General features: G+C 39.4%; 2 protein-coding genes and 1 pseudogene across 2 annotated transcripts; 1 reads left to right on the top strand and 2 right to left on the bottom strand.

Moving 5' to 3' along the window:
- The first annotated feature begins 12887 nt into the window (after nt 1-12887).
- Nucleotides 12888-52443, top strand: Acot9 (acyl-CoA thioesterase 9). The gene is made up of 15 exons (XM_021153108.2): nt 12888-13100; nt 20037-20131; nt 22328-22373; nt 24574-24744; nt 24986-25023; nt 34468-34551; nt 34906-35009; nt 40635-40711; nt 48856-48923; nt 50079-50190; nt 50344-50434; nt 50605-50690; nt 51252-51339; nt 51516-51666; nt 52281-52443. The coding sequence occupies exons 1-15, from the start codon at nt 13081-13083 to the stop codon at nt 52367-52369; spliced, it is 1320 nt and encodes a 439-aa protein (XP_021008767.1). The 5' UTR covers nt 12888-13080; the 3' UTR covers nt 52370-52443.
- On the bottom strand, nt 31646-32138 carry LOC110286621 (uncharacterized protein C9orf40 homolog pseudogene; annotated as a pseudogene).
- Nucleotides 52444-59957: 7514 nt separating the features above from the next.
- On the bottom strand, nt 59958-61630 carry LOC110286429 (E3 ubiquitin-protein ligase RNF168-like; the record flags this gene model as incomplete). The annotated part of the gene is given in 2 exon segments (XM_021152769.2): nt 59958-61426; nt 61429-61630. Coding segments are annotated over 2 exon segments (1671 nt in total), but the record flags the coding sequence as incomplete, so codon positions are not given.
- Nucleotides 61631-72089: the final 10459 nt, after the last annotated feature.

Below are 72089 nucleotides of genomic sequence, written 5' to 3'. Positions count from 1 at the left end.
AGGTGTGTGGGTTCATATTTGGGTCTTCAATTCTATTCCATTGGTCTATTTGTCTGTCACTATACCAGTACCACGCCGTTTTTATCACAATTGCTCTGTAGTAAAGCTTTAGGTCCGGCATGGTGATTCCACCAGAGGTTCTTTTATCCTTGAGAAGAGTTTTTGCTATCCTAGGTTATTGTTATTCCAGATGAATTTGCAGATTGCACTTTCTAATTCGTTGAAGAATTGAGTTGGAATTTTGATGGGGATTGCATTGAATCTGTAGATTGCTTTTGGCAAGATAGCCATTTTTACAAAATTGATCCTGCCAATCCACGAGCATGGGAGATATTTCCACCTTCTGAGATCTTCTAGAATTTCTTTCTTCAGAGACTTGAAGTTTTTATTATACAGATCTTTCACTTCCTTAGTTAGAGTCACGCCAAGATATTTTATATTATTTGTGACTATTGAGAAGGGTGTTGTTTCCCTAATTTCTTTCTCAGCCTGTTTATTCTTTGTGTAGAGAAAGGCCATTGATTTGTTTGAGTTAATTTTATATCCAGCTACTTCACCGAAGCTGTTTATCAGGTTTAGGAGTTCTCTGGTGGAATTTTTAGGGTCACTTATATATACTATCATATCATCTGCAAAAAGTGATATTTTGACTTCATCTTTTCCAATTTGTATCCCTTTGATCTCCTTTTGTTGTCGAATTGCTCTGGCTAGGACTTCAAGTACAATGTTGAATAGGTATGGAGAAAGTGGACAGCCTTGTCTAGTCCCTGATTTTAGAGGGATTGCTTCAAGCTTCTCACCAGTCCCTGATTTTAGAGGGATTGCTTCAAGCTTCTCACCATTTACTTTGATGTTGGCTACTGGTTTGCTGTAGATTGCTTTTATCATGTTTAGGTATGGGCCTTGAATTCCTGATCTTTCCAAGACTTTTATCATGAATGGGTGTTGGATCTTGTCAAATGCTTTTTCCGCATCTAACGAGATGACCATGTGGTTTTTGTCTTTGAGTTTGTTTATATACTGGATTAAGTTGATGGATTTCCGTATATTGAACCATCCCTGCATCCCTGGGATGAAACCTACTTGGTCAGATGGATGATTGTTTTGATGTGTTCTTGGATTCGGTTAGCAAGAACTTTATTGAGGATTTTTGCATCAATATTCATAAGGGATATTGGTCTGAAGTTTTCTATCTTTGTTGGGTCTTTTTGTGGTTTAGGTATCAGAGTAATTGTGGCTTCATAGAATGAGTTGGGTAGAGTACCTTCTGTTTCTATTTTGTGGAATAGTTTGTGAAGAACTGGGATTAGATCTTCTTTGAAGGTCTGATAGAACTCTGCACTAAACCCATCTGGTCCTGGGCTTTTTTTGGTTGGGAGACTATTAATGACTGCTTATATTTTTTTGGGGGATATAGGGCTGTTTAGATCATTAACCTGATCTTGATTCAACTTTGGTACCTGGTATCTGTCTAGGAATTTCTCCATTTCATCGAGGTTCTCCAGTTTTGTTGAGTATAGCCTTTGGTAGAAGGATCTGATGGTGTTTTGGATGTCTTCAGGATCTGTTGTTATGTCTCTTTTTTCATTTCTGATTTTGTTAATTAGGATGCTTTCCCTGTGCCCTCTAGTGAGTCTGGCTAAGGGTTTATCTGTCTTGTTGATTTTCTCAAAGAACCAGCTCCTTGATTGGTTGATTCTTTGAATAGTTCTTCTTGTTTCCACTTGGTTGATTTAGCCCCTGAGTTTGATTATTTCCTGCTGTCTACTCCTCTTGGGTGAATTTGCTTCCTTTTGTTCTAGTGCTTTTAGGTATGTTGTCAAGCTGCTAATGTGTGCTCTCTCTAGTATCTTTTTGGAGGCACTCAGAGCTATGAGTTTTCCTCTTAGAAATGCTTTCATTGCATCCCATAAGTTTGGGTATGTTGTGGCTTCATTTTCATTGAACTCTAAAAAGTCCTTAATTTCTTTCTTTATTCCTTCCTTGACCAAGGTATCATTGAGAAGCGTGTTGTTCAGTTTCCACGTGAATGTTGGCTTTCTATTATTTATTTTGTTATTGAAGATCAGCCTTAATCCATGGTGATCTGATAGGATGCATTAAACAATTTCAATATTTTTGTATCTGTTGAGGCTTTTTTTGTGACCAATTATGTGGTCAATTTTGGAGAAGGTACCATGAGGTGCTGAGAAGAAGGTATATCCTTTTGTTTTAGGGTAAAATGTTCTGTAGATATCTGCCAGATCCATTTGATTCATAACTTCTGTTAGTTTCACTGTGTCCCTGTTTAGTTTCTGTTTCCATGACCTGTCCATTGGTGAAAGTGGTGTGTTGAAGTCTCCCACTATTATTGTATGAGGTGCAATGTGTGCTTTGAGATTTACTAAAGTTTCTTTAATGAATGAGGCTGCCTTTGTATTTGGAGCATAGATATTCAGGATTGATAGTTCCTCTTGGAGGATTTTACCTTTGATGAGTATGAAGTGCCCTTCCCTGTCTTTTTTGATGATTTTGGGTTGGAAGTCAATCTTATCAGATATTAGAATGGCTACTCCAGCTTGTTTCTTCATACCATTTGCTTGGAAAATTGTTTTCCAGCCTTTCATTCTGAGGTAGTGTCTATCTTTTTCTCTGAGATGAGTTTCCTGTAAGCAGCAAAATGTTGGGTCTTGTTTGTGTAGCCAGTTTGTTAGTCTATGTCTTTTTATCGGGGAGTTGAGTCCATTGATATTAAGAGATATTAAGGAAAAGTAATTGTTGTTTCCTGTTATTTTTGTTGTTAAAGTTGGCATTCTGTTCTGTGGCTGTCTTCTTTTAGGTTTGTTGAGGGATTACCTTCTTGTTGTTTCTAGGGCATGGTTCCCGTCCTTGTATTGGTTTTTTTCTGTTATTATCCTTTGAAGGGCTGGATTCCTGGAAAGATAATGTGTGAATTTGGTTTTGTCGTGGAATACTTTGGTTTCTCCATCTATGTTAATTGAGAGTTTGGCTGGGTATAGTAGCCTGGGCTGGAATTTGTGTTCTTTTAGTGTCTGTATAACATCTGTCCAGGATCTTCTGGCTTTCATAGTCTCTGGTGAAAAATCTGGTGTAATTCTGATAGGCTTGCCTTTATATGTTACTTGGCCTTTTTCTCTTACTGCTTTTAGTATTCTATCTTTATTTAGAGCATTTGTTGTTCTGATTATTATGTGTCGGGAGGTATTTCTTTTCTGGTCCAGCCTATTTGGAGTTCTGTAGGCTTCTTGTATGTTCATGGGCATCTCTTTCTTTAGATTTGGGAAGTTTTCTTCTATAATTTTGTTGAAGATGTTTGCTGGTCCTTTGAGTTGAAAATCTTCATTCTCATCCACTCCTATTATCCGTAGGTTTGGTCTTCTCATTGTGTCCTGGATTTCCTGGATGTTTTGAGTTAGGATCTTTTTGCATTTTCCATTTTCCTTGATTGTTGTGCCGATGTTCTCTATGGAATCTTCTGCACCTGAGATTCTCTCTTCCATCTCTTGTATTCTGTTGCTGATGCTGGCATCTATGGTTCCAGATTTCTTTCCTAGGGTTTCTATCTCCAGTGTTGCCTCATTTTGGGTTTTCTTTATTGTGTCTACTTCCCTTTTTAGGTCTAGTATGGTTTTGTTCATTTCCATCATCTGATTGGATGTGTTTTCCTGTTTTTCTTTAAGGACTTGTAACTCTTTAGCCATGTTCTCCTGTAGTTCTTTAAGTGAGTTATTAAAGTCCTTCTTGATGTCCTCTACCATCATCATGAAATATGCTTTTAAATCCAGGTCTAGCTTTTCAGGTGTGTTGGGGTGCCCTGGACTGGGCAAAGTGGGAGTGCTGGGTTCTGATGATGGTGAGTGGTCTTGGTTTCTGTTAGTAAGATTCTTACGTTTACCTTTCGCCATCTGGTAATCTCTGGAGTTGTTATAGTTGTCTCTGTTCAGAGGTTGTTCTTCTGGTGATTCTGAGTACCGTCTGTCAGCAGACCTGGGAGACAGGCTCTCTCCTATGAGTTTCAGTGGTTAGAGCACTCTCTGCTGACAAGATTTCCTCTTAAAGGGAAGGTGTACAGATATCTGGTGTTTGGACCTCCTCCTGGCCGAAGAAGAAGGCGGAAAACAGGACCTTTCCCAGATGCTGTGTTGCTTTGGCAGGTCACAGAAGCTGTCAGCTTCTGTGGTGCACACTCTCACCTGTGCAGACTAATTTCCTAAGTTCTGTGGAGTCCTGGATCCAAGATGTGCTCCCTGCTCCTGAGGCAGAGGGCTCCTGTGCAGGGCAGACCACTGTCTTCCAGCTGGGAGGGTGCTGGATGTCTGCGGCCCCAAAAGGGTGCTTCCTCAGCGGCTCTGTGGCTCCCGCCTGTCCCAGAAGCTGTCTGCCTCTGTGGTCCTCACTCTCACCTGTGCAGACTAAGTTCGGCGGAGTCCTGGAGCCAAGATGGCGCTCCCTGCAGGGCGGACCACTGTCCTCCGGCTGGGAGGGTGCCGGATGTCTGCGGCCCCAAAAGGGTGCTGCCTCAGCGGCTCTGTGGCTCCCGCCTGTCCCAGAAGCTGTCTCGAATCTTCCAATAGAATTAGAAGGCTATGATTCAAACTGAGTTGTATAAGAACACAATGTGATATACCTGTAATCTCAGCTACTTAGGAAACTAAGACAGGCAGATTTTGAGTTGAAAACCAGCTGCGAAATATAATCTGTCTGGAAATGAGCTGAGGCTTCTTGGCTAATACAAGTTCTTGGCCTTAATGGTGCTGTCATTTTAACTTGTGAATTGTCACTAAAAATAGGTAAGGAAAGTGTGTCATTCTCTTTGATGGCAAAAGTTTAGTAGGCACAAAAAGATAAAGAAGACAGAAATACTTTAATGTGATTTTTTTGACAATCAAAATTTACAATCAAGGCATATGCCTCACTCATCCAATCCTAGTCCCAGCAATGCTTGGCATTATTGCTTTCCTTAGTAACAAAGGTAATGAATGATGAGGGTATTAGTAGATCATCAGCTGGTTTTCAGACATCAAAAAAAAAAATCAGGGATGAACTTCCCTAAGTAATAAGTTAAGGTAACCCTGGTATAGAAGTTTGGATTGGGAGGCCATCTATCCCTGTTATCTGCTTCCAGAAATATTTACCCAATATCTGAACTAAGAGGAAATGCTGTTGTTATTATTACAATGGCAGGTACATCCTTCATAAGGCACATGGAATAGAGTCTTGCATCTGTGTATGTGGTATAGGTTTCTAGAACATTCCTTCTGGGTACTACCCTGTTGTGGCACTTAAAACTGCAATGTGTAATTGAATTCACCTTGAAGTAGAAATTGTGGAGAGAAAGTAGTAAGATGACAAGAATATAAAGTACATTAGGTCTACACACAAAAATGGAACAACACTTGTTCTGTGTTGTATCAAGGCTAGCTTCTAGGAAGAAGCTACTAGTTCAACATTTCATTTAATAACAAAAGGGCTCCCTGGAGAGATGGTGCAGTGGATAAGAGTGCTGGCTGCTTTTCCAGAAGACGTGAACTGAGTTTCCAGCACCCATATGGTGTGGCTTACAACCATCTGTAACTCCATCTCTGGGAGAGCCGGTATCTGCTATCTAGCATTTATGGGGACCTTCCTACATGAGCACATTCCTACACACATACACACACAAATTGTGAATATATATGTGTATATATATATGTGTATACACACACACACACACACACACATATAATCCCACAAATAAGTGCTCTAAAGAATAAGAATCTGGGAAAAGGTCACAGAATGGCAGTTTAGCTTTATGGAAAAGATGTAATAGAACCAGTGTTTTAGAAATCTTGCCAACTTCAACATTTTATATTTTTCTTCCTAGATAGATTCTCAGGAAATATTTGGCTCCTTTATATTATTCACATATGTTTTAGACTAATCCCATAAAGTTTAGCCTCTAGACAGAGGGAAAGTCAAGATGGAATTGTTCCATTTGTCTTTGCCCCAAATTGCAAATGAAATTTGCTCAAATGATTCATGAAAATGGTTTGAGTAACTTCTCTGTTTTTTGCACTATGTATCCTTTATTTTTAAAAGCCTCATAGCTTAATTTACTAATTGGAAACTGTGTCTTGTTTCCTCACATATACAAATTTCTATTTAGACTGCGAGAGATAGGGTAGGGGACTGAAAAGGTCTTGTTTTGGTCTTAGGAGCCCTGAACTAAAGTTCTGCTTCTTCCACTACTGCTTTAGGCAAGTCTTCTAACTTCTCTAAGCCATTTTCTTTGTAAAAAAATTTTAAATCTATAGTGATGTTGGTATTAATGGTAAATAGTAAAGGGATTAAGTACGCGATGAGATCAGCTCTATCCTGGACTTCTAACATCAAGAACATGGGTAGTGAGGATTATGATAAATAGGGAACAGAAGATTACAATGTGAAGGCTTTCTTTACAGCTCTTGAACTTAATGCATGCACAATAGCTGAGCTGAGTCAAGCAGAGCTCATTCATTTCTTGATCTCACTTCCTGTTCAGTACAACGATGATTGACGGCCTGGATTAGAAAATCAGTTAGGTCAGTATGAAATCTCAGCAAATGACATTTAAATGGAGCAACTACTCATCTCTTAATCACTTGGGTGAAACTGGTTCTAGGATAATATTTAATCTAGGATTATTGTCAGATTAATTACTCACTTCTTATTCTTTCTCTGAACTAACAGTTTGCATGTTGTGCTGGATACTGGCCCTCAAGCACAGTACAACCAGCACACCTTGCAGTTAAGCATGTTATGTTTATCATTTGATTTTAGGGACATTCATAGCTCCAGGCATTAGCTATGAGCTTTGGAATGTGATTCCTCTGAGTTAGAACACTGGCTTGAATGTTAGACATCCTCAGTTGACCACATGACTTATTTTTTGGCCAGGCTTAATGAGTAGCATGTGACCTACTGATTAGAGTTCATCAGAGAAATCATTTTTTTCTTAAAAAGTAATTTTATTTTTTATTTTTTATTTTTTGGGGGTTTTCAGACAGGGTTTCTCTGTATAGCCCTGGCTGTCCTGGAACTCACTTTGTAGACCAGGCTGGCCTCGAACTCAAAAATCCACCTGCCTCTGCCTCCCAAGTGCTGGGATTAAAGGTGTGCACCACCATGCCCGGCTGTAATTTTATTTTATATGTATGGATATTTTGCCTGCAAATATCTCTCTGTGTACCACCTGTGTGCCTCATACCTGAGGAGGCCAGAAGAGGACACTGGATCCCCTAGAAATGGAGTTAGAGACAGTTGTGAGCTGCCATGTGCTTGCTGGAAAATTAACCAGAGTCCTCTGGAAGAGCTGCCAGGGCTCTTAACTGTATAGAGAAATAGTTTTTATCTGGGGAAACTGAACCTACAGCTGTGATGAATCATCATGACCAAGAAAACTTATAAAAGGAAGTGTTTGATTAGGCTTACCATTTCAGAGGGTTAGAATCTATGATGGCATAGTGACAACATTGTGGCAGAACAGCTGAGTAGTCACTTCTCATACAGCACGTAGAAAGCAGAGAACACACTGGGGGTAGCATGAATCTTTTGAAACTTCCAAGCCTGCTCCCAGTGAGAAACCTCCAAAAGCTATACCTCCTAATTTTTCCTAAATAGTTCCACCAATTTGGTATCAAGCATTCAAACATTGGAGCTTCTGGACTTCATTCTCATTCAAACCACACAGACCTTTCACATGTTTAGCAAATACTCTTACCATTGAGCTACATCTGTGGGGCAAGTGGAACCATGTTACCAGATTAAAAACTGGGAAGGTTGAGCGGATTCAGAAACCCTGGTAAATTCTTATATCTGAGAACAGTAGGCATTTCATCTATTCCTAACCTGGTTCCTGTCCTGAAGCCCATGACCATGACACTGCAAATGAGGATTATGACTACTGGTCACAGAGCACAGAGTACTCCAAGCTAATGAGATGTCTAGATGGACCAGCCCAGGGGGTTAGTCAATAAACTTCCCTTCCTGGACATTGCTTTATGTAAAAGGTATTTAATCTGTGGTCTACCCTGAGTAAGTTGTATGTAATCATTTTTCATTACCAATAAACAGTTTGGACAAGTAAGGACTGTCTCATCAAGAACCACTGAGGGAGGTCGCTACATAAGTCCCCTGTAGAAGGACCCTCTGCTTTCCAGACACTGATACTCACCCCTGAGCTATGCCAGAGTCTCCCCTCCCCATCCCCAGAGGCATCTGGGTGTCTGGGAGCCCCAGCTCCAGCCCCAGCCAGCTTTGTTTCTCCCAGGACCTGGGACCCTCATCTTAGGCTGTGTACCACTACCGTTGCGCCCTGTTGGTGGTGAAGATGGAGTGTAGCCTAGCATCTCCTGTTTACTCTCCTCGAATGGAGTGCCAAGGCAGGGTACAGACCCACATACATCCTTCAGTTTTATTTTTTAAATCATGATCTGTGGCAGCAAATGGGAAGCAAGCATGTTAATTATTGATATTTAAAGAGTGTGCTCGTTCACAAGCCATCTTTGCCTGACTTACATAGCTCTCATCAAAGAAGCTTATCTTTGCAGCAAAGATCATAGGGAAAACCTCAACTGGTCAAAATATACAGAACAACTTATTGTGGAATGCACATCCCCAGTGGATAACACAACTCCCTCATATAAGGCTCAGGGAACACTGAAGAGAAAAGAGCAGAAAGATTTTGGAACTATATAACCAGGAAGTCTGATGTGAGATTGATTCTCCTAAAAATGACAGGGAAGCTACACCACATACTACAATAATATGGCTGCCTAAACAATGAAACCACTAATAAACTAATGTGGAAAGAGGAAATTTTTTTTAAAAAATTATGTTTTATATCCTGATCACTGCCCCCTCTCCCAGTCACCCCCTCCCATAATCCCTCCTCCATTCCCCCATCCCCTTCTCCTCTGAGAGGGTTGAGGACCCAGAAGGGGGAAATTTTAAGGAGCACCATCCCTAGACAAATAGCTGCAGGCAACTAATGGTTGTTGAGAAAGGTCAAATTAGTCTTACCCATGGATGAGCCCTTTAATTGGTCAGCCATAATGTCATACATATGCAAACAACACTAAATATACTCAGCAGGTTTTATTTATGTATTTATTTGTGTGTGTAACAATAATAAAGTGAAGAGGGTACATGGAAGAATTAGAGCAATTAAAAGGAAAGGGGGAAATGATGTTATTCATTGTATTTAAAAAAAATAAAATGATGGGGGGGTATGGGGGACTTTTGGAATAGCATTGGAAATGTAATTGAGGAAAATATGTAATAAAAAATATTAAAAAAATAAAATGAAAAGAAAAGAATGAGAGGACTGGAGAAAGAAATGACTTAGAAGTTAATGGCATTGTGGTGGCGAATAAGAATGGTCCCCATAGGGTCATATATTTGAATGTGTAGTCACCAGGCAGTGGCACTATTTGAATAATTAGATTAGAAAAATTAGGAGGTGTGACTTTGTTGGAGGAATCTCTCTCTCTGTCTCTCCCTCTGCCTATGGATCAGGAAGTAAAATTCTCAGATACTTCTCCAGCACCACATCACCCTGCATGCCACCATGCTCCCCACCATGATGATTGTAGAGAACACAGTCCATGAATGAAGCTGGGTGACAATTCTGATTGCTTGTGAGAAAACTTAAAGAAAATGGGATGAGTCCAGTCACCTGGGTCCTCCAAAGCACAGGATTGGTCTTGGAATGTGCTTTCTTGCCTCCCTCCAGGTGTAGTAAATAGAGTGGGTTTACTTCCAATTACCTATTATCTTAGTATTATTCAGATGATGTCTCCAAGCATAGAGTTGTCCATGTAACTATATACAGGTTGAACTCATGTTTTACTTTGCTCATATGACTTTGCTTAACCCTCAGAATCTAAGTTGTCTGATGCTCCAAATAAAGTTGACTTTTGCATGAGACTGTAGTCTGCCTCATTTTAAGGATCTATTCTTCCAGGTTCATACCATCAACTAGAACAGTGACAGATGATAATGGACTAAGCTTCTGACACTATAAGCCAGCCCTAATTAATGCTTTCTTTTATAAGAGTTGCCTTGGTCATTGTCTTAGTTAGGGTTTTACAGCTGTGAGCAGACACCACCTTCAAGACAACTCTTATAAGGACAACATTTAATTTAATTGGGGCTGGCTTACAGGTTCAGTTGATTATCATCGAGGAGGGAGCATGGCAGTGTCCAGGCAGATGTGGGGCTGGAGGAGCTGAGAGTTCTGCCTCTTTTTCAGAAGGCAGCTAGCAGAAGATTGGCTTCCAGGCAGCTAGGATGAGGGCATTAAAGCCTACGCCCACAGTGGCACATCTACTCCAAGACAACACCTCCTAATAGTTCCACTCCCTGGGCCAAGCATATACCACCCATCACAGTCATGGTATCTTTTAACAGTAGAACATTGAATATGACAGGCATGCACTTTTCTTGCAAAGGAGCCAAGTTCAGTTCCCAGCACTCACATGTATTGCTCAGAATTATTCAAAACCACCTATACCTCCACTTCTGGACTCCTCAGGTCCCTGCCCTCACATGCACATATATACACCCAGATACACATAATGAAAAGTATAAAATCATTTTCTCTGAAAAGGTAAATAAATGAAGTATGAGAAAGTTTATTCATTTCAGAAAGTCCTTCAGATCTACTTCTAAGGTGGCTTCACTGAAATGGTTCTTCACCGGAGCAATAGAAAACTAACTTAGTCTCCTAATTTACTCTGGATCCTTTTCCCACTCTTTGGCATCAGGACTCAAACCCAGGATGTTACCCATGTTGGGCAAATACTACCACTGTACTAACATCTCAGACACATGCCCCTCCCCTTTAGTTTATTTTGAGAAAGAGTCTCACTGTTTTGTGGAGGCTGGCTTTGAATTCATTACAAAGTCCAGGCTAGCTTCAGAATTAGTGAATCTCTTGCCTCAGTCTCCAGATAGCTTGTATTTTAGGAATGTGCCATCACATCCGGCTTATTTAGATACTTTTGAGTTACCTAGATAATACAGGATATGAGCCAATTTTAGAAGCACAGTTTCTCTAGTCTATGAAACCATAGCATAAATTAGCTTGAAAGCCAATGACATAAACTCCCAGGAAAATTCTTTATTTAAATCAGATACCCAGAATCTCTATTAGCAGAAGGAATTATGTTTATTAATACTTTTCATTCATACTACATGACTGAACTATAACATAGTATAACATTTTGTTAGTTCAATGTTCTACTTGTAGTGAAGACAGTGAAAATGCATTTGTTAATCTATCATTAGGCATTTTACATTTTTCATTATATGTGGGACACAAGTAAGAAAATGGTGAGTTGGCAGATCACTTGTGCAAGGACAGTGATTTTCATCATGGCATAATTGTTGCGTGTTTTCTCCACAGTTACATGTTTCCTATCTGGCTTTGTGACTTACTTTGCCTTCTATCCATGCTTTCCAAACTGTGATACATCTTAAATGCCTTACAATGGCAACAAGAACAATGAGACATAGGGGTTGCTAAGACATTAAAAGAATAATACAACACATTTATTTTTATGTGTATTAGTCTTTGCTTGCTTGCATGCATGCATGTATGATGTATGTATGTATGTATGTATACTATGTGTATGGCCTGGTACCTGCAGAGGCCAGAGGAGGCCAACTGATCCCCCTGAAAGTGGTTGGAGCTGGCACATGGGTACTGGGAACGGAACTCTGCTCCCCTGCAGGAGCAACAAGTGTGCTAACTAATCTTTCTAGCCTGGTTAAAGGACTGAGCTAGAGACACACATGAATGCTAGGTGGCTGAATGTAATAGGGCTTTCCTGACTTTAGAACTAAGATAGATTAGCTAAGTAGTGAGACATTTCCCACTTTAGATATTATCTTCAGTGGAGTCTATGGGGTTCATTGCTCAGGACTTATTTTCTAAGAAAATGCTTTGGAGTCTCATGAGGGTCACTTAAGTAAACTTGTATAATTAGTAGATTGTGACTCAGCACCTGACCATGTGTCTGAGTGAGGGAATTCCTTGGAGGTAAATCAGACCTTCTCATAACTGACGAGTCTAGGAACGTGCCATCATGCCTAATTCTGAAAACTTCTTTTGTTCTGTCCTTTTTCTCCTTTTTTGGTATTGGGAATTGAACCCAGGGACTCTGGCATGCTAGGCTTACACACTCTGTCACTTAGCTCTATCTCTCAATCCTTTTTTTTTTTTTTTCTTTTTAACCTTTCATTTTGAGATTGGAGCTCAGTAAACTGCACAGTTTGGCCTAGAACTTTGTAATCAGGCAGGTCTTGAATTTGTGATCTCCCAGCCTCAGCTTCCTGGGTTGCTTGGATAACAAGAATGGGCCTCCCTTGAAATTCCCATCAACTTAATTTTTCTTACTAAGCTTCATCTTTTTAAAAACCAAAACGTCAAATAAAAACAGGGACAATATTTCTTTCAGCCTAAACCTCACTTCAGCCCTGGTTGGCCTCTAAGTGGTAGCAATTCTCTTGCCTCAGTCTTCCTACTTCTGGGAAAATAAGCAGAGTACCCATAATTTGAAAAGCTGCTCATATGATGTCAAGGGCAAGAACTACAGACTGGGAGTAAAGGTTCAAGAGTCAAAAATAAAAGAGTTCTACCAAGGTGGAGGAATGCGGTGCTTTGCGGAGTGTTCATTTACTTAACAAAGGAGGGAAGAGCCCTGCTTATAAATAAGTCTCCGACCCCACCTAGCTGATTGAGTGGGAAGTTCCATTGTCTCGGTCTCCAGTCTCCAGCTGCCGACCAATCAAACAGCAGGACCCGCCATTCTCTACGCAGTAGTCCCGCCCCGTGGCGGTGTAGCCCCGCCCCGGGCAGCGCAGCCCCACCCTTCCTGCAGTGAGGCCCTCCTTATCCCGGGCCCTCTTGTGGCGTCACCTAGAAGGTGGGGACCAAGATTCAGTCCAGCGCGGTTGCCGGTGTTTGGAGGTGGACTCACGCTCACGCTCTTCTGCTACCGGTTTGTCTCTACCCGGGAGGACCTTGGTTGTCCACCCGTGGGTAGGCAGTGGAGTGCCATGAAGCGGGCAGCGATACGGTAGGTGGCAGGGCGTGGAAGGGCGCTGCCCCGGGGTGCCCACGCCTTCCCCTTTGAGGCGAGGAGCCTAGCGGGGCGGAAGAAGCCGCGGGTGGGATGGGGGTGGTGGATATTTGGCTTGGGAGGAAAGGCACCCTGTGCCAAACCCGGGCCCACCGGCCTACCCTGGAAAAATGCCACCACCCTACTTTAGCGACAGCTGACACTTTTAAAAGGGAAGACGTTGGGTGTTCCCTTGAAATTCCTTTCCTTTTGCTCACCAGGGGTGTGGCTGGAATCTTGGTGTAGCCCCTTTTTCCAAAGGCCAGTACTTTCAGTTCTGCCTTGCCTTGCCTTGCCAGCACTTTTCTCTTTAAACAAACATTTTGGGGGTTACGTGCATGACACACTTGGAATCTGTCTTAAGTATGTTATCATGCGTGTAAAGACTGTAGAGACCATTTGGCTCTCTTAAGCTGATTCATTTGTTTGGTTTAATTTTATTTAGATCTATTTTTATTATTTTATGTATGAGCATTTCTCTTGCATGTGTGTCTGTGTCCCACATGCTTGCCTGGTTGAGCCTCCATCTGGGTGCTGGGAATCAGGTCTTTTTGCAACAAGTGCTCTTAACCACTGAGCCAACTCTCCAACCCCTTGTTTGTTAATTTACTCATTTTTTTTTTTTTCGAGACAGGGTTTCTCTGTGAATCTTTGGCTGTCCTGGAACTCACTGTGTGTAGACCCAACTCGTCTCAAACTCAAAGATCTATCTGCCTGCCTCTGCCTCCCCAGTGCTGGGATTAAACACATATCAACACCCTGTTTGTTTTTGAGATAGAATTTACTGTGTAATCTTGGCTGGCCTAAAGTTGGCTATCTATATCTATATATCTATATCTATCTCTTTCTCTATCTATATCATCAACCAGACTGGCCACAAACTCACCATATATCTATCTTCCTATGCTTCTCCAGTGCTGGTCTGAAGAGCTTGAGCCACCACGTCCAGTCCAGCTCTCATCTGTTTATTTATTTATTGCTTTGACATCTCTAGCCAGGTAACCAGGTAATACTAGCAGGCCTCGGACCCATGTCAAGTCTGTCAGGTTTCAACTTTTCTAGTGTTGGGATTTACAGATGTATTTTCTCGTGCCCAGTTTAGAATGTGCCTGTGATAAGCAGCAAGGTCTTGTAATGAAAGTGCACCCTTGGACCACATAGGCCATTTTGGTAGATCTAATTTCCACCTGGCACGATTAAGGAGCATGGTCTTTAGACTGCCAGTCATGTCTGGCTGTCCCCCAGTATGCAAGGGTTTTTTTTTTTTTTTCCCCCAGCTTGCCTGGTTCCAAGAGCCCTTGCTTTGGGTTCAGAAGCCATCCCACTAATGGTGAGCCTGACTTTGACATGGCTCTCACTAATTCTGTCCTTGGTCTGCCTTTACTTTTTCTAGGACCCTCGCCGTCAGTTGAACAAGGCGTGTTATCTCCCTACCCACCAGCACCTAAGCCTTACTATTTGAAGACAGGTTGAAAGTCATTAAAAGACGGCCATGGTTACCTTTCAACATAATACGAAAGGGTTCAACACTTTTGTCACTTTGGCTTTGTGTCTTCTTTGATAAGACCTTTTAAAAAGTGTTGAAAATGTTTATGTTTATATGTGTTAGTATTTTGCCTGTATGTATGTATGCATTCCATCAGCATGGCTGGTGCCAGTGGGGGCCAAAAGAGGGCATCACATTCTTTGGAACTGAAGTATCAGAGGTTTATGAACAACCATGTGAGTGCTAGAAACCAAACCGAAGCCCTCTACAAGAGTAAGAAGTACTCTTAACTGGACTGGAGAGTTGGCTTTGTGGCTAAGGTAGTGGCTGCTCTTCTAGAGTACCCAGGTTCAAGTACTTCAGTTAAAGGAGTTCTGACTTCCTCTTTGGACCTTTACGGGCACAGACATGCATGCAGGCAGAACACCAAGACACGTAATAATAAAATCTCAAAGGAGTTTTTTTTTTTTTTTTAATAAACAGTTTTAATCCTTGAGGTCCTCTCTCCCCCAGTTTGGAAGTCCTTCCTTATAGTACTCTGTAATTTTGTGTTCCTTTCTTGTGAGTCCTCTAGAACCTGAATAGGAGCAACAATCCCTATATAGTAGTGTGTGTGTGTGTGTGTGTGTGTGTGTGTGTGTGTGTGTGTATATATATATATATATATATATATATATATATATATATATATATATGAAAAACTGGGGAGATGCTTGGTGGGTAGAAATGCTTGCTATGCAAGTGTGAAAAAATATATACATATATATGTATATATAGTATATATGTATATATATATATATATATATATATATATATATATATATACACACACATATATATGGTATAGAGTGTCTGAGGGTTATTTGGTGTTTGCTTGTGTAGATTTTTCTCAGAAGCACACAAGTCATCCCACTTGATTTAGTCTGCATGTTGAGGTATTTTCTCTGAGTAGTGGGGGTATGCCTAGTCTTGCTTGTGCTGTTGCAGCTGCAGGGCCTCGCACATCCTAAGCAAATCTTCTACCAAGCTGATACTCCCCCAACCTCTGATAATGGGGTAACATTTTTTTTTTTGCCATTTTCTCCATATTTGGAACCTAGGATGGAGCCAATCTGTTTCTTTTCACAACTTCAGGTGACTCTGTGGCTCCCTAGGCAGACCATGAAGAGGTTGAGATTCTTGGGGCTCTTTCACTAGAAAGGTTCAATCTTGGGGTTCTGTGGCCTGAGAATCCTGAAGGCCCATGGCAGTTTCCTCTGTTGAGCTGCTCTGTGAGGTTATTGGAAATAAGGAAGCTAGTAAAGTAATTTTGATGTACTAAGGGGCTGGGTGTTGATTAAGCCATTTCTACTTAAGTGTTTCATCACCTACCAGTGCTCTGAACACAGTGCTGTTAGGAGTTTTTGTCATTATGCAACATCACAGTGTGGACTTACACAAACTCAGATGACATAGCCTAGACCAAATGATAAAACTAACAGCTCCTCAGCTGAGAACCCATAGTGTAGTACTATGTTGAATAGTGTGTGCTATTGTAACATATTGGTAAGTTATTTCTCTGTCTAAAATAAACAAACAAAAAAGATAGAGTAGTAATTTGCTATAAAATAAAGAAGGGTGCATTTCTTTACCATTAACAGAGCTTACGGGACTAGAAGTTGTTCTAGATGAGTCAGCTTAAAACACAAATATATTGTACAGCTGTTAAAACTCTATTGTTCTTCAAATCACTGTTCTGTAAGTGTTCAAGGTTTAAGGGACTAGAGAGATGGCTGTGTGGCTAAGAGCACTTGCTGCTCTTCCAGAGGACCTGAGTTTGGATCTCATACCTGTTTCAAACAGCTCACAGCCACCTGTAACTCCAGCTCAGCAGAGTCATTGCCCCACAGGACATCCTCCCTCCCACACATACATGTGCACATACCTACATACAGATGCATACATACCTCAGCCTCTCAAGTGCTCTGATTGCAAGCACGTGCCACCACCCTTGATTTTATGTGTGTTAGAAATGGAACCCAGGGCCTCAAGCATGCTGGGCGAGCACTCAACCAACCCAGCTATCTGCTCAGTCCAGATATAAAAATACTTTTTAAAGTATTCAAATTCCCCTTTGAATATATTTCTAATTTTAAGGCTGCATACAGAAATTAGGGCCTTAAGACTGAATTTCCAAATATTTTGACTTAGGTGTTTTTTTTTTATATTTAGTTCTCCCTTTTTATGTTTCTGGGGTTTGAAATCAGGTCCATTTTGTCTTTCAGTAAATGTTAGCAACAGAAATGACTAGCTGTTCTTTTTGCAGCATGTTCTTCATATGGGGTCTGTGTGCATGTGGGGTAAGGTGGTGTATGCGCATGTATGTGTGCAAGTATGTTTGTCCATGTTTGCATGCTGAAACAAGAGGTCATCAGGCATCCTGCTCTATCACTTGCCTTATTCCCATAAGACAGTAGCTCTCACTGAGACTAGAGATTATCATCTAGGCTAGACTGGCTGGCTAACAAGCCCTGATCTTCCCGTCTCTGGGGTTATAGGCATACATGCAGCCACACCTGACTTTGTATGTGGTTGCCAATATCTGAATCCAGGTCTTCATGCTTGCATAGCAAGCATTTCTACCTGCCAAGCATCTCCCCAATTTTTCCAATGCTTTGTATTGAAAAAAAATTGTGTGTATATCTACATGATCTCTCTCTGTCTCTCTGTCTCTGTCTCTCTCTGTCTCTCTGTCTCTCTGTCTCTCTGTCTCTGTCTGTCTGTCTGTCTGTCTGTCTGTCTCTCTCTCTCTCTCTCTCTCTCTCTCTCTCTCTCTCTGTGTCTGTTTGTGTGCATGTGGTGGTCAAAGGCCAGCTTTGTGGAGTCAGGTTTTTTCCTTTTACCTTTTTGTGGGTCCTGCAGATTGAAACACATCTTGCCAGAATCATGACTTTATCACTCTCCACATCCTGTTATGTTCTTTCAAACTAGGTATGTTCTAATTCAGAACCCTGGTTTGTGGGGTAGCAGAAGGCTATATAACCTACTTCCATGAGTAATAGATTTGAACTCAGAACAGTGAAAAATAGAAAAATCTAAATGACATTCTGAGAAAATTCCAATTTGAAGATTAAGATCAAGAAGACCAAAATATTAATCTATGTAGAAATGTACAGAAAAGGGAAAGATTATCAATGACAAAATACAGAACATAAAGACTAAAGTCCTCCAGCAAGCATTTCTGTTTTAGTGGGCCAGCAGAGATGGTGTCACAGCTAAATAAGATGACCAGGTAGCCAAGGACTTAAAAATTCCAATGAGCAAGTATGCATAATTAAGTGTTCTTTTGCAAATGAATTAATTGGCTTGGTGAAAGGTCAAAGATTTATTCTGGCAACACATAATTGTCAAAACTACATTCCTGAGGGACTTCCACTCACTGAATGCTGTAATTCAGTAGCTTGGAGTCTAAGGAAAGGTAAAGATATAATTTTTTTGGTTAGTCATTATCCTCACATTGTATAGAAAGAATTGGCAATTAACTTGTGCTATAATGACTTGCCAGTGTTTGGTATTCTTGATTCCTTCAATAGCTTTTCCAGTGTGTGTGTGTGTGTGTGTGTGTGTGTGCGTGCGTTTGAAAAAACAGCCTCATCATTTAGCCCTCACTGTGGCTGGCCTTGAACTCACAAGGATCTGTCACCATACCAGGCTTATATATATATATATATATATTATTACTGGTATGGTAGTGTATGGTTAAGAGTCAACACTTAAGCGAAAGTAAGCTAAAATCAACTTCCCTAGTTGATTTTTGAGAGGGTTGCTAAGTCCCTTTTGAGTACATAGCTCTTATTTTATTTCATTAGCGACCTAGGAAATGTCTAGACAAGTGAAATAAGTACTTTGAGTGCAAAGGGCTGATTCAAAGTTCAAAGATGATTAGTTTGTAATTGGGTTGATCTTACTTATTGAGGAAGTATGGTGTGATAATAAAGAGCAAAGTAAATGTTCATAATTAATGTGCTCATTTGCTTAGGAAATTAGTTCTGGGCTTCTGAAGCCAATAAAATGGAACGGGCAAGATGGATCCATTAAACCTCATCCACATCTTTTGTTTATTTTGCAGATAATTATAATGTTTGTCTTGATCTCAAGAAGTAGTTGGGCTGAGGATATATAGCTCAGAGGGAGAGCACTGGCCTAGCATTTTTAAGGCCCTGGGTTCAATCCCTGGTATTACAAAAACAAAACAACAAAAAAAGTGCCAACTTCCAATTTGTGTGCCAGGTGTGGTAGGGCATGCCTATAATTGCAGCACTCAGAAGGTAGAGGCAGGAGAACCTCAAGCTTCTTCTTCAGCTACATATCAAGACCATGAGACCCTGTCTCAAAGAAACCAAAAAACCAGGAAACACTTTCTTGAGAAATCCACACCGTTCTTGAGGCCTGTCCTTTCCCTGGTCACCTTTCTTTCTATTAATTTCCATGTTTAGTTCTATCTTAAAATGTATTCCTAATAAACTCTACTTCTAAAACATAAGGAGTTACGGGGGCTAAGGGTTTGAGGGTGTGGCACAGTGGTTTAGCTTGCACGTTACTAGGTTCAGTCTTCAGTCAGGGCTCATGGATCCTATCACAAAAATCAAAAGTAGAGGCAGTCAGGGTATATCAGTGAGTAAAAGTACTTGGCTGATAACCCTGGAACCCATGTAAATAGTAAAAAAAAAAAAAAAAAAAAAAAAAAGAAGCTGAATGTTCTTTAGTGCCAGCATTCTTATGGCAGTTTAAGAGACAGAGATAGGAGAATCATAAGGAATTTCAGGGGCCAGCTAGTCTGGAGTTTGCAGCATGGCAGGAAGAAAAGAGACACTGCCTGTCTTAGGGTTTTACTGCTGTGAGCAGACACCATGATCAAGGCAACTCTTTTAAGGATAACATTTAATTGGAGCTGGCTTACAGGTTCAGAGGTTCAGTGCAGTATCATCAAGGTGGGAACATGGCAGGGTCCAGGCAGGCATGGTGCAGGTGGAGGTGAGAGTTCTGAATTTTCATCTGAAGGCTGCTAGCAGAATACTGGCTTCCAGGCAACTAGGATGAGGATCTTAAAGCCCATGCCTACAGAGACACGATTCCTCCAACAAAAAGCTACACCTCCAAATAGTGCCACTCCCTGGGACAAGCATATTCAAACCCCATACTGCTTCAGTCTTCTGACCACTACACATCACACAAGCACAGAAAAGAAATTATAAAAAAAATATAAGGACTACCCTTAAATCACATACTTGTAAACTGAAAACTCCTATAAGATACATACTAAAGCTGGTGTGTGGCTAGATACTGTGGAAGAAGTGAGGCCTTACTGTACGATTCCTAGAGAAGCAGCTCTGGAAACTATTTTAAATAAGCTTTCTCTTGCTTTACAGGCTTTGGACCTTGAACAAGGGGCTTCTTACTCATGGCAGAGGACTGTCTCAAGGATCCCAATACAAAATAAGTGAACCCTTACACATCCATCAAGGCAAGCAGGGTGTTTTTATTCTTTTGTGCCTACATGATGAAAAAAGCCCATTTCCCTTTGGAGGTGCACAGCATGATAGTTTAGCAATAATGAAACATCCCTGTTAAAAATGTATATTTAATTAATTACTATGTATGTGGGGTATGGTTGGATATGTAGACAGAAATACATGTGCATGTAGAAACATCAGTTTCCTTCGGAGGGAACACGTGGTTCTGAGGTACCTGAGAACTGAATTTGGGTCTTTTGCAAGAGCATTACCTGCTCTTAACCACTGTGTCATGTCTCCATCCCTGAGACATACATGTTAAGTGTCTATATTTCATAAACATGAAGTAATGAAGATAGCTGTGTAAAGCTTTAGGTGGAAATCAGAGAATCTGAGTTGTTCCTAGGAGTCTTGGGGACTGAGTTGTTTCTTATTTCTACTTCTTATAAAGAGGTACAGAAGATGCAAACACAGATCTAGTGAATAAGAAATGAGCCTACCCTTTGTACCAACCTAAACCCTTGTAGGTAGTTATGATGGCTTTCGTTAATGTATGCTTAGTTGCAGTTAGTTTCACTCACTACTGTCACGTACAGACTACAGAATGCCTTAGACATTAAGAGTTCATTAAAATTAAAATTGTTTAATCTTTAAAGGTTCTACGAGAGAGAGAGAGAGAGAGAGAGAGAGAGAGAGAGAGAGAGACTGAATGAGAGAGAATATTAATGTGTTTAAAATTAATAATTCTTGATCAGAACCTACCAGTCTTTACACTGACGAAACTAGTGAGAACTTTTGTGTCAGTAATGTGTGCACTCTTTGGGATATGTTGTATACATTTTTTTACTCAGGAGGAAATTAAAAAATAAGACTAACTTACTAATGTCTATGTTTTGCAGTTCTTTGTGATTTAACTATATTAGTGTATACACTGAGTTTGTGATATATACACAGCAGTCTGATAGAAACTCCAGCACTTTTATGAGACTGAATGTTATTCTAACCACAATTTGGTTTTGATCATATAGTTATTGAAGGAACAAGTATAGCTACATTTAATTTCCCATGACTGGAATGAATAGTTTGATGACTTAGTTACTGAAATACCAAGTATAGCTACATTTAATTTTCTATGGCTGGAATGTATATTTTGAAATATAGAAAAAAAGCTATTTGAAATATTACACATTTATTTTCTAATTTCAAATTACTGCTGACTGTCTAATTATTTCCCCCTTTTTATATAGCACATTCAACTATCCATGGGAATCATGGTGTGTGGTGATATCAATTTTTTCTTCAGCATTTAGGTTTTGTTTTAAACTACTTCACTCTTGTACAGTGGGCATTAATTAAAATTAAATCACACTCTTTGCTTTACCTGGATTTAAGTCTTGCTTTATTTCTCTGGTGTAAATTGCTCTAATTAGAATAGTGTAAAAATGTAAAAACTAAATTGCAATAAACTCGGTTTTGGATATTAGTATTAGTAGCTGAACTAAGTAATTTGATCTGATGTTGTCTATAAGAAGATGGGTGGAGATTTTACTTATAAATATCTTTGTTCCCAGACTAGGAAGATAGCTCACTTGGTAAAGTACTTGCCATGCAGGCCTGAGAAGTGAGCTTGATCCCTAGTACCCATGTCAAAAAGCCATGTGTAATGCCATACACTTGTAATCTCAGCACTAAAGACATGGAGTCATGTGGATACCCAGAACTCACTGGCCAATTAGCCTAGCTTACTTAGCAAGCTCCAGGCCAGTGAGAGACAGTGTCTCAAAACAAACAAACAAACAAACAAACAAACAAGGTAGATTACACCTAAATAATGATACCTACACTTGATCTCTGGCCTTTACATATGTACATACATGCAGAAAAGTGTTCAATCCTAAAGAGACTAACTTCTTGATTTTGATAAAGCCCCTTTGGGTAAAAAATTGAAAAATTCCTTTCTGACTTATTTCAATAAACCTCTGTAATTGGCAAAAGTATGTGTATTTGCACTGAGGAAGCTGCATAATTGAGAGAACAGAGGCCTGATTCCTTCCCTGTGCTGTTTGTAGTGGCACTGGATGGAATTCCTGAATCTTTTGATACATTTTGAGTGCCTTAGAAACTTTCCTTAGTTCCTGAACATCTTGCCTTAACCCAGCTTTGCTATTTCTTGGTTTCATAGAATAAAGTCTTTATCTTTGTTTCAGTTCGAGACAAGCTGCGGGAGATTGTAGGCGTATCCACAGTCTGGAGGTATGGACTTTCGTCTTTTATCCCCAAGGGATCATGCTAAGTGATAGTTAGGCTTAGATGCTGATCCCCTTCTATGGTCGGAGAGCCCTGTGTAGAGATAGGGCTTTCTGCTGAGAAGGAAAAGAGCCACATCTTAGTGTAGTGATCAGCTGATGCCTCATTACCATGAAAGAATGTGATTTATGTATATTGTGCATTTTCAAAACCTGTTTGGGTATATTCACTGATTTTTCAGAAGAAAATATATGATATGCTTATGACATATTTTTTCCTATTTCAGTCTTTTGTTTACACACATTAAAACTGAAGTTCAGAATTGGGACTTGAATTCAAGTCTTCTGATTTTACTATTTCTTTTCTTTTTTTTTTTTTTGGTTTTTCGAGACAGGGTTTCTCTGTGTAGCCCTGGCTGTCCTGGAACTTACTTTGTAGACCAGGCTGGCCTCGAACTCAGAAATCCGCCTGCCTCTGCCTCCCAAGTGCTGGGATTAAAGGCGTGCGCCACCACGCCCGGCCCGATTTTACTATTTCATATAGCTTTACTATTGAAAGTTCTATGACCTGGGAAAGTCCTGTGTTTTGGGCAATGGATAGAGCAGATCTTTACCCAAGTCTAGAGATCCTTTGCTGAGAAGGCAGGGAAGGGCAGACTAGAGTAGTGCACTGTTTGTGGGACTCAGGCTCAATCCGGAAGATTGAGAAAAGGCTTGGATGGATAGGTTAAGGGCACTCATCAGGATAATCCCCAGAGTGGGCTTGGAGATAGAATGTTTCCTGGAGGAAGTCTACTGGTTGGCTGAGGTGTAGTATTAAGTGGCCAGACTAAGCCAAGGCACTGCATGTAAGACCCAGAAACACAAGGATTAGGCTGTAGGAGGTACTCACCAGGCTAGACCCTAGTGGAGGACTTCTGACCTCTGGATAATAAAGGTGGAGCAAATGGACCTGTGGGTGGATTCAGGTAGTCCTGGTGGAAGTCTAGAGATTGTCTGGGGTACAGGAGGAGGTGGTCAGACTAGAACTTATATTTTAAAAACAACATCAAGGTGCAACAATAGTTTTAAAAGTTGCATCTGGTGGTTTTTGACATCTCCATTTTTTCCCCCAGGAATTCAACTTTCACAAGGCTGAGCTATTTGTGTTGAGAGTATTGTACATTCTTAATTTAACTTGTTTGTCTGATTTTAGTATTTTTTGTAAGCCAAACTCTTTTGGCAATAATAGTTGATCATTTAACTTTAGAAGGACTTTGTATGTAATAGTGCTATTAACAGTTTTAGTTTCCCGATGCTTTTTCTTTTGTGTTATACTTTCATATCCTGTTTTCCTCTTTTATCTTTGAAAAATGTTTTCTTCCTTTCTACCTTTTATTCTGCTTTGCATACATCCTTTGTATATCATTCAAATTTTTTTCTTTGTCTCTTTTCTGAAACTGAAGGGAGAGGGGAGGGAGAGGAAGAGGGAGAGAGAGAGAGAGGAGAAAGAATATGAGGACAAATATGAATCTGGCAGGATACTGAGACTCTGAAGTAGTGTTATCACCCTGCCTGTTGTCTCTTTTCCATTTCTTGCTTAGTATTGAATTCAGGACTTTGCATATGCTAGGCAAGTGTCCTACCACTGAGCTATGTTGCTAGTATAAATAAGCCTTTTAAAAGATATATTTATTTTTTAGGTGTATAGGTGTTTTCTCTATATTCATGTATGTGCATCATATGTGTTCACTGTCTGAGGATGCCAGGAGGTGGCATCAGATCTTCTAGAACTGTAGTTACAGATGGTTGTGAGCCATCATATGGGTGCTGGGAATCCAATCAGAGTCCTACACAAGCAGTGCTCTTAACCACTGAGTGATATCTCAATTCCTGAAGAAACTTTTTGGTCAGTTGACTGTGTATCCCAATTAAATGTATCGATATCAGTAAGTATGGATTTCTTATGCATACACCTAGTCCCCAGCTATTTCAGTTGGTAGAGCATGAGACTCTTATCTACAAGCTTAAAAATATCATTAGCAATGCTCAGTTTTTTCAAGAAGGTCATGAGAAAGGAGTGAAGGGATTGAAGATGAGGCAGGTACAGAGCTCCCTTTCTTCCACTTATTATGTCTGACTATCATGTTTGAGGGGTGGGTACTGGAATGTTTGAGGGGTGGGTCAGCACTGTTCTTGTTTTATGAAGCTTTACCTTTTCTTCTCAGAGACCATGTAAAAGCAATGGAGGAAAGGAAGTTACTTCATAGTTTTTTGCCTAAATCACAGAAAGTCCTACCACCGAGGAAAATGAGGGATAGTTACATCGAAGTTCTCCTACCTTTGGGTACTGACCCTGAACTACGAGACAAATATGTGACTGTTCAAAATACAGTAAGGTAACTCTGTATTATATTCATTATTTCCATTTGTTTTAATTTTTAAAAGCAACTACTGTCAGATACAATTCATAAACCTTCTAGTTCATTTATTTAAAGTGTGTGACTGTAGTTCAGTATAGTGAAGGAGTTGTATAAGTATCACTACAATCATTTTTAGAGCCCTTTTATTATCACAAAGTACAAGTAAAGGAAATTCATTGTGACTTTCATTTAATTCATATTTTGCTTTGTTTCACAGATTTGGCAGGATTCTTGAGGACCTTGACAGCCTAGGAGGTACTAGTATTTGTATTCCTAATAACAGTTATGAGTAGACAGTGAATCCTTGATAGAAAAGGCCATTTTATTCTATTTTTTTATTCTAGACATATGAGGACATAAAAGGGCAAAAAATATTTTTCATTGTCATATTGTTTTTATTCTAAACAAAGATTTCTCTTTAATAGAGTTACCATTCAAATGAGCCTCATTTATGATGACTTCTAGTTGTAAAATTTAGTTTAGCTGCTGGGGATTAAAGTCAAGGCCTCAAGCATGCTAAGCACAGACTCTAGATGTAGTTCTATCTGCAATGTCAGGGCACACTATTATCTAGGTATGACATGGCCATTGCATTCTTGAGCTTTCAGCAAGTTACTGACTGTACAAGGACTATATAAGATTGGGCCCTTGGAAATTCCAACATAGAGGGTAAAGAGGCACTGCCTCTCTTGGAAGCTCTATGTGCAGTTAAACTGTTGCTAGGCTGGAGGGGCTTATGATCTTTCTCCCCTCCCTGAGGATCTAGAGACAGTCGGTTGCTGGGGAATGAAGGAATATTTCCTTCCTTCCTTCCTTCCTTCCTTCCTTCCTTCCTTCCTTCCTTCCCTCCTTCCCTCCTTCCCTCCTTCCCTCCTTCCCTCCTTCCCTCCTTCTCTCCTTTTCTTCTTCCTTCCTTCCTTCTTTCCTTCCTTTTCTTTCTTTCTTTCTTTCTTTCTTTCTTTCTTTCTTTCTTTCTTTCTTTCTTTCTTTCTTTCTTTCTTTCTTTCTTTCTGAGACAGGATTCTCTGTGTAGCTATGGCTACTGTATTAGTTAGGGTTTTACAGCTGTGAACAGACACCATGACCAAGACAACCCTTTTTTTTTTTAAGAGTTTTTTATTTTATTTTTATGAGTACACTGTAGCTGTCTTCAGACACACCAGAAGATGGTATCAGATCTCATTACAGATGGTTGTGAGCCACTCTGTGGTTGCTGGGAATTGAACCCAGGAACTCCAGAAGTGCAGTCAGTGCTCTTAACCTCCTGAGCCATCTCTTCATCTCCAAGCTCCAAGGCAACTCATAAGAATGACATTTAATTGGGGCTGGCTTACAGGTTCAGTTCATTATCATCCAGGCAGGAGCATGACAGTGTCCGGGCAGATGTGGGGCTTGAGGAGCTGAGAGTTCCACCTCTTGTTCCTAAGGCAGCTAGCAGAAGACTGGCTTCCAGGCAGCTAGGATGAAGGTATTAAAGCCCATGCCCACAGTGGCACATCTACTCCAACAAGGCCACACCTATTCCATCAAAGCCACACCTCCAAATCGTGCCACTCCCTGGCCCTCATAGGCTTGTTCAAACATATAAGTCTATGGGGGACATTTATAAACCCAGCATAATGAAAAATATAGTCTATAGCAGTCTTAGCAGTGTTAAAAGTCCAAAGTTCACGGACTCTTCTGAGATTCATCCAATCACTTAACTGTAACCCCAAATGCAAGACAGGAAACAAGCTGGGCAAACTCCAAACTCTGCATCTCTATGTCTGATGTCAAAGCAGTCTTCAGATTTCCAACTCTTTTTTCATTTTTGTTGACTGCAACAAACTTCTTTCTCCTGGACTGGTTGCAATCCCTGTTAGCAGCTTTCCCCAGCAGATAGCCTATGGTTCTGGCATCTCGAACATCTTGGGATTTCAAAGACAACTTCAACATTACAGCTTCTTGTTCTAATGTCTTGGATCCACACATAATCTTCTGAGGTCCTCCAAAGGGCCTTCATCACTTCTGGCCCCTGTAGCGCTCTAGGCTCTGGTTGACTCCACTCTGCTGCTGCTACTGTTGTTCTTGGGGGTACTGGCATCTCCAATATGCTGGGGTCTTCTGATGCAACCAGAATTCACCAATAGACTCTCATAGGCTCTCTTCATGGTCCCAAGCCTCAACTTCTTTGCATGACCCCTTCATGCCTTCAAAACCAGGACCACCTGGGTGACTCTTACACATTGCCAAGCACAGCTGCAACAGGAGATACAACCTTGGCTATCTCTGCAACAAAGCTTCTCCGTGCTCTCAGAAAATGATTCCCAGAAGATTTTACCACCACAGTGATGATGGTCTTTTCTTAATCACCACTAATTTCTTAGTATATTATATATTTTTCCTTTCTAAGTTTGCTATGCTTGTTCAAAATGCTTTTCACAAGACTTAACTAGAGAACAAATTCTCTGCTGGGCTTTTTTGAGACTTACTTTGTCAATGCAATTAATATAAATCTCTTTACCTTAGCCTTAGGTAGACTCTTCATACAAGGACAAAAAGCAGCCTATTCTTTATCAAATACCACAAAAACAGTCTGTAGGCTACATACAGAAATTCTTCTCTACTTAAATCTCTTAGGTCTTCATAGTTCAAATCACTCTCAGCAACAAACTCTTCCATATTCCTAATAGGATAGCCCATTAAACCCCATTTAAAGCATTCTGCTGCTTTCCAATCCAAAGTCCCAAAATTCACATTCTTCCAAACAAAAGCATGGTCAGGCCTAGTACAGGAATACCTCACTCCTGGTACCAACTTCTGTCTTAGGATTTTATTGCTGTGAACAGACACCAGGACCAAGACAACATTTAATTGGGGCTGGCTTACAAGATCAGAGGTTCAGCCCATTATCTTCAAAGAGGAAGTATGGAAGCTTCCAGGCAGATATGGGACCAGAGGAGCTGAGAGTCGCACCTCTTTTTCCTAAGACAGCTAGCAGAATATTGGCTTCCAGGAAGCTAGAATGAGGGTTTTAAAGCCCATGCCCACAGTGGCACACCTATTCCAACAAGGTCACACCTACTCCAACAAGGCCACACCTCCAAATAGTGCCACTCCCTGGGCTAGGAATACTCCGACCACCACAGCTACCCTGGAACTAGCTCTGTACAACAGCCTAGTCTAGAACTCCTTACAGAGATCTACCTGCTTCTGGTTCCCAAGTGCTGGGATTAGAGGTGTGCTTCATCACCATCACCATCCCCCTTTCCCCCATCCCTGGCTTGAGACATTTTATTCAGTTGGTATAGTCACTGGCACATTCTGCTATGTTCATATAAATAATCCTTCACTTATGCCCATGTAAGCACTCCAATTAATCTCATTGGGTCACTATATTTTTAAAAAAGAGTTTTAAAGACAAGATACAGATACCATATAAAGAATTATTTTCCCTGAATCATGTGTGAGAGAGTAAATCGCAGACCATCATATATTTTAGTGTGTATTTCCTATTAAGAAGAACATTTCCTACATCAATACTACCATCTTTAATCCTCAGGGCCTATTTAGTCTAAACTAGTGGTCATTTATTAAAGAAGAGTTCGCTTCTCTAGCATAGGTTGCATTGGATAATTGTGTTGGGAAAGGATTCTGAGTCTTTCCTTGGTTTCTGTAAGCTTGACACTTTGAGGGTTGCAAGCTGCTTTTCTTATATATTGTGACTCAGGAATTCCTCTTTTTAGTCCGAAAATCAGTGGAATATCATCTTAGTCTATTTGATCTACCTTTTGTTTTGTGTGTGTGTGTGTGTGTGTGTGTTCATAGTCATGGCTGCAATGCATTGTGTTTACACATGCATGCAGAGAGCAGTGATCAATGTCAGGTGCCCTCCTCAGTTGCTTTTCATATTCGTTTTGAACACAGCTCTCTTACTGAACCTGGAGCTCACAGATTGACTGACTGGCTACCCAGCATGCCCCAGGGATCCTCCTGTCTTGACCTTTACAGACTGAGGTTACAGATGCAATCCTGGCTTTTTATATAAGTCTTTATGAATGTGTGGTAAGCACTTTATAAAATGGAGCCTTCTCAATGGCCTGGCTTTTAAAAATGTGTCCACCATCATTCTTTGAGTACTGTCCAGTAAGACATTCTAGATTCACCCTATCTTTTCTCTGGCCCAGCTGGACAGTTAGCCAAATCTCCAAAGAATTCTAGTTCTTTTTAATGGAGAACGACATTTAGAAAGCAAGGATTGTGTGCTGGGAGTTGTTGCTATTGGTTGTTACTGTTCCTGTATGCTCGCTGTTGGGTGAGCTGGGATATTTCTGTCCATGAGCATACATTTACATTTGTTTACTTACTGATCTCTCTGTATATGGAAACTACTTTTATACTGGTAGCTTCAACTTGACTTTAGCACTGTGTGGTTTGCACTTACTTCCCTTTTCCAGTTATCTCCATTATCCTTAATATACTTACTAACTTGACCAGTGTCCTGCATGCAACCCATTTACCAGGGCCACAACCTGAATTCCTCCTGGCATGTCCTTTATGTCACTTGGACTCTGATATCCTGAGCCAGGTCCTTTTTGCATGGTCATCTTCCTCGTTGTGCTTAAGCTGCAATGTGCTGCCATTGCTTTCGTCACTCACCCCTCTGCATGAGTGTCCTATTGACACCACTCAGGCTCTCTGCTCCAGGCTGCCTTTCTTACTCCTAATGACAAACTGAGCTGTTGGGAAAAGGCTGGAAGAAAGACCCCAATATTTCTTAAAGTACACACAAGACTACTTACATGTAGCCACCCTCCTCCTGAAGATTAATTACAATTAGTGGTATTTAAAAACTGTACACATTTATATTTGTATATCTTACTTTGGTTTATTTATCTGTCGATATAGTCACAAAGTCCCTTGCCATTGCCCTTAGTTTCCCTTTTAATGTTCTTACAGTTATTTTGCGCGTGTGAACAGGCAATCAAAGGGCTGCTGTGGGAGTTGGTTCTCCCTTTCTGCCTTGTAGATTTTGGAGATGGACCTCTGAGGTCATCAGGCTTAGCGGCAACTGCCATTAGCAGCTGAGTCAACTTGCTGACCTTAACCTTGTGTTCTCTCTCATTGCCTCCTGTGAATGGCCAACCCCTTCCACCTGTTCTCTTAATACTTTTACTTCTGTCTTCAAGTAACTTGCCTTATCAAGTATGCCTTTTGCTTTGTATCCCAAGCCATTTCCCAACTTAACTTTTCCTGAATGTTATGAAACATTAAGGTTCTCCATCTTAAAATGAAATGTAGATAAACTCCCTTCCTCTTATAAGCACTCTCAGATTCTCTTTCCCATTCCTTTATTGCTGATTTACTGGAACGAATTAGAAAGGTTGTTTTGTTTCATTGACCTTTATTGAGACCTGTTACGTGTTAGACTGCTATGCTCTGGTTTCTCCTCTTCTGTGTCATTAAAAACATTCTTGCCACACTCACCATTGGCTTCTTTATTACACAGTACTTCCCCATGCTTACCTGATATCTTTTGTGGTTTCTGTTATTGTTCTACTTATTTTTGGTCTCTGGTGATTTTTCTTTTTTTTTTTTTTTTTTTTTGGTTTTTCGAGACAGGGTTTCTCTGTGTAGTCCTGGCTGTCCTGGAACTCACTCTGTATACCAGGCTGGCCTCGAACTCAGAAATCCGCCTGCCTCTGCCTCCCAAGTGCTGGGATTAAAGGCGTGCGCCACCACGCCCGGCTCTGGTGATTTTTCTTCTTGCCTCTCATTTCCAATCTTTATAGGATCCTCTTCCTCTGTTGATCCATTAAATATTGCCTGTCCCAGGGTTTTTATCTTCGCCACTTTTTTTTTCAAACATAAACAGTGTACTTTATTAAAAATATAATTGTAACACAATAACTTAGTAATGACAAATCAAATACTATAACAAGATATGGACAAAACTAATGAAGAGGAATTGCTTCAGCTCACTAGTGATCTCCTTTAAACAGGAAAGGCTGCTAGTGTAGTGGTTCTGGCCCCATCTGCACAACACAGGGATAAAGAATCGGTGCAAAAAAACAAAACAAAAACCTATGTGTAAAGCCACCTTCAAATAATTGAATGAGATCTCTAGGACTAGGGCAGTGATGGCTAAAGTGCTATCAGTGTTGAGAACTACAGGTCTAAAATAATATAAACAATATAAAAAATGTCCTCAAAACAAAATCAGTAAACTGACCAGATCATTTCTTTCATCTCAGAAAAGGGAGCAGGGGCAGGCATCTGCTTCCTACTGTTCTCTATCCATTGTTTGGCTATATTCATTGCTTATACTGTTTTAATAAACAGCAAACAGTGAAAGGTAAAACAAGCTACCCAAATGGAAATTCTCACTAGTTTAAATTTACACTCTTGTAAAACAAGGTTAGCTTTCAGAGACAATCTCACATTTTAATTTTGCATCGATACTTGTCTCCTATTTGTTCAACCAAAGGGATCCAATAAGATGTACTAGCAAGTATTTATGAGCATCAGCTGTATTAACGTATTCGTTCCATGCACCACAAATAAGCTTTGTGGTGCAAAGGATCATTTGACAGAATAAGTGTGGAAGACCTGAGTGCTTCCTCTGAAACTGTCAAAACATTCTTTTCCAAGATAAGCATCTTCAAAGTCAAGAGTGTGAACAAAACCTTTTTCATTAAAAATGCATACACAGAGTACTTTGTCTGCAGCTGTACCACACCCTCGATAACTCTCCATTAGGAGATTCAGTAGCCATTAGTTATTTATCCCAAAACTCTCAGTTTTCAGGTTTGAGAAAAGAATCATATCAAATATATAAAAGAACTTTTTCCTTAGGTCGCCTCAAATTCATTGAATCCCATTTCTTCAGATCCTTCTGTCAGGACTCCATGTCAATCTCAACTCCTTCATTCTTGTCCTCAAGTGTATCTGTCAGGCTGTTTGCACTCACATCTTCAAGAGCTGGCAGATAAATAGGTGGCAGAGGGTACCTCCAATACTGGAATGTATTATACTGCCAAAACTCTTCAGTCTGGCTTGTGCATCCTGTCGGCTACCTGCGGGCTGCCCACCGCTCTCTACTCTGTTGCTGCTGCCCAGGGCCCGGGGTTCCTCCTGCTCTCCAGGAAGTGGCTCTCCGGGCTCCAGCTCTTGTCTGTGTTCCCAACCGCTGGGTCCCTTATGGGGCACAGAGGCAGGCTCCGCCAGGTCACCGCGTCCCCCTGGCGCTTGAGGGGCCGAGCCACCCCAGATGGCGGGACCCAGAGCGGCCGCTCCTCGGGGAAGTCCCAGAGCAGGAGCAGCTTCCAAGGCACGCAGAACGTGAGCGGCTCAGTCGCATGCAGCTTGGCCATGAGCCAGGGACGGGGGGTTGCGCGGGCGGCAGCTGGAGGGAGGAGGGCAGAGGGCAGCACGGAGCTAGGTTGTTTCGAGGGCATAGGGGACATTGAGGGGGAGCTGCAGCGCAGCACTGAGATTTGAACCTGCACTGTGATGCGTGCGCATATCTCTTCGGCCCTTTTGAAGGCTACCTTTTCTCATTCTACAGATATCATCCCATCTATTTTCAGCCCTTCTCTTGCTATGAGTACTTTGAATTCCTGTGAAACTACATTTGCCTGCTTCCTCTGAGTTCCAGGTTGTCTTCCTATCTACTGGATATCTTCCTTTGGATGTCCTATTAGGCTTCTCAAATCCAACATCTTGGGCTGGGAGTTATAGCTCAGTAATAGAGTGCTAGCTATTCCCAACTCTGAACAAACAAAGAAACAAACAAACATTTCAGTGCGGTTGGTCCATTTTCCTCTTGCTGTATTTTTCCCCACTAAGCTAGGAACTTTGCATTTATTCAAGTCTTGTTAGAGCTGTATTTTTATCTCTTGAATCTTTTTTCTCTCCCATTCTACTACTATGACCACACGTCAGACTCACAAAGATATCTGGGAACTTTTAAATGGAGTTTCTTGCCTTCAACATCTCAGGCCCCAGTGTACCCCTAACATTCGGCAGAGTTCTGATGAACCATATCAGAACTTTGTGAACAGGCTATTGATTTCAGCTAGTAGAATCCTTGGAAATTCGGACACCGGAAGTCCTTTCGTTATGCAATTGGCTTAGGAGAATGCTAACGCAATGTGCCGAGCTGCGATTCAACCGCATAAGGGACAGACAGATTTGGCGGGATATGGAATAGTTAACTATCGTTTAGCATGAATTACTGAGCAGACTTTGTCCTGAGAATACTAAGACCCATTGAAGGAGATCATGGTGGCAAAAACAGGAACCCAAATCAATGCATAACTGTAATGCAAATTTAAATAAGTTCATATTCATAAGTACATAGAACTGTACTTGCTAAATATATGATGCATGTTAAGATATAGAGAGTATACAGAGGTCTGCAGGACAGTGTAGGAGCCAAGAGTGTGGTTGGGAAAGAGGGAGAGCTGAGAAAAACAACAGCTTCACGATTAGGAAAGAGTTGGGGTAAAATAGTTAGCTGAGTCCTGTGCTTACTTCCTCTTTTCTGGGGGTGTTCCATTCATACTGTCAGATATGTGCTAGGTTTTTACTCTGTTTTGGCACTGTTTCCTTGCTGTTCCAAAAAACTACGGTGAGGGTGGGCTTTGGAATTTGATTTCCTTACTAAATCTACAACCTAGGGAACAAAGTAAAGGATCTCCAGACGAATTAAGTTTATAAAAGTCTTTAAGGCCAGGTGTAGTAGAGATGCTGGTAATGCCAGCCACCTAAGAGATGAGGCAGGGGCTGGAGAGATGGATCAGCAATTAAGAGCTCTAGCTGCCAGGTTTAATTTTCAAAATCTACATGGCGGGTCATAACTGACTGTTTATTTAACTCTAATTCCAGGGAATTTATTACCCTCTTCTGACCTCGTGCTCCTTAGTTTTATGTCATGTTGACACAAGCTAATCTAATCAGAGAGGAGGGATCCACAGTTGAGAAAATGCCATCATAAGATTGGACTGTAGGCAGGCCTATAGGACATTTTCTTAAGTAGTGATTGACAGAGGAGGGCATAGCCCATTGTGGGTGGTACCATTCCTGGGCTGGTGGTCCTGGGTTCTAAAAGAAAGCAGGCTGAGCAAGCCATGGAAAGCAAGACAACAAGTAGCACCCCTCCATTGGCCTCTGCATCATATCCTGCCTCCAAGTTCCTGCCCTGTTTGAGTTTGTGTATTGAATTCCTTCAGCAATGAACAATAATGTGGAAGTCTAAACCAAAATTAACCCTTTCCTCTCCTTCTTGCTTTTAGTCATGGTGTTTCATCATAGCAATAGAAACTCTAACTAGGACCGACTTCTACAGCTTCTTGCATAAATGTGGCACATATACACACACTCAGGCACACACATAAACACATTAAACAAATGAGCATTATTAAAAAGAGGGGAAATGTTTTTGTCAGGGCTGAAGGCTTACATGTATAACTCAAGTACTTAGGAGGATGAGTTAGAAGAATCACCCACCACAAGTTTGAAAGCATCCTAGAAACAGTGAATTCCAGGCCAGTCAGGGCAATGGAATGAGACCTTGACTCAATTAAAAATATCTTTGGTTCTAGGATAAAAGTATTAGAGAACTTTATTGAAAATAAAGACCTTTTGTGAATTTCAAAGAGAACTGTAAATTGAAGGAATAATTCTGCTTTTCTGTTATTCTCTTCTGGTTCCATACAGTTCTTGTTTGCTACATGCACAACCGCAATCATTCTACCAAGATGTCTCCTTTATCAATAGTTACAGTCCTGGTGGACAAGATTGGTAAGCAAGATCAGCTTCTCTGCATACTTAGAATTTTCAGTAATTGTAAAGTATTATTGGGATTGGGGGAAATTGTTTTCCATATAGGGGATTTTAATGTATATATGAAAACAGACTATAACATGATATTTATATAGTTAGGTGGGAGAATTTTACTTGATCCTAGTTTTTATAGTCTTTTCATGGTCTCCAGTTTCCACAAAGACTTTTAAATTTGTTTTGTATGCTAAAAAAAGATTTTAGTTTTAAAGATAAGAAATATAGTATAATTGCAGCTTTTCAAATGATATTGTTCCCTTATAGTATAGACATTTCTGATATGGTTTGGGTGGATCTTAAATTTCTGTTTTGCAGATATGTGTAAACACAGCTTAAGCCCTGAACAGGACATTAAGTTCACTGGCCATGTTAGCTGGGTTGGAAATACATCCATGGAAGTGAAGATGAAAATGTTCCAAGTATGTATGTACCCGAAGATTCCCTCACTGTTCAAATATAATCAACTAGTCTCACTTGAGGAAAAACTGTATTCGTGGATAGATGTGCAGTCCACAGCTTTGAAACAATTGACAGTTTAAGGGGAGTTAGCATCTTCCTGCTGCACAAAGACTGACACATCATCTGTTACTGACATATCTATGACTTTGTAGTCATACAACTATACATTAAGGTGCTTGTTTTTGGTTTTGCTCAGGAGGATTTCACAAAAGTCTGTTATATTAGATATTAATTGGATTGATTACTTGATGACTTTCCTGGAGCTGGTGTACCACAAAATACCACAACAACAGGTGGCTTCAAAATCCCAGCAGTTTATTGTTTGTTTTTGGAGACTTTAATTCCCAAACCAAGGTGTCAGCTGCAGAGTCACATTTCTTCTGAAAACTGTAGGAGCTTATCTTTGCTACATCTTCTTGGTTTCAGGAGGCTTTTCTGCTTTTACCATTGCATGGTTTTCATGCATCTATATCTCTGCGTCTTTTCTCTTATTAATATGATTATCGTATTGGATTGAAGGCCCACTCCAATATGAACTCATGGTTTATTGCTCTCTTCTTTTGGGAGAAGGTTTTATGTAGTTCAGGCTGGCCTTAAACTGGTACCCAATTTTAAAATAGCTGTTGGTGGCTTTGCCATTGTCACAACTAGTGTGGCAACCTTACAGAAGCAGTTGGAGGCTTTTGTGTTGTTTGGGGGTTTTGTTTTTCTGAGTCAAGTTCATCTCCTGTACTCTAAGCTGACTTCAAATTCCTAATTCTTTTGCTTCTACTTCTCGAGAGTTGGGATAGCATGTGCCACAATGTCTGGGTTAATTGCTTTCTTTCTTTCTTTCTTTCTTTCTTTCTTTCTTTCTTTCTTTCTTTCTTTCTTTCTTTCTCTTTCTTTCTTTCTTTCTCTTTCTTTCTTTCTTTCTTTCTTTCTTTCTTTCTTTCTTTCTTTTTTTTTTTTCCTTTTTCTTCTTTTTTAAGACAGAACCTTAGTTTGTAACACAGGCTGTTCTGGAACTCATAGCAACCCTTCTGCCGTAGCCTCACAAATGCTGGGATTATAGTCAAGAGTTGCTACACTTGGCTTTCATTTTATCTAATTATGTCTATAATGTCCATGTTCTCAAATATTCCCACCTATAGGTCTGGAGGTTGAGACTTCCTCATACCTTTTCAGGGATGAAAGACCCCCTTCAATTCTTTGCTTTTTTTTGGTACTTGGGATTAGACTCATGTTCTTATACATACTAGGCAAATGCTTTACCATTGAGCCATCCTTCCCATCTTCTGTCTCTTAGATTTTTTTCATCCTTTTTCCATGATATCGCCTGAACCTTGGACAGGGTGATAATAGATGTTCCATTTAGGGCTGTCTATCATTTTTTGATTAGTTGATTAGGCAGCTGAAGGTATTGATGCCTGCCAGCACTTGTGAGGCCAAGACAGAAGGATCATGAGTTTAGGATGGTCATTGACTATGCAACAAGTTCAAGAAGGCCAGCCTGGGCTACGTGAGACCCTGTCTCAAAATACAAAACAAATAGATCAAGAGCATCCTCCTCCAAATGGTCAAACTCATGTGTGAGCCCCCTTTAGTGAACTTTTATTTACCTAGACTATACATATATAGGCCTCAAATCAAAAACTGGAATTTTTATCTGTTATAAGAGTTATGTAAGCTATCCAAGTGATCATCTTTAGCAGTTTGAGGAGAAACCTGGAAAATGTAAGCAGCTTTGGGAGGGCGTTTTTGCTTTAAGTACTTTCCCTATTTATAGAGAGCAAAGGTCTGTTTTTTAGAACTCTACTAAGTACCATATATGGCCTGATTCCCCACACGATGGCAAACATTGCCCTCATTAGGATCCTGCTTTACATAGTAGCACACAAAGAATTCGTTTTCATTATGGCAGGTTATTTTTCTTTTCTTTAAGTGTGTGGAGATCAGTGGTCAATTTTGTGAAGTTAGTACTTTGTTTACAACTTTATGTGGGTTCTTAGTATCAGACTCAAGTTATCAGGTTAGCACTGTGAGACCCTTACTGCTGAGCTATCTTGCTAGTCCTATTATGGCACTTTTCAATCAAAATTTGTCTTTTGTCGTCCTCCCACTGGCCCCTTCTTCCACATTACTGCCTTCTTGTGTTTCCCCTCCCTCCCTTCCACTCTGGCTCCCTCTCCTTCTTCCTTCTTTCCTTCCTTTCTTTTTTCTTGAGACAATGTTTCCCCTTATAGCCTGATTTGTAGACCAGGCTTGCCTCAAATTCACAGAGGTATGTATGGCTCTGCCCCCTCACTTTGTGTAATTAAAGGCATGGGCAACCACCTTTTCTTTACATTGTCATGTCATATAATGACCTCTTTAATTTTTGTTTCAGGCTTAGGATTCTCCTTTAGTATAGTAGCCTTTAAGGGGGTCCCTTTTGCTTCCTTTAGCACAAGTTTTTTTTTTAAGTTCCTTGTCCCTTTAGATTCTGATGTAATTACATAAATGTCTGAATAAGATCTCAGATCATTTCATCTTTTGTTTTTGTAAAATATAATTATAGAAGGCTAATTTTTGTTTTTAAATTCTTGAGACTGAGTTCTATACTTGCACTGGATGATTTTGGTGTGTCCTCTAGACTTTCTGAATAAGTATACTGGTAGTATTAAAACAGGAAAAGTAGAGAGCATCAGTAAGAAAATTTTAGGATCAAGACAGGAGGGCCTGGAGCCTATGTCATATATAGAAGTGGCTATTACTTAGATGCTTATGAAGACAATTTAATGGTAACATTAATAAGAGCTGAAGAGCTAGTGGGGCAGAGAACCTGGACTTTTTATGGCACCACAGGTTGGTGCTGGATAGGTCCATGGTTAAAGGCACTGGTTGTTATTATGTATAACCCTGGTTTAGTTCCCAACTCCAATTCCAGGCATTCTGATGTCTTCTGGATTCTGCTGGCAGCATTGCATGCACATGCTGTATGGACATTCATGCAGGCAAAACACCATACACATAAAATGAAGTAAATTAATTCAACAAAATTTTTAAAAATTGACGTACTTGGCCAGAGACTACTGGAATTTGTCAGGTTTCCCCACCCCCCCTGGACAGTATGTTTAATGGCATCTATTTGAGTAGACCCTACTAACTCGCATATTACTCGAGTCCTTGTTTATGTTTAGTCCCGTTTAATGTTATCAATGCTTCTATGCTTTAGTTATAGTTTGGCTGTCCAGTGTGTCTTCACCCAGCAAGATATGCATCGCTTAGAGTCTACCTTCTGGATTTCTTGTGGTCTCTCTGGTCAGAAGAACAGATGATTTACTGGAATTCTAGGGCCCTTTTAGTCGAGTCTGTTTTCCTTTGGGTCCTAGTTGATGCTGCAAGGAATGGATCAAAACATTAGCTTCCTCCTCCTCTTCCTCCTCCTCCTCCTCCTCGTTTCTTCTTCGGATTTCTCCTCAAAGCTTTGCTTGTTTAACCTGCTGAAAAAAATTCAGTCTTCCTTTCCTTTCCCCTTTCCCCTTTCCTTTCTTTTCCTTTCTTTTCCTTTCTTTTCTTTTCCTTTCCTTTCCTTTCCTTTCCTTTCCTTTCCTTTCCTTTCCTTTCCTTTCCTTTCCTTTCCTTTCCTCCCTCCCTCCCTCCCTCCTCTTTCCCTTCCTTTCTTTCTTTCTTTTTTTTTTTTTTTTTTTACAGCTCACAAAGTTAACAGCTTTATTAAATGCCAGGGAGAAATCCCAGAGGCGTTTCTCTGCTGAATTTATTTTTTTTTAAATTTTTAATATTTTTATTACATATTTTCCTCAATTACATTTCCAATGTTATCCCAAAAGTCCCCCATAGCGCCCCCCACTTCCCTACCCACCCATTCCCATTCTTTTGGCCCTGGCATTCCCCTATATTGGGGCATATAAAGTTTGCAAGTCCAATGGGCCTCTCTTTCCATTGATGGCCGACTAGGCCATCTTTCGATACATATGCAGCTAGAGACAAGAGCTCCAGAGTTCTGCTTAGTACATCATGTTGTTCCAACAATAGGGTTGCAGATCCCTTTAGCTCCTTGGGTACTTTCTCTAGCTTCTCCATTGGGAGCCCTGTGATACATCCAATAGCTGACTGTGAACATCCACTCCTGTGTTTGCTAGGCCCCGGCATCGTCTCACAAGAGACAGCTATATTTGGGTCCTTTCAGCAAAATCTTGCTAGTGTATGCAATGGTGTCAGCGTTTAGAAGCTGCTTATGGGATGGATCCCTGGATACGGCAGTCTCTAAATGGTCCATCCTTTCATCACAGCTACGAACTTTGTCTCTGTAACTCCTTCCCTGGGTGTTTTGTTCCCAATTCTAAGAAGGGGCACAGTGTCCACACTTTGGTCTTCATTCTTCTTGAGTTTCATGCGTTTAGCAAATTGTATCTCATATCTTGGGTATCCTAAGTTTTGGGCTAATATCCACTTATCAGTGAATACATATTGTGTGAGTTCTTTTGTGATTGTGTTACTTCACTCAAGATGATGCCCTCCAGGTCCATCCATTTGGCTAGGAATTTCATAAATTCATTCTTTTTAATAGCTGAGTAGTACTCCATTGTGTACATGTACCATAATTTCTGTATCCATTCCTCTGTTGAGGGACATCTGGGTTCTTTCCAGCTTCTGGCTATTATAAATAGGGCTGCTATGAACATAGTGGAGCATGTGTCCTTTTTACCGGTTGGGACATCTTCTGGATATATGCCCAGGAGAGGTATTGCTGGATCCTCCGGTAGTACTATGTCCAATTTTCTGAGGAACCGCCAAACTGATTTCCAGAGTGGTTGTACAAGCTTGCAATCCCACCAACAATGGAGGAGTGTTCCTCTTTCTCCACATCCTCGCCAGCATCTGCTGTCACCTGAATTTTTGATCTTAGCCATTCTGACTGGTGTGAGGTGGAATCTCAGGGTTGTTTTGATTTGCATTTCCCTGATGATTAAGGATGTTGAATAAAGCTTCTGCAAGGCTAAAGACACCATCAATAAGACAAAAAAACCACCAACAGATTGGGAAAGGATCTTCACCTATCCTAAATCAGATAAGGGACTAATATCCAATATATATAAAGAACTCAAGAAGGTGGACTCCAGAAAGTCAAGTAACCCCATTAAAAAATGGGGCTCAGAACTGAACAAAGAATTCTCACCTGAGGAATCCCTTCCTTTCTTAATAGAGGCAGGACCACAGTTGTAAAGGAGTATAATCACACAAGCTAGCCTGAGACCCACTAGACTAGCCCCACACTCACAGGCACTGTTCTGCTTCAGCGTTCCAAGTTACTAGGTTTTCAAGCATGTGCCACCACACCTGGCCAGTTGTCTCAGTTAAGAGGTAGTAGTATCTTTTAATTTTGACATGGGTATAACATTTGGATAAAGCTTAGACTTGGAGTACTTTTAGTTCTTAGGGATCTGACCTTTGAATCTGTATTCACACATAAGGTGTTGACTATACTATATAGTAATTTAAAATGGTGATGATGATGCAGATGTAGATGATGCTGCAACATGGTACGTCTTCCCAATAAATACATTTCTTACAATTTTGTTTTTCTTTTCTTTGTTCTTTAGCTGCACAATGATGAGAAATATTGGCCTGTTTTGGATGCAACCTTTGTAATGGTGGCTCGAGATTCTGAAAATAAGGGGTAATTGCTGCTTTTTTATAATTCCATAATTTGAAAAACTTCAATGAAACATAAGACTAAAGAGAAAACTAATGAGTTTCTATATGCCTGTGACCTGAGTTTAACAGATTTAATTGCAACATGTTTGAAAAATTCATATTTTCTTTCTAAAGAACAAATATTTTAAAACAAATTTCATACATGATGACATTTTACCTTAGAATACTTTAGTGTAGGCATTTACTTTATTGAATACATACCCTATGTCCTGAGTAAACCCACTTTCCATATTCCCCAGGCTGTAGGAGTCACTGGTTTTCTTTCAGACTGACTTGGTTTTAGCATAGATGAGAGAACACGTGGTACTTGTTTTCCTGTCTTTGGCTCATTTCCTTAACATAATACACTTTAGTTCAGTATACTTTCTTGCAGAGGACGTTCTCCCTGACACGTGAATTGTATATGTGTATGCCATTTCACTTTTGCATTCATTAGCTGATGGATTCCTAAGCTGTCTCAATTATCTTAGTGGTTGTTAATAGTGCTACATACATAGGGGTGTATAGCTATCTCTGGTATGCTAATTTAATTTTCTTTAAATATATACAGACAAGAGATACATGGGCTATGTAGCATATCTATTTCTAAGAAGAAAGTTCTTTATGATGACTGTACTAATTTGCATTCCTTCCAAGAATATCTACAATTTTTTTCCTCTGTATCAGTGTTAGTATTAATTTCTTTTTTTTCTTTTTTTTTAATTAGGTAATTTCCTCAATTACATTTCCAATGCTATCCAAAAAGTCCCCAATACACTCCCCCCCCCCAGTCCCCCACCCACCCACCCCCATCCCTTGGCCCTGGCATTCCCCTGTACTGGGGCATATAAAGTTGGCAAGTCCAATTGAACTAACTAGTATTAATTTCTTAAAGTAAAAATAGCCACTTGGGGTGAATTGTTACCTCATTTGACTTGCTGACTCACTCTCTAATAGCTAAAGATATTAAAGACTTTTTCAGTTACTTGTTAGCCACTTCTATTTCTTTTGTTGAGAGTTATTGAGATCATTTGCCCATTTTGAAAAATCAGTTTATTACATTTTTTGAGTAACATATATTCTGGATATCAACTCTGTCTAAAATGCATGTTTGTGAAGCTTTTTCTCCCATTCTTTTGGTCCTTTCTGTATTCTGTTGAGTTTTTCCTTTACTCAATAGAATCTTTTTATTTTGATGTAATCTCATTTGCTTATTTTTTTCATTTATTTTTTTTTTATTATTATTATTTTTGTTTTGGCCTAGAGATACCTTACCAAAAGTCCTTACCCATTTCAGTGTCCTGGAGCGTTCCTGTTTTCTTGTGATGGTTTCAAGTCTTAGATTTAAGTGTTTCGCTCATTCTTTTGTTTGTTTTTTTTTTTTTTTGACACCAAGTTTCTCCATGTAACAAGTTTCTCTGGCTATTCTGAAACTCATTCTGTAAACCAGGCTGGCCTCCAACCAGAGATCCACTTGCCTATACCTCCTGAGTACTGGGATTAAAGGTGTGTACCACCACTGCTAGGCTATGTTATGTTTTGTAAGTGCTGAGAGATGACTGTAGTTTCTTTCTTTTGCATATGGATATTGGGTTTCCCAGCATCATTTGTTGAAGACTGTCCTTTGTACTACATAATGTAGGTGTGTTATTGTTCTTGTAATCTTTCTATTCTCTTCAACTGATCTGTAAGTTCTTTGATGGCAGTAATGTCCTGTTTTACATTCTAAATCTATGCAATATGCTTATTTGTTTTTTGACACAGGGTCTAATATATAATATAGCCCAAGCTGTCCTTAAACTCTGTGTAGCTGAGAATGATCTTGAAGTTTATCTTAATTCTGGGTATTATAGGCATGTATCATCACCAGTACCCAACTGTTTGTGTGATTGGGAGGCAAAGTCTAGCAATTATCTTGTGCTTACATTGAACTCACTATGTGGGTCGGATTGGTCTTAAACTTGCTATCTTCCTGCATCAGCTTCCTAAAAGCTAGGATGCTAGGTGTTTGCCATCATACCAGGCCTATAATATATCTTGAATTCAGGTACTGTGATACCAAAACTGGCTATTTTCTTAAATAACTTTTGTCACCATGCTAGAAACTTATTTCTCTGGTATCATGTTTGGTGAGCTTGTATGAGACCCTGAGTTTGATACACAGCACTGAAAAAAAACTCAAAAATTCAAAAATAGCTTTATTGAAATATAATTCATATACTATGTGATTCACCTATTAAAGTGTACAATTTGGATTTTGGTATACTTACAAGTTGTACATTCTCTAAAGTGTGCTTTAATCTAGCCTACTTGTGTGTCTCCATTACCCACATTTTGTATTGTTAACATGTTGTAAGGCTGGGCTAGTACACAAAATATCCTACTTCCTGGATTTACCTTGTCGTTTCCTCATGATGTCTTACTTCTTTTTATTTGGTACCCTGCACTTATTATATCCTGTATCTGAAGTACAATCAAGCTTCATGTTAGATTCAGTCAAGATGCTAAGGAGAGCAAATTTTCAGTGTTACTGTTCCTGAATGTTGCGCCAGAATGTGAATTCAGTAGGTTCCACCTGGCATGTTGCTGAGATTGATCTGTGTATTCAACAAGGATGGGCTGATCTCTCCACAGTGGAGTTCAGGTTTTCTTCGTGTATTCTTCTTAATCTTTTGATTGGATACTTCTTCTTCCATATTTTCAATTTATTTATTTACTTGATTGATTGACTGTGTGTTGTGTTTGTATGTGTGTGTGTGTGTGTGTGTGTGTGTGTGTAGTTTAAGAGACAGCTTCTGGAAATTGGTTCTCAATTTCTTGTGGGTTTCAGGGTTTAAACTCAAGCTGTCAGTCAGACTTGGTAGCAGGTACCTTCATCTAATGAACCCTCTTAAAATACACCCTCCTCACATTAGTTAATTTTAATGTACATAATTGATCATTGCTATAATCATTGTCATTGGAATATACAAGACAACTTTTAAATTCTGCCATTTCCCCTTCATTTATTAGTTTGAGTTCTGTAAAGGAAGCTTTCCCTTATCTATTAAGGCCATTGGATTTGTTAAAAATTATATGCATTTTTCAGAATAAAGACTTGATCAATTAGCTAATAACATGATATTCCCATTTCTTTCTTTGGAAAGCTGTTTGACTTTCATGGACAAGGTATATTATGTATATTCAAATCAACTGTAGTCCTTGCTCTTCTTGATGTTCAGGATGTGTTGTCTTTGGCTAGAGGGGGTGAGACATCTTTGTTCTTTCAGACTATCCCCACTAGCCTTTTGTTTTGTTTTATTTTTAATTTCTGACAATTCGTATTTATGAAAGTAACATTTCATTGCATTATTTTCCTCGTTAATCATGGAAGTGGGGGCTAGAGAGATGGTTCAGCAGTTAAGAGCACTGGCTGCTTGTCCAGAGGATCTGGGTTCAATTCCTAGCACCTACAGCTGTTTATAAGTTCCATTCCAGGGGATCTAATATCTTCTCACAGACATGTGTGCAGGCAAAATACCAGTGCACATAAAATGAAAAAAAAAAAAAAGGAAGAAGATTTAAGCAAATAATGAAAAAAAAATTGCCTTTTTATTAATCATACTCCAACCACCAAGATTTCAACAGGATTTTGAGTTTCAGTTCCCTGTCCCTTTTTATTTATTCTTAGATCACTGCATAGACACACACACACACAATGTACTTTGATCATATTTACCTTTTAGTCCATCTTATTTATGCCCATTCTTCTTCTTCCTAGTTCTGCTGAACCCCCTTTTCACAAGAAGTCTCTCTCCTACTTTCCTATCTTTTTCTGACCTGCTGGGTTCATTTAGGGCTATTTACATGAGTGTGAGTGATGCTGAAAAAAAAAAAAAAAGAGAATTCTCTATTTAGCTCTGTACCCCATTTTAAAATTGGGTTTTTTGAATTGTTGGTGTCAAATTTCTTGAGTTCTTTATATATTTTGGATATTATCTCATTGTCAAATGTAGGGTTGGTGAAGATCTTTTCCCAGTCTGTAGCCTGCTGTTTAGTTCTGTTGACAGTGTCCTTTGCCTTACAGAAGATTTTCAGCTTCATGAAGTCCCACTTATCAATTGTTGATCTTAGAGCCTGTGCCATTGGTGTTCTGTTCAGGAAAATTTCCCCTGGGCCAATGCATTTGAGGCTCTTTGCCACCTTCTCTTCTTTTGTATTCAGTGTATCTGGTTTTATGTTGAGATCTTTGATTCACTTGAACTTGAGTTTTGTTCAAGGTGATACATATAGATCAATTTACAGTCTTCTGCATGCAGACATCAGTTTGACCAGCACCATTTGTTGGAAGATGCTCTCTTTTTCCGTTGTATGGTTTTAACTTCTTTGACAAAAATCAAGTGTCCATAGGTGTGTGGTTTTATTTCAGTGTCTTTAATTCTACTCCATTGATCAACCTGTCTGTTTCTGTACCAGTACTATGCAGTTCTTATCACTATTGCTCTGTAGTACAGCTTTTGGTCAGGGATGGTGATTCCACCAGAGGTTCTTTTATTGTTTAGAATGGTTTTTGCTATCCTGGGTTTTTTGTTTTTTCATATGAACTTGAGAATTACCCTTTTGAGGTCTGTAAAAAATGTGTTGGAATTTTGATGGGAATTACATTGAATCTGTACATTGCTTTTGGTAAGGTAGCCATTTTCACTATGTTAATCCAACCATTCACTATGTTAATCCAACCAATCCACAAGTATGGGAGATCTTTCCATATTCTGAGGTCTTCTTCAATTTCTTTCATCAGAGATTTGAAGTTCTTGTCATACAGATCTTGTTTGGTTTGACTTACCCCCAAGTTATTCTGTATTATTTGTGGCTATTGTAAAGGGTTTTGTTTCCCTAATTTCTTTCTCAGCCCATTTATCAATTGTATTAAGGAGGGCTACTGATTTATTTGAGTTAATTTTATATCCAGGCACTTTGCTGAAGTTATTTATCAGCTGTAGGATTTCTTGGTGAAATTTTGGGGCAGGGCAGAGTCCATGGAGCAGGGTATTGTGGGGTCCTAACAGGTGGGGGTATTGGGGTGGGGGTCTCACCTGTGTCCCTGGTTACTGCAGGTGCGCTGGGAGACAGACAGGGCTGTGGGGTTGGGGACAGTGCTGATTCTTTTTTTTTTTATTACATATTTTCCTCAATTACATTTCCAATGCTATCCCAAAAGTCCCCCATACCGCCCCCCACTTCCCTACCCTCCCATTCCCATTCTTTTGGCCCTGGCATTCCCCTATATTGGGGCATATAAAGTTTGCAAGTCCAATGGGCCTCTCTTTCCAGTGATGGCCAACTAGGCCATCTTTCGATACATATGCAGCTAGAGACAAGAGCTCCGGGGTACTGGTTAGTTCATCATGTTGTTCCAACTATAGGGTTGCAGATCCCTTTAGCTCCTTGGGTACTTTCTCTAGCTTCTCCATTGGGAGCCCTGTGATACATCCAATCGCTGACTGTGAGCATCCACTCCTGTGTTTGCTAGGCCCCTGCATAGTCTCACAAGAGACAGCTATCTAATGCAAGTAGAAGTACAGGCAGAAAGGGAGCTCCTTTGTTTCTTTAAGGCAGTGGTTCTCAACCTGTGTGTTGCGACCCCCTTACAAGTAGTATATCAGATGTTTACAATTCCTAACAATAGCAAAAATATAGTTATGAAGTAGCAACGAAATATTATGGTTGGGGGTCCCCACAACATGAGGAACTGTATTAAATGGTCACAGAATTAGGAACGTTGGGAACCATTACTTGAAACAGTTTAAATTTTATTTATTTATTGAAGCATACATGCATGTGATATGGCACATGTTTGGAGGTAAGAGGAAAACTTCCAGGAGTCAGCTGTGTCCTGCCATGTGGTTCTGAGGAATAAAATTCACCAGGTCACCAGGGTGGTCAGCAGGTCCTTTATGAGCTATGGTATTACTGGTCTTATACAATGTTTTGTATGTGTTATGTAATATCTTAATTTCTTTTCCTGTTGCTGTGGTAAAATACCCTGACAAAGGAATTTAGGGGACAAAGGGTTTGGTGTTGCTTGCAGGTCAAGATAGAGAAGTCAGGGTAGCAGGAGCTGAAAGCTGCTCCATTGCATCCACAATCAGGCAGCAGATAACAGTGAATGAATGCTAGTATTCAGCTCACGTTTTCTATTTTCTATAGTCCCAGATCCCAGCAAGAAAAGGATGCCACCCATAATGGGCTGGTCTTCCCACCTTGTAATCAAGGTAATCTTCCATAGGTATGCCTAGAAACTAACATAATCTAGATAATCCTTTACATGTCCATCCAGGGACCTAACTTCCAGGTGATAACATATTCTGTCAGACTGGTAACACTATCACATGCATTCATTGTACATAATGATGTATCATAAAGACATTTTTGTACAACTGGATTATATAGGCTTGGATCATATTGACCAAAACCATCTTTTTAGTTCACCTTTCTTCCTCTGTATTTCCCCAGATAGTCTTGGTTCTAATTTCATGTCATATATGTGTGTGTGTGTGTATGTATATATACATTCATATATGTATATATACATATATGTCTATGTGTATATGTGTATATCTATACATATATGTATAGATATACATATATGTATATATAAAATTTAGTATTTTGGCTTGAAATCTAAGATTCACAAATGATATACGTTGGATTCCTTCATTATAGTGAAGAACTCTCCTTAATTTTTTTTTAGTTCTGATGAATTCATTCTTTTATTTTGAAGAATTTTTATTTTTTATTTTATTTATCATTTTAATGATTCATCATATTTATTATTTGTTTTATTCTTTTATTTTGAGAAATTTTTAACGATGCAGTTAACCCTTGTATACATTTTGCCTAAATTCCCTGGTCAGCATAGTACCACATTTGTCTTCCTTTCTTACCATTTGTAAATATACACATGGATCATTTTTTCCTAAATCATTTAAATGTAAGTTTTGGTTGACTTCACCTGTCACTAGTTTAGTGTGTGTCTCATGAGAACAAAGTAATCCTACTACATGATTCCAATGCCTTTATATCAAAATGTTTCCAAGATATTTAACAGTATAGCAATTATATAAATCTAATATATGATCCATACTTGGATTTCATCATATTTCCCTAAAATATCCTCATGAACTTCTGCCCCAGATTCAGGATCCATCAAAGCAGTGGTTCTCAACCTTCCTGACATTGGTACTCTTTAATGCAGTTCCTCATGTTGTAGTGACCCACAACTATAAAATTATTTTGTTGTTACTTCATCACTGTTATGACTCATGATATAAATGTCTGATATTCGGATACCTGCTATGCAACCCTTGTGGGAGTCACAGCTAACGGGTTGAGAACTGAAGCACTAAAAGGTCCTGCATTACATTTGCCTATTGTGTTTGTTTAGCAGAAGTACCCCTACTGTTTTCTCCCTTTGAAGACATTGAGATTTTTGTAGGGTTCATACTAAACTCGTATTTGTGTTCTCATGAGTAGAATCAGGTTTATAGTGGCAAGTACCTGTATCCTGTTTTCTTTGTCCCTTTTTTGGACAGGGCCTTATGGACGTCAGGCTGGACTCAACTCATTATGATGATGATCTTGGATTTCTAGTCCTCCTTCCCCTGTCTCTCATGTGCTAGGATTACAGGCATATGCTGCTATGCAAAAAATCAGTATTCTTTTTATAATATGAACTTTCTAGTGTATAGTTAGGTATCTATAAGCAGGTTTACTTAATTGTTCTAGTCTCCTTGTGTGAGGCTACCAGTGAGCATTACATAAAACAAATGGCAAGAGAAGACATTTTCATGTTGGTAATGCTGGTCCCTAGGACCTTACGCATGCCAGACCCAGCACTCAACCATTGAGACATAACCCTGATGAAAACCTTAAAACTAGGAGGCAGTTATTCATCTTAATTTTTTATTAGATAATAGCATACACTGTGGGTTTTTTTTTTTTTTTTTTAGTTTTGTGTTATTTATTTATTTATGGCCAGATTGGCCTAAGTCTTGACATCCTCCTGTCTCATCATCTCTAATGTTGGGATTACAGAGGTGAATCATCAAGCCACTATCTTAACCTAAAATTTTCTGTTTTCTTTAGGCCGGCATTTGTAAATCCACTCATTCCGGAAAATAAAGACGAAGAAGAGCTCTTTAAACAAGGAGAATGTATGTTATTTTTCCTATAGTGAAAAAAAAAAATAAGTATACTAATTTTACTATAGAAGGGACTATTGAAGATTATATGGATTCCTTATAATAGTCAAATGCTTTACCCATGCCAGGATTTTTTTGATAGACAAGTGAATATTTATTTATTATCCCATGGAGCTCATGCTTTGAACAATTTTATTGATGGCACAGTATTAAGTGAAGCAATTTGTCTTTTCATTTTTTACTGATTGAGAATTTCATACATGTATATAATACATTTTGGTTAAGTCTCTCCCCCCCAACCTCCCTTCATTTTCTTCCTTCCTCACCCACTGCCCTCTTTTCCCTTCTTACTTCATATATTCTTTTTTAAACTCATTAAATCCACTTATTGCTGCCAGTATGGGCATGGATGCAGAGCCATTTACTGGAACACAGGTAGCTATTTTTTTATGAAATGGGAAGTATATCTTAGTTGTGTAAGTACTAGTCAGATCAGGGCTGTAGATCAGGATGATAACCAGTGTTCTCATACTAAACCGATAGAATTTCCATCTGAAAGAAAATAGGCTGGACAGATGGCTCAGCAGTTAAGAACACTGCTTCTCTTCCAGAGGACAGGGGTTCAATTCCCAGCATGTACATGGCAGTTCACAACTATCTGTAACTCCAGTTCCAGTGCTCCTGACACCATCATACAGACATACATAAAATCAAAATACATTAAAAAAAAGTAAATCACTAATGCCAGTACTTTGGAGGCAGAGGCAGGCAAATTTCTGAGTTCGAGGCCAGCTTGGTCTACATAGCAAGTTCTAGGACAGCCAGGGATACACAGAGAAACCCTGTCTCGAAAAACCAAAAATAGATATATAGATATGTAGATTTTAAAAAAAGAAAAAAAATACTCAGTGGGATTTTTTTTTTTTTTTGGTGGTGTTGGGTTTGGAACCCAGGGCCTTGTACATGTGAATAAAGTGCTTTAGTATTGAACTATGTCCCAGCTCCATCTCTGGAAATTTTATGTGATTGCTGTGGTCTTCCCTTGGATATATGCATAAATTATTCTGGTATGATTTTGAATCTGAGAAATACTTTGTAGGTCACAAGGCACCATAGATGCTATGGGGTGACCTTCCTGATCATACTTCTTCATTTTGTATGCTTCAGTGAACAAGAGCCGAAGGATTGCCTTTAGTACCAGTTCATTGCTGAAAGTGGCTCCCAGTTCTGAGGAGAGGAATATCATACATGAACTGTTTCTTAGCACACTGGATCCAAAGTAAGTTAAGATTGTGAGACTCCCAAGTTGAGAAAGTATTCGAGTGCAAGGTCTTTTCCAGAGCCACACTTGTCATGTTTGTAACCAATTTCTTTTCAACAGTGAAAAACATGGCATTAACAGGGTTTATTTAATTCATTTCCACTTGCACAGGACTATAAGTTTTCAGAGTCGAATTTTGCCTCCTAAAGCAGTGTGGATGGAGGATACAAAACTCAAGAGCTTGGATATTTGTCACCCTCAGGTACTAGAACTTTGTGAGCAGTCTTCTGAATCTGATGGATTGCATTCATGATAATTGTCTAAACTTTGGCACATGTTTAAATGGACATTTTCTATAGCATTGTTAATTTCTTTGTTTTCTATATAAGGGATAACCACAGAGTTTTATTAGTACTCATTTATGTTTTTTAGGAACGAAACGTATTCAATCGGATCTTTGGTGGTTTTCTTATGAGAAAAGCATATGAACTTGCATGGGCTACTGCTTGTAGCTTTGGGTAAGTTCAAGTTAAGTTACCTTCTGAGAAGTCACTTTCTCCAGTCTACTAAAAGGAAACATTTTAAACCAGTCTGGGTATGAACTACACTATAGGATTATACCTTATATAAGATCTCTGTGTACTTGGGGGTGGGGAGATTATCATACTAGTGGCAAATGTAAGAGATGACACTGACCTTATACGTCCCAAATCACTCTTTCTTTTCCTTTTTACATATTGCCATATTTTTTTCAGTAGGTCTTTAATCAATGGGCTAAGTCAGTCAGGGAAACAGTTTTATGAAATCAAAGCCAAATGCCTCTGATAATGTTCTTTAGTGTAAAACTTTCATTATATATTCCTAGATAATGTTATATATCAATACAGTATATTTGGAGCATATTGAGCCCCAAAATTTTGCTTTTAATTAATATCACACTCATAGTAGCTGCATTTGATAATTTCCCCTTTTTTGATCATTTCTTTTGATCATTGATATTTTACATCAGTGAATTGTTAAGGGAAATATTTGAGACCTGAATTTTGCAACTCACTCCAATTTTGGGCTTTCTCCAATAGAGGTTCCCGGCCATATGTGGTAACAGTAGATGATATCATGTTTCAGAAACCTGTTGAAGTTGGTTCATTGCTCTTTCTTTCTTCACAGGTAGGTGTATCATGAGGGGTGAAAAGTGTTTTTTTTTTTGTTTTGTTTTGTTTTTGTTTTTGTTTTTGTCATTTGGGTCTGGAAAAGAAGTTTTTACCTTTTGTGTTTCTCTTATGACTGGTTTCCTTCCCCATTCTTAAAGCAACTGACAAAATCTTGTGTCTATAATCTTTTAGGTATGCTTCACCCAGGACCATTACATTCAAGTTAGAGTCCATAGCGAAGTGTCCTCTCTTGACAGTCGTGAGCATATGACCACCAATGTCTTTCATTTTACATTCATGTCGGAAAAAGAAGTACCCTTGATTTTCCCTAAAACATATGGAGGTAAGTTGTGATGATTGTTTCCTTCTAATGAGAAGAAGAAATTCTCAACACCACCCCAGCACCCCCCTGTGGGATGGGACTGAGGCCAGGGATTTGCATATGTTAGGCAAGTACTCTGTCATTGAGCTATATTCTCAGCCCTTTTCTTTTAAATGAGCCTTGATCCCAGGGATTCACATGAGCTGGACATGTGCTCTACCACTGAGCTATATTCCTAGCCCTCTTGCTTTTAAATTATCCTCACCAGTGTCTCCAAGCCTGTTAGCCCATGCACATGTCTTTGGGAGATTATAGTTTTAGAATTCTGTAGCCCTGACGGCCAAACATGCCTTTTGCCCCCTAGGAATGGCTGTTGCTGCTTTGTATAGGGGCATACACAGAGCTGGTGCAAACCACAAGCAGCCACTGATAATGAAAGACTAGTTCAGCCAGCAAAACGAGATGGAGTCAGGGGCTTCTCTCTTAGGTTAGTTGTGTAGCTCCAGCCCCAAAGTGCATTCCTGTAGTTGGTTTTGCATATACAGTGTTGTCCTATTCTTCCCAAATAGTCATTCATCTGTATGGTTGTCCAAAGTGCTGCAAATTTCTTCAGAGGAGTCATTCTTGTGTTTCAGAGTCCATGTTGTATTTAGATGGACAGCGACATTTCAAGTCTATGAGCACCCCAGTGACCTTGAAAAAGGACTACCCTGTGGAGCCCTAGGAAAATCTCACTTGTTGCAAACTAGCACTTCTGGCACTGTGACATAGTGCCTAATAAAGGTGTGCTGGGAAGTACTGATGTTCACTTTGCTTTTCTTTAAATCCTCCATAGAGGGGGCTATATTTCAAGTTTTTAGAATGATCGGAAAAGCAGAATGAGTGACTGGATGGGGCTGAGGGGTGAAAGAATGATTAAACAATAAAACCTTTTACAGTAATATGATTGTGAGTCTCCTATGTTGTTTCTGACTCCTGTCAGCTATAGATTTCAGACAAATATCTTTTTTAATGCAGTTTGGTACATTCATTTTTAAGCCTGACTGGTTCCTCTATGTTGTCTCAAGTCCTATCAATTCTTTTTTTTTTTTTTTTTTTTTTTTTTATTTTCCAATATGTTATATTTTTTTTTTTAATTTTTTTTAATATTTTTATTACATAATTTCCTCAATTACATTTCCAATACTATCCCAAAAGTCCCCCATAGCGCCCCCCACTTCCCTACCCACCCATTCCCATTCTTTTGGCCCTGGCATTCCCCTATATTGGGGCATATAAAGTTTGCAAGTCCAATGGGCCTCTCTTTCCATTGATGGCCGACTAGGCCATCTTTCGATACATATGCAGCTAGAGACAAGAGCTCCAGGGTTCCGGTTAGTACATCATGATGTTCCAACAATAGGGTTGCAGATCCCTTTAGCTCCTTGGGTACTTTCTCTAGCTTCTCCATTGGGAGCCCTGTGATACATCCAATAGCTGACTGTGAACATCCACTCCTGTGTTTGCTAGGCCCCGGCAGTCCTATCAATTCTATATGATCATTTTTTGCTTCCATCCCCAAGGTTTTATTGTTGCTGGAGGGTAGATGGAAAGTGGGTAAAGACATTCATGAACGTCTATGGTATCTATAAAGATTTATGAGAAGGTTTAAATCTGAAAATATCACCAAGAAGCGTTCAGGGGTGAGCTTGGTGAGGAAACTCAGAACCATTCGTTCCTTCTTTCATTTCTTAGATACACTGTGCTGTGGGCTGGGCAGGATATCTTAATTGAAAAACAGTAACTAGTCATGCTTCTGGAGCATTTAGATGCTAGGCAGATATTTAACCTGTATGAGATCATATTTCTTCCAAGAATCACAGTGAGGCAGGATCTATAGCTAACTCCCTATAGGGCTAGCCTCTCAGGAAATTGAAGGGAATGGAGGTTAAGAGCCAGCTGCTCAGAAGTAGACTGCTGGCAGTTTGAGTGCGGGGTACTCCTTAGAAGTATAGCAGGCTACATTGCAGGACTGTAGCAGGAGGTGTCAGTACCCACTGGGAACTTTTTTTTTTTTTTAAAGATTTTATTTATTTATTATATGTAAGTACACTGTAGCTGTCTTCAGATCTTATTACAGGTGGTTGTGAGCCACCATGTGGTTGCTGGGATTTGAACTCAGGACCTCCGGAAGAGCAGTCAGTGCTCTTAACCACTGAGCCATCTCACCAGCCCCCCACTGGGAACTTAAAGGGAAGCATTGTGTTTCTTTTTTCTTGCTTCCCTTCTCCTCACCTCTTAAGCTTTTCTCCTTCCTCTCACCCATTCCTTTGTTGTTGTTTTTTCTTTTTGATATCACAGACTAGCCCAGAGACTTTTCTGTGTTGTGCCACAGTGTTACACTTTAGCCAGCAGTGCCATTGATTTGCACCCAAGATAGTATATTCCATGATGGGAGGGGAACATGATCAAATTTAGAAGAGGAAGGAGCAAAATAGAGGCTACATAGAAGATAAGAGGGATTTCTGGAAGTGTTCTTTAGTAAGTGTTCTAAAGTAATAAGATCTACCTTGGAATGAACTGGAAAACTTGTTTATGTAATATTTATTGAAATACTAGTCAATATATAGTATCAGACTTGAATAGTCATGGGAACAAACAGTTCACTCTGAGGCATACAGTTTAATTGAATGGGATCAGGTTGTACTACCACCTGGTGATTTCTGTCCATTTGTTCCTGTGTTTCATAGATGTACATATGACATGGGGACCTATGACTTAGTAAGTCAGCTAAATGGACACGATCTCCATTAAGTTCATTTAAGATATTGACTACACATCTTTGTACACATGACTAAACATTTGTGTACACTGAAGCTTTTTCTGGGATTTTTTTTTCTATTCTAAATACAGCATTATAAGAAATATCATTGAGTTTCATATGTTTTGCAGATTGTATCTTGTATCTTGGGTATTCTAAGTTTCTGGGCTAATATCCACTTATCAGTGAGTACATATCATGTGAGTTCTTTTGTGATTGGGTTACCTCACTCAAGATGATGCCCTCCAGGTCCATCCATTTGCCTAGGAATTTCATAAATTCATTCTTTTTAATAGATGAGTAGTACTCTATTGTATAAATGTACCACATTTTCTGTATCCATTCCTCTGTTGAGGGAGAAGACCAAAATATGGACACTTTGCCCCTTCTTAGAATTGGGAACAAAACACCCATGGAAGGAAGGAGTTACAGAGACAAAGTTTGTAGCTGAGACGAAAGGATGGACCGTCTAGAGACTGCCATACCCGGGGATGCATCCCATAATCAGCCTCCAAACGCTGACACCATTGCATACACTAGCAAGATTTTGCTGAAAGGACCCAGCTATAGCTGTCTCTCGTGAGGCTATGCCGGGGCCTAGCAAACACAGAAGTGGATGCTCACAGTCAGCTATTGGATGGATCACAGGACCCCCAATAGAGGAGCTAGAGAAAGTACCCAAGGAGCTAAAGGGGTCTGCAACCCTATAGGTGGAACAACAATATGAACTAACCAGTACCCCCCAGAGCTCGTTTTTCTAGCTGCATATGTATCAGAAGATGGCCTAGTCGGCCATCATTGGAAAGAGAGGCCCATTGGTCTTGCAAACTATATGCCTCAGTACAGGGGAACACCAGGGCCAAGAAGTGGGAGTGGGTGGGTAGGGGAGTAGGGGGGAGGGTATGGGGAACTTTTGGGATAGCATTGGAAATGTAAACGAAGAAAATACCTAATTAAAAAAAATATCCTAAATACCTAAAACATTTGGCCTCTAAAATTCTTTCTCAGGAGAAGTATTATGAAACACTAGGCAAAACAATATGCAAACAGGGAAGATAGAGAATTCCAGAATAGTCAAGCACACTCAGTTACATGTCCTCAGTTTCTCCAGACCTAAGCCAGACTTTTGTCTTTTGGAAGTCTGACACTTAACATTTGTAATTGTCTTTCTTTGAATCCTGCTGAGATCAAACAAATAAATAGCTTATTTTCTTTTTCATTAAGCTTTTCAAGTAATTTTGGCTATTAGAAGCTTAATCCAAAATTTGTTAGCATTTACCAGTTCAACCTCAAGCACAGAAAATAAAGTTGGTTATATATTTAATCCAGGATTTTAAGTAGGTGATATTAAAACATACATTAAAAGATAAGGTTTCTAGATTGTTCTGTTTCTCTTAAGAAATAATTGAAAGGGCTGAGGATGTAGCTCATTTGTTAGAGCTATTGTCTAGCATGCCTGAGCCCTGGGTTCATTCCCACCCACCACCATATAAACTGGGTGTAGTGATGCACACCCATAAAAGCCCCAACCTGGTGATAGAGGCAGTTTAAAGTCAACCTCAGCATGATACAGGCCTTTAATCCCAGCACTCAGGAGGCAGAGGCAGATGGGTCACTAAGTTTGAGGCCAGTCTGTTCTAAATAGTGAATTCCAGAACAGCTAGGAATACATAGCAAGACCTTGTCTCAATAGTAGTAGTAGTAATAATAGTAATAGTAATAGTAATAATAATAATAATAAAACAATGACAATGTTATCCTCAATTACATAGCAGGTTGGAAGACTGGGCTGAAACCCCGCTCAAAAAATAGATGAGAACATTTTTATTTTTATTAATTTTATTTTTAATTCTTTAATATTCATATTCTTAACATTTGCACATCTTTAGTATTCACTAAGAAATTTGGCATTTTTGTATTTACCACAGTGAAAAGTTAGCAGTGCATTCTAATAATGGGCACTGATCTAATTAGTATAACAAACTCAAATATGGTAAAATGAGCAAAGACTAATGGAGAAAAATATATCTTAATATGAACTTTAATTAGGGAGACATCTTCACAGACAAATATATAAATCTTAAATATATCACATACAGCCTTTTAAAATTTTCCTTATGGTCTAGTGAAAGGTTTAATTACATAAGTTTGATTTTGAGGAGCTCTAAAAATGTCTACCCTGAAATATTTCTCTTAGAAAAAATATTGATGTGATGAGAAGATATATTTTTGTTTTAGACAAATTTGGTTAGTTCCTAAATAATACTATATTACCATCACAATCATTGCTCAAATGACACCTTTTTTGTTTTGTTTTGTTTTGATTTTTGTTTTCTGTTTTTTCGAGACAGGGTTTCACTGTATAGCCCTGGCTGTCCTGGAACTCATTTTATAGACCAGGCTGGCCTCGAACCCAGAAATCCACTTGCCTCTGCCTCCCAAGTGCTGGGATCAAAGGCGTGCACCACCACGCCTGGCTCAAATGACACTTTCTTAATGAGAAAAGGCAAAGCAAAATTGAAATTGGCACCAGAAGATTGGTACTTTACTGATGGAGTGCAGTGTCTGAAGGATCCTAGGTGAGATCCCCAGCTGCACACAAAAAGTGTGTGTCTGTGTGTGTGTAGTAAAATTGATGTAGATAACATGAAACATAGAAAAAGAGTATAAATTTTGGAGAATAACACATTAAGATAAGCATTAACAAATGTAAGGTAGATTAGCCATAGGACATAAACATTACATAAATGAATTCTAGCATCTAAGTTTTATGTATGAGAATTTATGTGAGTGTGGGCCTATGTAGAGGCCTAAAAACTAGCAAGAGGCCCATTAAAGGCAGGGAAATGAAGCTTTAAGGTCGGAAGAGCACTAGAATGCATGATATGAAAGAGGGATTATTGAGGGTGCAAGTGTGCTGGTGAGTAAAGATCAGGGAGATGGAAGAAAGGAGGGGATGGAGTAGGGTTCAGGGACATGAGGGAGAAGAGAGGGTAGGAGTGCAGTTACCCAAAACTATGTATGTAAATATCATAAGGAAACCAACAATGCTATAAGCTAATTAAAATCTGTTAAAATGTTAGGGGAAAGACAAAAAGGGTAACTGACTCTTAGAAATGTTAGAACTATCTGCTAAAAGTTAATATTAATTAAATAAAACCAATAGTTCCCATCAGGTGCTGAAGATCTAGATGTTCCCTGGAGAGTTGCTACCATCAGGTTCATGTTGACAGGAGGATGCTGGAATCTAATGTCTGCTGGCTTCTTCAGCTTTTTTTCATCTGGGACCTGATTTCCTTTAGTCACTGTCCCACATAGCAACCCTTTCTGGAAACACTTTCCAGTTCAAGACTATCATATTATTATATTTATTTTATTCTATCTTTTGGCACTGGGAACCAAATGCTACTTCTAAACTAAATTCCCAACTATTTTTAAATCTTTTTGAGACAGAGTTTTGCCATTGATCCCAGGTTGGCCTTGAACTTGTAATTCTATTGTCTCAGTCTTCAAAGTACTGGGATTATCAGGTATGTGCTTCTAAACTCAGCCCCTAAATATTTTACTACTTGTCTCATTATATATAAAAATTTTTGTATCTACATAATGAATACTATGTAGAAATAATGTAATTATTTCAGGTTCCTTACCATAAAATATTTTGCTGTTATTCTCTTGGATTAAATTCCTATCTTCCTAATCTATTCTTTTTTCTCGCTTTTTTGTTTGTTTTGCCTTCCAGACCAGGAAGTTGGAACTAAGGGCACTTTACTACTAAGTTATACCTCTATCCCTTTATTCCATTTTAAGTTTGTTGTTTTATTTGGTCTGTTTTGACTGAGACAAGACCTCACTATAATAGCCTTCTGAAACTTACTATTGTAGACTAGGCTGCCCTCCAACTCAACAGAGATCTACCTGGCTCTTTATTCCATTCAAAACAAAGCAGACAAACAAGCAAACAAACAGCCTTTTAACAGGCTTGTTTCTCTAGCACGCAATTCATAGGTTGGGTATACAAGTCCTCAAGAGGTCTAATATTCCCAAGGCATTGCATATCCATAAGAACTTCAAACTTATCACCCCTACTAACAACAGAACAACTATTGATAACATGAAGGCTAGGCACTCTTGCTTATCAAAGTAACCAGAGTTTTACAGAACCACTTTCCTATTCTCTGTAATCATAATGACCATTGAAGATATAAAGGCAGCTTGACTTAGTGGTATACACCTGTAAATACAATGCTCAGAAGGCTGGCAGGAGGCTCTAAAAAAGAAACAAACCAACAACAAGTCAAAGAAAAAAGATAGTGAAAGTGTACCAAATAACAATTTAAAATATTTAAATATAAAAACTATAATATTAAATATAAAATTTACATATAATATTAAACATATAACATATTATATAATAGAATACATTTTATATACAAGTATATATCCTAATATAAATGTATGTCTATATAATATGTATTATCTAATATATACAATGTAATATGTAATATATAATACATAACATACTAATTATATATCTTATACATAATATATTTTGTACATATATTATATTATACAATATTCATATATAATATATAATTATAAAGTAATATACATGATTATATACACACATTTATTATGATATATAATATATATTTGTATCTATATACAAATATATATATATTTAGATATATAGTATATATTATATATAGTTATAACATATAAAATATATCTGATATAATGTATAATATATTCTATCTATATTATAGATTATAGTATATGTTTATAGTATATATTATATACAATTATTATACATATTATATATTTATATATATGACAGAGATATTATATATTATATATTAATCTTACTAATATATATATAAAAGTATGTTAGCATATATTAATATGTATAATATAATATACACTATATAATATAATATAATATATAATGACATATAATATGTTGTATCATATATTATTTAAATAATATATTGTATATTAGAATTTATATAGCTATAAAATCAAAATATAAAATATGGACATATATATATATAAACAAATATATATTTCTAATATAGAACATAATTTTAAATACATACATTAGTATAATATTAAATACTAAGTATCAGATAGCAGATAAATATTAAATAGTTATATGATTGTTAAATATTTATATTTTATAACTATATTTAATTTGTTATTAAATTATAAAAATTAATTATTAAAATATAAATATTTAATTATACATTTATAGGTTGTCATAGCAAAGACTACTTCACAATGCAGGATTAGGAGTTTAAACCATTCTACACCAGTATCATTTTCTTTACCTCTCAAAACATTTGAAAAATACTTTTGTATAAATTATTTGTCAGTGAGTAATGAGACATTTATGTTAGTAAATCTCTAGTAGAATCTGGCATCTTTCTCCCACTGACATTAGCTAAATGCTTCAACTGAATCTTTTTAAAAGATGGTTGATTTAAATCTTAAATATTTTATATTTCTTTACCTTTCAGGTGTTCTTATCTTTGGAATCGTCTTTCACTGAGGTGTCTGGACCGGAGGCATCACTGTGGAATGGGTAGTTCAGCAGGGACTTTTTAGCCCTCCTTTCCCACGTTTCTTCATCAAATGCTTTTTGAAGCTCCAATGCAAATAACCTATCTTGTTTTTCTTGTACATGCTTCTTATAATACAATTGTTCCAAGTCTATCAGCTTTCTGGCAATGGGATTTTGTGTTTCCTTGTCATCCAAGTAAGATTTAGTGGGTATTTCATAAGAAGTGCTAGCTGCTGCTTCAGAAGCCGATTCCTGGTGCTTTCTTTTAGAAGTATGTTTACTGCTCGAAGGAGGGGGCATTTTTCCTTTTTCCTTAGTTGTGCAGTTTCCAATTCCTTCTGTTATGCCTGACTCATTGCTTATATTCTCTACCTGGGCAGAAGAATGAGTGGTAGCTTCAGGTTTAATGTTCTTAAGTGGAACATAAGAGTTGTCATTGGAGCAGCTTGGTTTTGATGTCTCATCTTCTGAACTCACTTTTGCACCATAGCTATAAAATATGGAGTCACGTGAGCTTAAAGTACCTTGTTCAGGATTCTCAGGACCTGTTGACAAAGTAGCTGCTGCTGGCATACTTAATTCCGTTTTCGTTTCTTGTCCCCCGACAGACAAGAGAGTTTTCTTGCCATATTGCACAGTTTCATACTGCAATGCTGACTCAAGCTGAGGAGGGGGAAACTTCGGAACATTGTCACAGTGCTTTTGTTTACACTTTTTTTTTCTTGGCGATCTGACTGGATCACTTGTGCAGCCCTTTTGAACCTCTTCCTCCTTTCTTGGCTGTTGTTCTTCCAGTCTGCGCTTTTCTTCCAGTACTATTTCCTCCTCCAATTCCTGTGCCAGTAATTGCCTTATATATTCCTCAGTGGCTTTGTTTTGTCTTTCCTTGATGGCCTGGCGCTCGGCCTCCATCCTAATCATCTCCTCTTCATACTCTTTCCTCAATTCCCCAGGATTACTTAGCACTCGAATTGGAGGATCATCATTGAAGACAAATGCGCTCGGTTCTTCCCCAGGGAGCCTATGTCTGCATTCCTCTGGGTACTGAGTTTGAAGTCTTCCCCACAGTTCCTTATTGATAAAACTGTTTATATGAGTATGGTGCCGAGCCCATGAAGAGATCAAAGAGCGGCAGAAGGGGCAGGATACATTTGTTTTCCTCAGAAGTGCTTTAAAGCATGCTTTGCAAACTGTGTGGTTACAAGGCAGAGTTATGGGCTCAATGAGGAATTCCATACAAAGGAGACAACGGCAGTCTTCTAAAGACAAGGGCTTGGCTTTAGATGAGGCCATTTTAACAAATTTACAAGGTCCAAGTAACACCAGTACCTTATTAACAAGGTCCAAGTAACACTGGTACCGTGGCCTGACGCTGGAGACAAGGAGACTCGCCTTCCTTAGCGGCAACAGTAATGGAGGCGAAGTAACGGTCACTGAGTGGATACTTCCGGTCTGTGATATTGATATCTGGTTACGGTAGCCGAGAGGCTGCTCCCGCTTCCCGCGAACACTCTAGAATGCCCTTTGCTGTTTTCAGTCGTGAGAACCTGTGACCAGTCTTCATAGTATTTCAGAATGGATCCGTTTGAGGAAACTTGGCTACATGGCAAGGGACTGCGTTCATTTCAAGCACCTGTCTTTTTTTTTTTTCAGTGAATTCATTCCTAGCTGAACTTTATTCACAAGTCACGTTGAGAAACACTGCCTGACCCCGACATAATAGCACCCAACTTGGACATATTAGCTTACAAAATATTGAAAATGGTGCCTGTAAAACCCTGCTACATTTCTCTGGAGCTATGGCTGAGGGTTTAAGAGCACACTGGCTGCTTTTTTCGGAGGACCAGGCTTTGATCCCCAACACCTATGTGGCTGTTCTAACTCCAGTTCCAGGAGACTCGGTGCCCCCTTCTGGTCTCCAAGGGCACTGTATGCACATGTTGCATAGACATTTATGCAAAGCATTCATGCAAAATAATAAAATAATTTTTAAATACCCTGTTTTACTTTCTAATAATTGCTCTTGTGAAACCTATTTTATCACAGAGACTTTTTTAAAATTTTATTTTAAATTTTAAATTTTATTTGTAAGCACGTGAAGCAAACTAGGAATTTTTGTAATATTTAGGAAGCTTGAGACCATCCATACTCTGTTTTGTAGCAAGAAAAACATTATCCAAGAAATAAGTTAGTATCTTCTTTCACCATGAGAATCAAGTATTAGTTGTGTTTCTTTAAAAATATATTCTCTTTTAGTTGACACACTATGTATACAATTGTGGGTAAAAATTAATACACACACACATACATACAGTATGCAATTGGCATACCAGTCTCCTTTAAAAAATTACTCTTTCTGTGTTGGAACATTCAAAATCCTACTTTTGTAGTTATTTTGAAATGTATGTGTCCTTAATTGCTAAGCCCTTTTGCTGTGGGACATGACAGTTATTTTTTCTATACCACTGACCATCCTTCCTGTAGTCTCCTCTTCTAAAGCTCTAGAAACCACTACACATTACCTGAACGAGATCAACATTCCATCTTCCACATACAAATGAAGACACGCAGTATTTGTTTTTTCCCCATGCCTGATTGATTTTGTTTAACGTAACGTCCTTTGGTTATACAACGTCCTCTGGTTATCCATGTGCAAAGGATATAATTTTGTTCTTTTTATGACCAAATAGTATTCCAGTATACATCGCATTTTCCTCATCCATTTACTTGGCTGTTGTGAATAATTCTGTAAAACCTATCCATGAGCATATGTCTTTCAGGCACTGCTTTCATTTCCTTTGGGTATACACCTAATGGTGAGGTTGCTTGATCATATGGCAGATGTATTTCTATGGTTTTGAGGAGCTTCACTATTTCCAAAAAGGCTGTACTACTTTCTTTTCTAACTAATTTAACCCAAATTTAGAATGACAGTTTAGATAGAGCTGGCCTTTCCAACTTTTAAGGGCAGGCAGTCTTTAAAAAAAAAAAAGGTGTGGGGGGGTATAATTGCTTGCTTTTGCTGGTGATATTTTATAAAAACATTAACATGTAATTACTTAACTTTACAGAAAATATGAAATATCATTATCTTTTAGCACTATAATTCAGTCATTCACTCATCTTGTATATAAGAAGAGAATATCCACAGTATGGTAATGGTTAGTTTATAATTTTCTTCCATATTTAAAATATTTTTATCACATTTAAAATTTTAGTTGTGTGTGTGTGTGCTTCCTGAGTGCTCAGATTTCACGCCAGTACCACCATACTTGGTTGAAGTCTGTGAACTCTAAATCCCATTACATATCTTAAAAAATAAAATCCCTATGAATTCTGAGAAGAGCATTATCTTCCATGTAGGGCAACATCTTTTACTTTAAAAACATTTTTAAAGTTTATTTTATACGCATTGATATTTTGCTTGAATATATGTTTATGTGCCGTGTACCTGCCTGGTGCCTGTGCAGGATAGAGAGAGTGCCATGCATCTGTAACTGGGGTTATAGAAGATTGGGTGCTGGGAATCAAACCCAGTTACTCTGGAAGAGCAGTCAGAACTCTTAAACAGGGAGACATGTTTCCAGCTCCAGTTAAGTCTATTTGAACCTACGTTGTTCTGAGATATTCACCAGAGAAGTTGTTTGGACATGGGTTTAAGACAATAGAGAATCTGTATTAGTTGGCAGCTCAGAATCTCAGTATGCTCCAAGCTTTTTTCTCAGGCCTTTTAAGCAAAAAAAAAAAAAAAAACAAAACAAAAAAAACAAAAAAAACCCAAAAACCTAAAACTAAAAACAAACAAACAAACAGACAGACAAAGAAAAAAACAAACAAACAAACTATGTTCTGGGTTACCATACTTTAGTTAACAAGAACAGTTAGCCAGAAGTGGAACTATAGAGGACAAAAAGCAATTTAGTATATTTAGAGACTTTCCCAGAACTATGGGCTTTGATGGACTAGGTCTTTGTTTTCATATTTGAATGGAGGTGACACTATCTACTTGCTATTTATGTCCTGAATGATATTTTCATCATGGACTCAGTTGTGCTCAGGTCTCGGGCCCTGTTACATTCTATGCTGATCTCAGTGAATGAGTCAAATTGTGGACTCATCCTGCTGTAAAGAGGAGTGGTTGGTCCTAAGGACCACTAATTTTACTGAATTGACACATAATGCCCATATAGTTTAAGATACAGAGCCTGACTGAGCCTGACTGTTACTGTAAAAGGATGAGAATTAAAGGTCAAGATAGTGCTGATAGCAAAGTAGTTAACCAAGGGGACCAAGATAAGAGAGACTGATACCAGTTATCTGATTAATCTCTCTCTCTCTCTCTCTCTCTCTCTCTCTCTCTCTCTCTCTGAGTTTTTTCCAACCATGGCAAGATTGTTTTTTAATTACTCTTGATCAATTAACATAGAAACAAGTTTTTCCCCCAAAAGCCAGACCTAGTTTCCTTTATCTCATAAGTAGTAAATCTAAGCCTCTACAATCTGGTAAGATCATTTCCTTAAAGTAATCTAACTTGTTTTAATACTTTTAGGCCTGATCAACCTGCTTATTTTAGAAAGCATGGGAAGAAGCACATTTAGTCAAGCCATTTGTAGCTGCCCACCACGAGGCTTGGTAATATTGCTGTTATCCAGATGAATTAACCCATAAAACAATAGCCAACATCAGAATTAGGAGAAGTGTCTAGGCTAAAGGTTTTGGCTATTAGATAAGTTTCAGCCTCTTCTAAGTCTTCTAACATTAATTTAGGTTGTTCCCAGTCACAATGAGTTTTGTTAGTTAATGGGCTGACAATCTGTTCTGTTCCTATCACTGTGTATTTCAGGGGCTGAGTGTCTAAGCACAAACAGCAATCCTGGCTAATTTCTGGCTGGGAATTATTAACTCTGTTCCCAGAGTCCCATCCTGTGGCATAGAGTCTGATTCCCCAGGATTTCCCTGTTTCCCAAAGGCCAGATTTTTTTCTAAGGGAATTTCCAGATTTAAAATTTTATGGCCATTACATTACATCCTATTGGGTATTTTTTGAGCTGTGAGGCTTCTTTCTATATATACATTCTTGCTTTTTCAGGAAGCCTGTTTTACAGTTTTTACAATGGAAACGCACTTGTTTCTGGCAGCTAGGAGCCACAGCCTTAGGGCATGCATAGAATTGTAAACTCTGTATTCCTATCTCATAGTTCCTTTCTCCAACACAACCAGACACTTAAAGTGGGCATCAGTGAGCAAACAAAGGTCAAGATGAATATGGGTTGCTGGTCCATAATTACACTAGTTAATTTCTACCCTGTATCTGTGTTCCCTAGTTCCCAGGTCCAAGCCTGAGGGCAGTAGGGGTTGGGCTATAACCATTGAATTCATACCACACATATGAATAAGGAGGAGGTAGAGGGGCAAAAAGTGGAAGGGCCTGGGACCTCAATGAACCTTCATTTTAATGGATGTGTAGTCCGTTTGGCAGAAGCATCTGGGGCTTTCACTTTTTTGAGTGTCGTGGATCAGTGGTGTAATGCCAGCAACCTTCACAGCCATAGGATGGAGGGAATCACTGTGTATGGTCATTTCCAAGTTGGTTTCACTGTCCCTTTGGCTACATGCTGCTTTAACCTAGCCAATATCACCGGGGGAACTGGTGTTAGACTCAGAAATCAGCTGTGTCTCTTAGACAGACCAATGAATAGCATTTATGGAGCACTGAAGGACCTATATTGAGTTGAGAAAGGAATGAGGAGATCTTCCAAGCATAAGCCCATAATTTATGAATCCCTCCCTATATGTGGGTGAGGGGCCTAAAGCAAAGCAAAGGAAGGAGGTCCATCCACCCTTCATTAGACTCTAGTGAGAGTTTTTTTAAGTACTTTTTAACATCCTGTTTATTTTTTTCACCTACCACAAACTGAGGTCTATATGCATAATCGAGATTTACAACCTATGTCTAAAGCTTTAGATATTAATTGAGAGGTTTGGCTATGAAAGCCAGGCCATGGTCAGACCCCATTGCTATGGGTAGGCAGCATTATGGGCCAGGATTCTGAGGGAGCTTTGTAGTTACTTGCTGAGCTGTTTCAGTCCAGGTGGGGAATGCTTCCACCCCACCTAGAAAAGGTACTTTAAAAACTAGCAAGTGCTTGTATCCTCCTCAGGCAGGCTGATTTTGGTGAAGTCGGTTTCCCCAGAATTTGTGAGGGTGTTGGCCTCTCATTGGAACCCTTCCTGGGAAAGGGGTCTCTACTTTGGATTTCTCTGAGCACAAACCTGGCAATCTGGCTGAGATGTTCTCTGCTCCAGGCTGTCCACTGTAAGTATAGCACACCTTGGTCTGAGCAACCCAGAAAGTTGCATGGCCCCCAGGGGAGTAGCCTGGTGAAGGTCCTGCCAGTTGTTTCTGGAAGAATGATCTTTTCCCCTGGTATCCTCCACCAGCCTATGGCTTTGGCTGTCCATTTCTTCTTCTGTATCTTCTATTTCCTCTGGGTTACTACCATAGAGTCTCGGACAACACCTGGTCAGGGCGTGTCATCAGAATATCAATAGGCCCCCCTGGCCTCTGTGTCTGGCATCCAGGTCAGCAGCCCAGTTACTTCTTGCCTCAGTGGACTCAATTAATAGGAGAAGCCAGATAGCCTCCAGGAGGGCCAAGATTTTCTCTTTGGCTTTAATGTCCTTTCCTCCAGTGGTGGGAAACTCCTTTCCTTCTATAGATCATACCATGGACATGCATAGCCACTATTTGTATATATGGTGGTAGAATTTTCTTTCCCTCATCCTAGAGCCTGGGTTAGATCACTCAGTTCTGCTCTCTGGGCTGAATTAGCTGGCTTTGGCCCAAATTGTTTCATTTAAAGTAGCTACTGTGACTCCCATGCACCTACCTACTTTCATTTCAACTTGTGACTGTCATGGGTGAGCACACACTGGTTATCATCAAGCAAGAGGGTAGCAGCATTGATGGTGGTGGGTTTCTCAAATAGCACTCTAAGGTAGTTCAGGAGTATGACTAAGGCCTATTATGGATCACACAGGTATTAGACAGCCAGTGTTCTGTTATTCCTCAGAAGAAGGTCTCAGCCATGTTTGGGGGTGCTGTGAGTATAAGATCCTAATCCAGAGCTAACTTGCTTTTTACTTCTATTAGACTAGCAGCAGCTACCATAGCTTTTAGACAGGTGAGCTATCCTGTGGGTACAGGGTCCAATCATTTGGACAAGTATGTTACAGGTCCTATCCATGGCCCCAGAGTTTGGGTTAAAATCCCTTTTGTACTGTCTTTTGTATTGTGGACAAACAGATGAAAGGGTTTTTGAGACATCTGACGTGCTAGGACTGGAGCCCAAATCAGAGCTGGTTTTAAAGCCTCAAATGCCTTTGTTTAATCTCAGAATAGATTAGGGGCTCAGTGCCCCAATTTGGGCTATTGTTTAGAGGCTTTGCTATTTCCACAAACTCTGGTATCCAGGCAATACATAAATACATCTAGGAACTTTTGAACCTGCCTCATAATCTTTGGAGTTGGGATCTGAAAGATGATGACAGCAGTCCTATGCTGTGACAGGCCCCTTTTGTCTCCTCTCAGCTGGTAGCCACCATAGGCATCCTCTGACATATACAGTTTCACTTTTTTAGTTTCTGTAGCCCAAGGTCTGTTACTCTTGAAGCATTCCCTTTTATATTCAGGGTTTTTTTTTGGGGGGGGCTCCAATAGAAGGCAGGAGGTCAGCATTTAGTATCCCATCCAACAGAGTTAGCGAATTTTTAAATTTAGGAGGAAAATATGGTCCTCCCTCTGGGTCTGTTCATTTAAAAGTGAAGCTCTGTTGGCTCACCTCTGCCAATGGGGTGCTGAAGAACACATCTTTCAGGTCCAAGACAGCGCACACCTGTTTCTCTGGAAGAACCAGACCTCATAAGAATCAAGAGTCCCAGGTTTCTTCACAGGCAGGAGATTCCTGGGTGAGTGCCATGGCACCAGGATGTCTGTTTCCACATGCTAGATATTATGGCCTGCAATTTCCCTTTTTGTTTCCAGGATCCTCGGGTATTGTTTAATCTGATCGATGTAGCTGAACTGATTAGTTGACTAATTATAGGAAATTAGTGTTGGGCCAGTCATGAGAGGTTGGTTTCTGCCCATACCCCAGGGGAATCTCTGCTGCCAACCTGAGAGATCTTGTATCTTTCAGTTAGAGGCAGAACTTTCAGTTAGGAGATATTTTCTAACACAGGGTAAGACACCAACATTTTCCTAGGTATCTATAAATCTCTGTGTCACTGTCCAGAAGGTGATGGTGGCTTTTGGTTTATGCAAAAGCTTTTGTCTCCCAATCAGACCTCTGCTGTTAAACACCTTTTGGGCTACTTCCAACAACTGGAACCTTTTTATATGTGTAAAGTTTTCTTTTTTCTAATATCTGGGGCCAACTGGGTGATAAATGAAATCTTTTTAGAAGCCGTCTTTAATCCTTTTTTTAAAGTGCCTGGCAAAAATTGTTTAAAGTCTCCTTGGTCAGTGTTGGCTAGAAGGACAAATCTGCTCTGTCCAGGCTATGTTTTCTGGCAGCAATCCTCCTCCCTGGCCCAAGGGTGTTTGTTTTTTGTTGTTGTTGTTGTTTGTTTGTTTGATTTTGGTTGTTTTTTGTTTTTTTTTCAGACAATGGTGGGTTATGAGTTTTGCAATTATACAGATTTTGTTGTTGTTGTTGTTGAAAAGGAGTCATAAATTATGAACGAAAAAGGAGTGGGACTTTCTCTTTTCCTTGGGCTCAGCCCGGGGGAACATTTCCTCTTCCCCCAGCACTGTTTGGAGCAGGCATGGAGCAGAGGAATGCTCACCTGGAGGAACTATTTCTCCCTCTCTGTGTGCATTCTGCTTAGATGGTAGGGGCCTGGATTAGAGCGTTGGCCCCTCTCCACCTCCACAGAGGGACCAAACCTGATTGTGAGCAGGAGTCAAGCAACAAAACAAGCAAGTATCCCAGCTCCCTGAGTGAAAAAGTTGAAGGTTTGAGGGGGTGGGATTCCCTGGGAAACCTGGCAGAGGCAAAAGGATTCAGCCCCCCACCCCACGGGAGTGATTACAGGTCTTAAGTTCTCATATCAGAGAAAGCTACTGATCAATACAGGGAAGCAGAACTGACCACACACACACACACACACACACACACACACACACACACACAAGCATATACATGCATACCCAAGCACATGCATGCATACACACAGGTACACACACACACACACACACACATACACACAGTAAAGACAACCAGGAGTGGCCAGCACACATACATACTTCTGAACAGTTAGGGGGAACCCAGTTTCACATGGTTCCCTGACATTGGATCAATAGCCAAGTCCAAACAGAATGTGTCTTAACCAGACTCACCTCGAGATGTGTCAGGCCAGGTGATTTTTCTAATTTGTTTTTGTTTGGGTGTGTGTGTGTGTCATGCCCCTCTAAAACATTAGGTTACAATTAATCAAAGGGAGTGCTGGGGACCTGAAATATCTCAGATTGTGCACCTCTAGAAGTCCCGTGACCATTGTTACTCTTCCTCATTCTGAGGAGCTCTGAGGCCTCCCCGTGCCCATCCCAGGTGTCTCAAGGTCTGGTCTCTGGAATCTCAGTGGAATTTCCAGAAATGTTGTGGGATATTCACCAAAGATGATTGCTTGGGTAGGAGTTGGTCATGGGTGGGGGGGTCTCATAGTCCTCAGTGATATAGAATGATTCAGTTCATTCTGGTCAGTGCCACCTCTAGGCTACATGCTGGCCAGCACGTACACTGTGTGTTTAGGATCCCAGTGTAGCCCAGAGCCTTTCTCAAGATGAGCTTTTAAGCATAAAAACCATGTTCTGGGTTGACATATTTCAGTTAACAAGAACAATTGGCCAAAAGCAGAACTACAGAAGCTTAAAAGCAAGGTTAGTACATTTAAAGACTTTCCCAAAACTATGGACCTTGATGGATTAGGTCTTTTTTCATTTTGGCAGGTGGTTCTGTGAACATGTGAAGTTTTATGTCTTGAATATTACCTTTATCATAAAGTCAGTTGTGCTAAGATCTTCGTCCTACTAAGGTCTGGGGACCTGTTACAGTGTGTATGTCTTAGTTATGGTTTCTATTGCTGTGATAAAACACTACGACTAAAAGAGCACTTTGATGAAGAATGGTTTAATTTATCTTATTGCTTGTAGTCCCATCATTTAGAGAAGTCAGGGAAGGAATTTAAGGCAGAGGCAATGGAGGAATGCGGCTTATTGGCTTGTTCTTTATGGCTTTTTCAGCCTGCATTCTTGGAGCACCCAGGACCTCCAGCCCAGAAGTGGCCCTGACCACAGTGAACTGAATCATTACATATCACTGAGGAATAACACACTCTATGAGACCCCCTCCGCCCCTGGGCAAGCATTAAGTGCCTTTAGCTTCTCAGTTAAAAATAGAACCTTTTAGCTGGGCAGTGGTGGCACATACCTTTAATCCCAGCACTTGGGAGGCAGAGGCAGATGGATTTCTGAGTTTGAGGCCAGCCTTGTCTACAAAGTGAGTTCCAGAACAGGCAGGGGTATACAGAGAAACCCTGTCTCGAACTCCCTCCCCCCCCCAAAAAAAAGAATGGAACCTTTTGAGCCACTCCCTATACATGATGGCTGTTTTTGCTGGGAGTTCTTGGGTGCAACAACCATGTCGTGTTCTGAAGATAACATTTCATGACATTCCTCCATCCTTTGTCTCTTCTGTTAAAAACCAGCTCTTCTGAAAAAAGGCTCAAGGCTTTAATATACTAGAAGTAAAGGATTATAGTAGCTTAAAAAAGAATAGTGTGTGTGTGTGTGTGTGTTACAGAAATTGTGAACCTTTAATGGAAGGAATAGTATGATCAAAGCAAATAAAAATGCTAGAAATATGGCTCAGTGGTAAGGGCACTTGCTGTGTAATCATGAGGATCAAATTTCAAATCCTAGAACCTTTATAACAAACTGGATGTCCTCTGTATACCAATATGTAGAGTTCTGGGTTAGGAGGGGACAGAAAGGTTTCTGGGGCTTGCTGCCTTCCAAACTAACTGAGAAAATGTGAGCTCCATGTTGAGAGAGAGAGAGAGAGGGAGAGAGAGAGAGAGAGAGAGAGAGAGAGAGAGAGAGAGAGAGAGAGAGAGAGAGAGAGACTCTGACTCAAAGGAATGGATAGAGGGTAATAGAAGAGGCACCTGCTGGCTGATTTGGGCTTCTTGTTCACTGTCTACAGACATGAAAATGAACAAATCTTTAAAAATATGACAAATAATCAAAATCATAATGGTTATAAGATGAAAATTTATAGTTGCCAAAGTACTGGTATATAAGGGATTGCTACATCCTGGTTTTATTCCTTTTGGTATATCTATATATTTGTAAAACATGCTTTTTAAACCAAATTTAAAATTTGAGTTAGGATCGTTTATGCATTTTGCATTTTCTTCGATTGTTGTGTCCATGTTCTCTATGGAGTCTTCTGCACCTGAGATTCTCTCTTCCATCTCTTGTATTCTGTTGCTGATGCTCCTATCTATGGCTCCTGATTTCTTTCCTAGGGTTTCTTTCTCCAGAGTTGTCTCTCTTTGGGTTTTCTTCATTGTTTCTACTTCCATTTTTAGATCCTGGATGGTTTTGTTCAATTCCATCACCTGTTAGATTGTGTTTTCCTGTAATTCTTTAAGGGATTTTTGTGTTTCATTTTTAAGGACTTCTACATGTTTAGCAGTGTTCTCCTGTATTTCTTTAAGTGAGTTATTAATGCCCTTCCTAAAATCCTCTACCAGCATCATGAGATATGATTTTAAATCTGAATCTTGCTTTTCGGGTGTGTTGGGGTACCCAGGACTTGCTGTGGTGGGAGTGCTGGGTTCTGATGATGCTGAAAGGTCTTGGTTTCTGTTAGTAAGATTCTTTCGTTTGCGTTTTACCATCCTGTAATCTCTGGTGTTAGATGTTCTAGCTGTCTCTGGCTGGAGCTTGTTCTCCCGTGATTCTGTTAGCCTCTGTCAGCACTCCTGGGAGTCCAACTCTCACCTGGATCCTGGGGTCAG

This window comes from Mus caroli, unplaced genomic scaffold, assembly GCF_978045245.1.
Source record: "Mus caroli unplaced genomic scaffold, Mus_caroli_1 scaffold_5, whole genome shotgun sequence".
Classification (NCBI taxonomy): Eukaryota; Metazoa; Chordata; class Mammalia; order Rodentia; family Muridae; genus Mus; species Mus caroli.
The sequence above is the reverse complement of the archived record's forward strand: the minus strand, read 5'-3'. Positions and strand labels throughout refer to the sequence as shown.

Bases quoted from the DNA above. Each gene is read 5' to 3' on its own strand.
- Acot9 (XM_021153108.2), top strand. From the start codon at position 13,081: ATGAAGCGGGCAGCGATACG. The intron at 50,191-50,343 runs GTAAGTTAAGAT...CCACTTGCACAG, and splicing joins CTTAGCACACTGGATCCAAA to GACTATAAGTTTTCAGAGTC. The intron at 50,435-50,604 runs GTACTAGAACTT...TATGTTTTTTAG, and splicing joins TGGATATTTGTCACCCTCAG to GAACGAAACGTATTCAATCG.